Source organism: Barbus barbus (genome assembly GCF_936440315.1).
Source record: "Barbus barbus genome assembly, chromosome: 14".
NCBI lineage: Eukaryota > Metazoa > Chordata > Actinopteri > Cypriniformes > Cyprinidae > Barbus > Barbus barbus.
In genome coordinates, this window is record NC_136742.1 from 23,155,505 (window position 1) to 23,216,452 (window position 60,948).

Sequence of the window (60,948 nt, forward strand, 5' to 3'; positions counted from 1 at the left end):
TGGAACAATTTTGTTAAGAAAAAGAAAATAACTGTCAATACCACAGAAGCTAACATTGTGACAAACGTCCAGCGCAAGATACACTGTAGCACGCGCAGGACATTTAAATTGAATGTCGTTACATTTTAAAATGTTTTTATTTATTTTGTGTTTATTTCGTTTTATATTATTTCTTTTTTATATTTGTTATTTAATTTTATAGCATTTGTTTTTAAAAATGTAGTTATTATAAAAGGTATATGTTTCCCACCATTTTAATTCCTGTGTAAATGCATTTATGCCGCTGCAGAACAGCATTAAACGGTCTGTGTAAATGCACATTTTCGTGGTTTTATGCTGCTTCAGATTTGGTTTCAGTGCCGCCTTTGCTGTGTAAAGATGCCTGCTGTATCGTGCATAAAACATGTTGACCAATCAGAATCAAGGATTTGAACTAACCATTTTATAACTGCAAATATACTTTTTACTGTATATGTATAAAGGTATTTACAGTTAACAAATTATGATTTATTTATTTATACTGCAGCTTTTTTATTTTTTTAATCATTACAAAGATTTTCACAGATTTTTTTTGAGTGCATTTGCTGTTGGCTTGTTTGGTCGTCATTCTTACCACTCTCCAGCACACACATCTCTCCATCACCGGGAATACCACTGATACATCCACACGAGCCAAAACTGATATCGCCACAGGCCTCATATGTCTGGCAGTTGTTGTATGACCATGCATAACCATCTTCACATACGCACTGGTAGTCGGTCACATTTGGCTGGCACACTAATGAAAATATAACACAATGTTGACAACATTTAAGAAAATGAAGAAGAAAGAATGACATAAATGACTTCCGAACACCAGTTTAACAGGCTCACCTGTTGTAATGTTTGCAGAAGTAATTTCAGTACTGTCCAGCTGAAGAGGAAACGTGATGGAAGCCAACAACGCTCGGATCTGTTCAATCACCACAGCTTGTGATGTATTCACCTCAACAACCACAATGAACTCCAACAGCTCTGAACCTTTGGGGAAACGGATGAGATTTTAAGCAGGCTTGTAGTCTTCAAATAAACAGCAAGACTGAACTTTTGACAGTCAAAATAACAAACAAAAAAAAAAACATAAAAAAGCATGATATTATATTAATGTATCTTTACTTTTATATACATAACATTAAACTATTATTAGGACAGTGTGTAAATGTGAATCAGACCTGCGCTTCTTGGTGTTCTGTGATGCAGTTGCCCATCTATGTAGCTAAACTGAAATAAAATAACAAACACACACAAAACATTTATTTACATATAAACATTAATCATCTATTCATGTTTCCATACCATACATTTGTATTTTATTTCTATAAATTTAATGTTGAATATTTTAAATGTGCTTTGAATGGATACAAAATATTTCATTCTTACTAAAAATAATATATTAGTGGAAAGTTAATCTAAAAAGACTGGAATCTTGTTTTTCATATTTTGTTTTTATGTTCCTGCAGTATAAGTAAACCTTCACCTACCTCTAAATCTACAGATGCTTCTGGAAAATCAAGTGATTCCACAACACATTCATGGGTCAGCAGGACAGCTATGCCAATTCCTACGCAGTACTTTAATATTTGTCCTGTATTTGAGAAAATGAGAGATTAAACACACATGATATAAACAGATAAAATCAAACATTTATTATCACTTAATCTGGAAATGATAGGTCTTGGAAAAGAAAGTGAAATAAAATTTGACATGAATTATGTCTTATTCAACGCAAAATCTAAACTGACAGTGACCATTTTTGAAGGACAGGAGTACCAAATGTGATCTATTTCGGTCAGATGTCATAAATCAAGCCACAAAATATTTTGATTTTTATATCAGAACTAAAACCATTTCAAAACTCAAGTGTTGAGATGAATGAGTACAGTGTCTTGCATTATAGGATTTTTGTGACAAACATAGTTATAGTGAATCAAAATAATTTGTAGTTTATTATACCTTGACCGGCCATATTTCTCACTGATGAATGTCGGTCAAAACCACTTCATCATATTTCCTCAGAACAAAAGGCAAATATATGGCTCATCCAGACACTTTACTTCTGTAAATAATAAATTCTGTTACATACATATCAGAGAACAAAGATACAATGGAAAAATAGGACTAAATGTTTATTTAAGATGTTTAAATATTTAGTTGTGGCCTCTGCTCAAAATAATCATACTTTCATGGTGTTTGTCATAAATTACCAGGAATTCATGAAAATCTACTTTCCACTGACTCACAAAATGTAATAGGGCTGAATCTTTCATGGAAGTACCTTGCAATCAATCAGACAATTTAATGAGGATTATTTCATAATAAATGATGATGACACAAACCGCAAGCACAAATAAGTATTGGTTGCATTCCAGTCAACTGCAATCGCTCACCTGAATTTGTTTTACATTAATAACAAACTCAAGCATAGACAACTTTCAAAAATACAGCACTGAACAGCACATTTCAAAAATAAGGTAAGCATTTCCTTCAATAAATGTGCTTCAGATAGGCAGTTTACAACAGTTTATGTTTAAAGGAATAAACACGCTGATGTGTCACTCTTACCTTGCCTCTGGAAACAACCATGAAGAGATGCCAAACTCGTTTCTCAGGGTCTGAGATTTTGTTTCCTTGTCATATGATCCACCTACAAAATCTTCCTGGAATTAACGTGCCTTTGTGCAGATCACCACAATAATGTGACTGCGTGTGGTTCACCCGCTAGACAAGTTTGAGTCCCTCTATTATTTCCTTGTTCTCCTGTGAACAGAACAGAGAAGATGGCAACCTTTCAAAAGAAACAGTATAAGGCCTTGTGGGCTATATTATCAAGAGTTAATTACATATAATAGGCTATGTACTCACATATTTCTTAAAACCCCACTCATTGGTACATTTTGCTTGAACAGTATTATAGTTACACACTTCATCAGGTCTTGTCTCTGAAATCCAATCAACAAAGCAAAACTACCATATTTGAACAGCAGTATAATAAATGTAAAGTATTACTACAATTATTATTAGCAGTATTAAAATAATTATTGTTAGTATTATTAGTGTGTTGAGAATTTAAATTTAGAGTTTAGTAGGCTGAAAGCTGAGGGAAAGAAACTGTTCCTGAGTCTACTGGTGCGACAGCGAAGACTCCTATAACGTCTCCCAGATGGGAGAAGAGTAAACAGTCCGTGGCTGGGGTGGGTCTTCTGGTCTGAGACAGTGCAGTTGCCATATCACACTGTAATTCAGTTTGGTTAGGTTAGTGTCATTAGCGTCATTGCATAATTGTATGTATGCTCCTAACAATTTCTGTGAAAGGGAACATTTAAGAGTTGTTATGCAAGATTATTATATTTTTTTTTTTCAGTGAACATTATTCGTCTTAACAAATCTGGGACCCGGGAACATTGTCTTGTGCCCTGTGCTGAGAGGGTCACACTACAGTCAGAGGAGGATGAGGTCTACACATAAAAAAATACAGTAATCCTGGAGACTTTTATTCACTTTTTATGGTGTGCTTGATCAGGGGTGAAGGCCTGGAGTTAAACTGTGTGCTATCTGTAAGCGGTAACAATGACAATATAACAATGACATAGCGTGTTACCTATGGTTAGGATGTATACATTTTTACATTCTAAAATATTTCACAGAAGATGGCAGATAACAACAAATCATCTGCTCCGATAACAGCGCAAACTTTGGATTACACCCATTGAGTGCCAACTCACAAGCAAACACTTTACAAAAGCAAAACAAAACGGAACACAATTCTTGAGCTAAACTTTGAATTGAAGAAAAATAAAAACTTAAACTTAAACTTACTTAGGTAATCTGGTATTAATGTTTCCCCCTTTCTATTTAATATATTGTTGGTAGTCTCAAACCAGCAGAATGAGACAAAATTTACATACAAGCATCCCAGCAGGCACCGGACGTCAATATAACTTTGGACCCCAACGTCGGAGAGATGTTGAATTTTGGTTGAAAATTAAAATCGGGTTGACCCAAGGTCAGATTGACGTCAATCTCCAACAGTGTAAAACGTCTCGGGTTACGTAAGTAACCCTGGTTCCCTGAAGGGAACGAGACGCTGCATCAAAAGCGCTCCAGCGTGACCGCGCTCTGAACAAGAGTGTAATCTGTCCAATGGATGGACGAGACGTCATAGGCGGGTGACGTCACCGACCGGGAAGCATAAAAGCACGTGCGGTGGAGCCGGCGTTTGCTTCTAGGAATGAAACAACCGCTCGCAGGGATACAGGAAGTATGGCCTCGAGACGCAGCGTCTTGTTCCCTTCAGGGAACCAGGGTTACATACGTAACCCGAGACGTTCCCTTCCAGGAACTCGAGCTGTGTCGAAAGCACTAGGGGAACGAGATGCCCACGCCACCAGACTTCCAAGTAGCTTCCCTGTGTGTATCACTAGGAGCACAGCGAGGGCGAAAGAACAGAAGAGCCCGGAGTGGCCCTAAGATCAAGGTCATAGAACCGAACAAAGGTGAGGGGCGTAGACCCACTGTAAGGCCACCGAGAAGGGCGTGGTAGGCCGATAAAGCCGCCACGTAAACCTTCAGGGTGGAGTGAGTTACCCCTGCGGAGAAACGGGCCTGCAGGAACTCCAGCACTGTTCAACTCAAGAACCATACTCGGCCTGGCCAGAATGGTGCTACCAAAAGTAGGCTGATCTCGTCCTGGCGCACTCTCGCCAGAACTCCCGGGAGCAGAGCGATCGGGAAAAAACGTACAGACGAAGCCTCGGCCAGGTCTGTACCATAGTGTCCAGTCCAGAGGAGCTGGAGGAACTAGAGGGGCATAGCGCTGACTCTTGAGTCGCAAAGCCAAAAAATTTCCATATTTGCTTCACCACCACGGGTGAAGCATCCATTCCCCGGGCCTCGGCCCCTGCCTCGACAGGATGTCTGCTCCCTGAAATACCCAGGGATATAGTACGGCTCTCAGCGAGCGAAGTTAGCCTGGGACCACACGAGGATCTGGTGTGCCAGCTGTATAAGGGGCGCGATGCAGACCTCCCTGGTGGTTGATGTAAGAGACCACCGCTGTGCTGTCGGTGCGCACCAACACATGGTGATCTCTTAGGTCTGGGAGAAAGTGCTTGAGTGCACGAAACACGGCCAACATTTCCAAACAATTGATATGCCACGTGAGATGGCGAGCGCTCCACAGACCGCGGGCAGGGTGGCCACTCATGACCGCTCCCCAACCGGTGAGGGATGCGTCCGTCGCTAGCATTACGCGGCGACAAGAAGCTCCCAGCACCGGGCCCTGAGACAAGAACCAAGCTTGGCTCCACATGTCTAAGGCACGTAGGCATCGCCGCGTGACCTTGATCATGCAAAGCGGATTTCCCCTCGGGGAGAACCCCTTGGTCTTGAGCCACCACTGTAGGGGTCTCATGTACAGCAGGCCAAAAGTTAGCACGTTGGACGCAGCTGCCATGAGCCCCAGCAGTTCTGAAACTGCTTGACAGTGAGTGACTGGCCCTATTTCACTCTCTTGACTGAGGTGAGGATCGACTCGATCCGAGCAGGAGACATACGTGCCTGCATCGTGGTCGAATCCCACACCACGTCTAGATAAGTGGTTCTCTAAACTAGAGAAAGCACACTTTCTTGGCGTTCAGCCTCTTTTTTTTTTTTTTAGAGCTGACTACGTGCCGTTCTCATTCATAATATGCTTGTGCAAACACTGTTTCATAGACGCGTCCACCTCCTCGGAGGAAGACAAGTCTTAGGAAAAGGAAGAAGATAGAGGCTCGCCCCTCTTCATTCCATACTAGTGATAGCTCACTTCAGAGAGCAAGCACAAAACGGGCAGTCAGCTCCCTCGAGACCTGAATCTGCGTGCTCTGCTCTCAAGCAGACCACACACAGACTGCGTGTATCCCCAGCAGTGATATAACGTGTGTAGGGAGGAACACACAGCCCGTAATGCGATCTGCTATCGCCCAAGACCACACACAGACTGCGTGTATCCCCAGCAGTGATATAACGTGTGTAGGGAGGAACACACAGCCCGTAACGCGATCTGCTATCGCCCAAGTGCTTGCACATATTGCTGGAGCCAAATTCAAGTGATTGTGCTAGGACAAACAACACTAAATAAGATTCACAACACAAATCGACAGACACACAGACAGAGTAGCGGTTGCTGAATGACAAAAAGCAAACGCCGGCTCCACCGCACGTGCTTTTATGCTTCCCGGTCGGTGACGTCAACCGCCTATGACGTCTCGCCCATCCATTGGACAGATTACACTCTGGTTCAGAGCGTGGTCACGCTGGAGGAATTCCCCTAGCGCTTTCGACGCAGCTTGAGTTCCTGGAAGGGTACTGTTATTTTATGGATTGTTCTAAGATTATTACTGACAAATTAAATAAAGTGATATCACTAAACAGTGTACAGAGGAACACGGTCCTTTTAAACAGAACAGTTTGATGAGAAGTTAATGAGTTTAATTAAATATTCTCAACACAAGAAATACAAAACATCTACAAGTTTCAAAAGACCATTAATTCTAAAGGCTGGAATACACTACATGACTTTTCAAATCTGAACAGATTTTTAAAACACTAGGCATCATACATATACTGACTTTGCAAAGAGTGGCAAAGGAAAACTGGGCATCATACACTACATGACCGAGGATCATACACTTCCAGATTTTAAAGTTGTTCCGAGCACAACAAACTCACTCAGAAACATGAGCCTTGGAGACGCGTGAAAATACCAAACATTTTTGATATCCTCCGACTGGATAGAATCCGAGTCTGAAATCGGAGTCTGTGACTATCATACACTATGCGATTTTCTATGGAATCTGTCAACTCAAATCTGCAAACTGGCTCTGACTTTCGGCAACTAGTGTCAAGTTCTCCAGACTGTAAATTGGCGGAAAATTTGGGAAAAAAATGCACAACGTATTCCAGGCTTAATTATATATGATGCCCAGCTTTCATTTGTCATTATTTACAAAATCTGTAAGTGTATGATGCCTGGTGTTTTAAAAATCTGTTCGGATTTTTAAAAATTGTGTAGTGTATCCCAGGCTTAAAGGGATACTCAATCCCAAAATTAAAATTTTGTCATTAATCACTTACCCTCATGTCGTTCCAAGCCTGTAAAAGCTTTGTTCATCTTCGGAACACAATTTAAGATATTTTGATTGAAACCCGGGAAGCTTGTGACTGTCCCATTGACTGCCAAGTAAATTACACTATCAGGGTCCAGAAAAGTATGAAGTATGATGTCTAAACAAAGTGTCAGATGACACCACTTCAGTACTCCAGACATTAAGAATTTTTACGATCTCACGCTGTCTCTGTTCACACAAGGGCGCACACACGAACAACATATATCTTTCTCTAGTCTTGCTCCCTGGTGTGAAATTTTAACACCTGTCAATCTTCTGCTAACTCTTTTTCTCTACATTAAACACAACGATTATAAAACAGAACTAACTAAAAACTACTAAAACCATCTTCCAGGTTTTAACTAAAAACTACCAAAACCATCTTCCAGGTTTTAACTAAAAATGACCAAAACCATCTTCCAGGTTTTAACTAAAAATGACCAAAACCATCTTCCAGGTTTAAACTAAAAACTACCAAATCATCTTTCGGATTTTCACTAAAACTACTAAATCATCTTTCAGATTTTTACTAAAAACTACCAAATCATCTTTCAGATTTTTACTAAAACTACTAAATCATCTTTCAGATTTTTACTAAAACTACTAAATCATCTTTCAGATTTTTACTAAAAACTACCAAATCATCTTTCAGATTTTTACTAAAACTACTAAATCATCTTTCAGATTTTTACTAAAAACTACCAAATCATCTTTCAGATTTTTACTAAAACTACTAAATCATCTTTCAGATTTTTACTAAAAACTACCTAATCATCTTTCAGATTTTTACTAAAACTACCAAATCTTCTTTCAGATTTGTTCTAAAAACTACCAAATCATCTTTCAGATTTTTACTAAAACTACTAAATCATCTTTCAGATTTTTACTAAAAACTACCTGTACCATAAACGAATTCCCGCGTGTTTTATTTCATTGCTGCCATATAATATTACGAGACAACTGCAATACAACTACATCGACTCCCTTGCTGTCTAAAAAGGCCTTGGTGTGGAGACCGCTGTATTGCAACAATTAAGAACGAACGCAATGTAATTACATCATTGCAATAACTCAGATGCCTGCCCTGCACTGCAACTATCTCGACTTTGTTTTACACTTCAAGGTCCCAAATGTGTCTAACAAAGACCGCTGCATGCAACATTGAATGACAGTCTACATTAATTCTGGATTCAAAACCCCTTTTCTTCTTTTGGTTCTTAAATTTTTGGAAGAGCTTTTTAGAGTTTTCTTACCACAACGGGCAGTTTCTGGAAAATTACAAACTAATTTTATAAGCAAATCGCTTACCTTGTGGCCACTTTTGTGCTAATCGTCCAGAGAGAGCCCGCTGCAGCTTTTCACTCTTTTGCCCTGTCTCTGTCCTGCCGGGGTCGCCAATTATGTTGTAGAATTTTCCTTGTTCAAAAATAAATTGCTAGAGAGGTTTTGAAGCCAGTAGACTTTATTGAACAGGCAACAAAGTCGAATTACGGTTTGCAAAGGTAACTCCAGTATGTCTGTTTAACACTCGTATATATATATATATATATATATATATATATATATATATATATATATATAGCTGTTAACTCCAGAATGTCAGAAAGGTAACTCCAGAATGTCTGTTTAACACTCGTATATATATATATATATATATATATATATATATACGAGATTTTATTGCTCCGTTGTATTTTGGGACAGGTATCTTTTACCATTTATGTGTCAATGAAGGTGATCAATAGCTTGTCATGGATGTATTCCTAGCTCCTGAATAAAATCTTTTCCATACATGGGTTTTTCAAACTTTAAATAGTTCACTCACTGCAATCCTTAACACACACCTGTTTCACACAGTCAGACTAATAATAGAGACTAATAATAGTAGAATGGTTTCTTCTTACAGATAGGCATAATTCTATGTATTATATTAATTCAAGATTAAATAAAAATCTTTTACAAGATGCACTGTTCCAGCATTTGAAGACTGTATTTTATATTTTAAGTGTTACACATGCAATATCTTAAATAAAGAATTTAATATTTTGTAATTATTGTGTCTGATTTAATCGAATGCCAGTAGTACCTATGTAGCGTAGAAATAAAATTAATTCTATATAAAAATCTAATGAAATCTATATTAAAATTAATGAATTACAGTAGTAATTTACTGTAAAACAGAACAGTTTGCAACTGTAAATCAAATACAGTTTGCTACTGTAAAAATTAATTACAGCATCTTGCCAGTAAGTTACTGTAAAAACCCTTTGAAATGTCTAACAGTGAAATTACTTTTTCTTTTAGCAGCACAACATGAAATGCGTCAAAAACAACACAAACACCACAAATAGCTAATTTCTAAAACGCTTTAAAAGCACAGGGAATAAAATAAAGTTTTTTTGTTTTGCTTTTGGGCACAACAAGTTCCCTAATTTGACAAAGTGAATAAGTAGATGATGTAGCTATAGAAAAGAAGCTGTTCGATGATTTGTCTTTAAGGGTGCTTTCACACCTGCCTCATTTAGTTCAGTTGAATCGCACTAGAGTTCGTTTTCCCTCTTGGTGCGGTTCATTTGGGCAGGTGAGAATGCAGCAATCGCACTCTGGTGCGCACCAAAAGCAGACCAAACAAGCGTACCGAGACCTCCTTGAACCCTGGAGCAGTTCGTTTGTGGTGAGAACGCGATCCAACCTCAAACAGACCCAACTGCAAAAAGAACTGTGCGTTTTTGGACTAAACCAGCTGCCGTAGTCAGCTGCGCTGTGCATAATAGGATGAGGAAGTGTTTGTTGACAGTTTGCAGTTTAGCATGGCAGGTCGCGGACAAACTTGGGGTTGTGAGGAGGTGCGGAGCCTCACAGAAATTTGCAATAATAATGTAATAGCAGTGTGCTGTCTGCTGCATTTTATCCCTGTCTTTGTTTACTTCCGGGAGCACCATTGGAATTTTCCCGCACACTCTTTCTGACCAATCGAAAAGCAGTTTAGGGAATGCGTTCACAGACACATCTAGCCAACAAGTGAAGCGAATATTGTCACGTGACTGCATTTTTGTTCGTTTCAGCTGGTTCGGACCAGAGCAAACAGTGTGGTGTGAAAATGAACCAAAACGGCTAAAAATAGCTACAATGTATAATTTTTTGCCTTTGGTCCAGACTAAATGAACCGAACTACAGATGTGAAAGCACCCTAAGAATGTTAGTGAAGGTACATAAGGCAGCCTCATCATGCCTTTCGCTCAATGAAGGTAGAGAAGAATTTGGGATACCTATTATCTGACAACGACGTTTTTGTGCCCTCTCTAACTCATTAGAGAGACCTTTAGGCAGTTCACTTCACACTGGGCTTGCATATTCAAGATCTGGCCGTATAAAAATTAAAGTCAAGTATATTTGCATTCAATCAATCAATCAACTTTTATTCAAGACACAAAGGTCCATAGAGACAACACAATACAAATATATACATAAATATAAAACAATACAAAACATTTAAGAATGATGCAAATGAGGCATCATTTAAAACATATACAGGCTTCGGGTCCAATGTTTCCAAAAGCAAGATGTGTACCTTGTGTCACTCTTAGAAACATCAGCTATGGACATAATAATCATATGAATTAAAACACTGCATGGGAGATCCGCTCTCTTTGCAGCACTAAGAATAGATTCTTAGCTGTGATTTTGAAATCCTATACTGTACTTAATATGTGCTGCCCATGACAACTCAGATGCTAGTTGAATTCCAAACAGTTTAAAAGAGAGGACTCTACTGATTACATGTCCCAAAATTACTGGAGAAGAAGGAGAGGGGATGTTATCATCCCTCCTGGCACTTATTACCATATCCATGGTCTTAGCTCTACTCATTGCCAGTGAAAATTGCCCCACCCCAGTCCAAGGCCTTCTGAATAAGGGCAGGTAAGGATCCTATCAGAAGCTCAGTGATTGTTAGATCATCAGCATATTTCACAGGAATTAAAGAAGTGGACAGATGTAAATCCATGCTGTTTTATAAAGTAGAGGAGATGAAAGTCCCCACTGGGAAATACCAGGAGGGTGTTCCAGAAAGCAGGTTAACTATGGCAAGCCTTTTTGACTTTTATTAATTCTCAGGATATGAATTCTTGATATCAACAATTCAATTTTTACTAGTTAAAATGCTAATGCTAATGACATCAGGAATTAGATTTCTACTAGTATCAATTGCTATTTTTGATATTAGCAAGATTTTCTGCTATTTATACTACTTATTTGAAATCTGCACCTCAGTATTGCAGTACATTATAAAACAGTACCCAATAATAAGTGTAAATTCTAATTTTAATTCCAATTTTTAAATGGATGCCAGCTTATTGGGATAATAAAGCCCTCCCTACACCTACCCTAATCCTACCCAATATTTATTTTCAACTTTTTAATTATTTCCTTAATCTTTATTGAAAAGATATGAGATTTGAAATGGGAGAAAAAAATAGTTCTGTAAAGGCAAATTCGAACCCCTGGTAGATCACGTCAAAAAGCATGCACTCTAACCTCTACTCCACTGAAACTAATATTGATTCTGTGTTGTTTTTCATTGTTGAAACTTAGTTTAAATAGACACTCTGATTCTTTTAACATTATATCAAATGTTGCAACATCTGCCATGAGGCTTATACATGTGTTCATTTGTAAGGCTAACACAATTTAATCCATAGCACACTCATCTCAACATTATGACATCTTCATTGCATATTATGACTAGTCATAATCACATTGTAGATATCTTAATTCCAATTATGACTAGTCATAATTGCAATATAGATATCTGGAATTACAATTGTGACTATCCAAATTATATTTATGGATAGTCAAAAAAAGTTTTAAATGTTAAACCGGCTTGCCATACAATAGTGACTAGTAACTATTATATTGTTACTAGTAACAAATTGAAATTTTTTGCCATTGACTTCTATGGGGATCCGTCATTGAGATATCAACTATTCAGTTTTGACTAGAAAGTATTCCACTAGTGACTAGTACTTTATTTTGTATGTACTAGTAGTTATTCATTAGGTTCTAGTGCGTATTTTTTAGATACTAGTACTTATTATTAGATACTAGTACTTATTTATTAGATACTAGTACGTATTCATTAGGTACTAGTGCTTATTTATTAAAAACTAGTACTCATTCATTAGATACTAGTACCTATTAAATAGATACTAGCACTTATTCAATAGATACTAGTACACATTTATTAGATACTAGTACTTATTCGAAATGTTACTAGTAAGATTTTTTATTTTACTAGTAAATTTTTTAATTGAACTCTACTGTAGCGATTTGGACTAGTCATAACATAAGACGAGTAAAAAAGCAGATCTGACTAGTAAGATAAGAATTGTTACTAGTAGTAATCACAAAAGATACTAGTGTCTAATAAATAAGTACTAGTACCCAATGAATAACTACTAGTATCTATTAAATAGGTACTAGTATCTAATGAATAAGTACCAGTATTTAAAACATAAGTTCTAGTATCTAATGAATGCTTACTAGTAATATTTAAATAGATACTAGTCACTATTGCAATAATTACTAGTCAGAAATTAAAAGATGATATCACAAACAGATTAACTACCACTACCTGTTTATTTAGAGATATCTTCAACCTCACAAAGAACTAGTAAGAATGTATTTGGAGATATCTTAATTCAAACAAATCATTACATGAGTACCTCTCAACCGTCCAATCAGAGTCCACATGGCAATACATACATTAATATGCTGATTTAATTTGATTGTTAAGTAGGGCTAACTGGCTTTGTATGTTAACCTACCTTGCTAATTGGTTACCATAAAAACACAAAGAAAAGATTACAAACCTGTTGTCCAACAAAAGTATATTGACATGTTTTTACTCCAAATTCACATCATAACATCAGTCGAGCGTTTGAAATAAGTTCCTTTTGTGATCTGACATGGTTTCATCAAACAGAATGAGGCAGAAATCATGCGACTTTATATTATTACAGTGATAAAGGCTATGTCGATTAGCATTGCATTTTAAACATACTTTATTCTTATAAAAATATCCGAGATGGCTTGAAGAACACAGATAAAACCAAATATTGTCGCAATCATTGTTTATTTTCTTTATGCTTCATCATTAAAACGTCTATCTGCATGTTATGTAGCTACTAGGCTAAACAGCAAAAGCTGAATGTCTTTGTCCATATGGGGGATTTCCTGGAAGTGAGTCTCACTAGTGGAGTTTCTGCATGAGGGCACCCTCCGGCAAAGAGTATGAATGAAAAGAAATTACATGAATTGAGTATTTGTTATTGCTAAAAAAATAATGAGTAAAAATAGCTAATATAATTAAGAACTTTGAGGTAAATTTTTGCAAATCCTTACGTTTTTCTTCAGTGTAGAGAAGTGTAATTTTTTTCCCCTTTTCTTGCAGCTATATTTATTATTATATTTATTCTTAAATACTCAGTTTTGTATATTATAGCGAAATAGTGTTATTACAAAAGTAATATTCCTTATTTTGTTTAATGTTTTTATTTATTGGTATATAAAAACAATTTTTCTGACCAAATGATGCAACCCTACACGTACAGAAAACCAGTTTTTTTATTTTTTTATTTTTTTTATTAATAATGTTTGGCCTTTTTTCCAAATAAAGAAAATGTTTGTCTGAAAACCATAAGGTTCACATACGATTAGCATACTGGGCAGAAATGCACATTTTAAAAGTACTAGTATCTATTAAGTTCAGGATATCTCTGGTCTAAAAAGTTACTAGTAACTAAAAAATAAGAACTACTTATATTTTGTCTTAACAAGAAGAGTATAAGTAAATACTATTGGAATAAGTACTAGTATCTAATAAATAAGAAGTAGTATCTAATGAATAAGTACTAGTAACTTATTCAAAAGACACTAGTACCTAAAGAATAAACACTAGTACCTAAAGAATAAGCACTAGTACCTAATGAATAAGCACTAGTACCTAATGAATAAGCACTAGTAGCTAATGGATAAGTACAAGTACTTAATGGGAAAGATACTAGTATCTAAACAATAAGTACTAGTAGCAAGAAAATAGATACTAGTATGGCTTATAGAATAAATGTTAAACCGGCTTGCCATATGCCATACAGAGTATGTTACTGGTTAAAACGCAAGACATTCGTCTCAATCAGCTCCCTTGTTCAGTAGTCAGGGCACTGATCAGGGAGTCGGCCATTTTAAGCGCTGTCTCAATCGCGAAATCCTTCCAGTGCACTGGAACGTTCGCTCCCTGAAAAATCCCACAATGCAGCGCAAAAACCAGGGAGCATCGGCACTCACTATACTCCCTTACCGGAAATAACTTCACATTTCTGAAGCGTGAAACATAAACCACACGAGTCAACTCTGTAAATATAATGACACACGATGGAAGATTTGAAAAGACAAACCCTTTTTTCAACATAATTTGTCTATTTCAACAAACACACATCGCTAGACAGGTAATGAACACAATTTATTTAACATTTATAATTAAAAGTCGGCTGAAAAGTTGTAAGAACATGCAACAGAACGATGTGTTTAAAGAGAATAAAAAAAAGAGATAGGTCCTGTCTGCTGTTTATTAATTCAAGAGGTGAAGTTCTACATTGTTGTCCGTTGACGCTGTACGTAATCATGTCACTGGAATTCGAGTGATCACTGTCCCAACAGTGAGTCAGGGAACTTACCAGTGACCGAATTCGTGTACACGATCAACTGATTCACGAGCTCGGGAGCTAGGATTGAGACGCACCCTAAGGAGCGATATTGGCGAGTCACTATGGAAACGGACGAAAAGTGCGCCATACTGCTTCTTTCTTCTTCTTCTGTTCAAAGGCCATTTGCACTTTGTGCAATCATTTTTCTTTTTTATGTTTAATCTTTAATCCTTGAAAATAAGAATTGTATTGTTTTTGTTTGATGCTAGTTATATAATAAGTCATATCAGATATGTATTTTTATTATAGAAATACATTATAGAAAATGCAGATCCATGATCTGTGAGATGATAATAAAATATAACAAACATATATAATAAAATAAAGTGTAAAAGGGAATAAATTCCCTTGTCATAAAAGTGTTTTAGAATTTAGGCAGATAACTATTATGCCAATACAATAAATATAATAACCATATAATAGATTACCTTATATTACTTATATTATTGCTTTATAATTTACATATCATACAGCTATATATATATATATATATATATATATATATATATATATATATATATATATATATATATATATATATATTGTGGTGTATTTGAAGTAATGTGTATGGTAATTACTTGATTGATTGTTTGGCATCAAGCCAGTATTTAAGTCATGTGATGTGTTGCGGTACATGATGGATGTGTTCACCGAAGTAAAGTGTGTTGATGGCATTGGTTGGTGGTTTGCTTCGTTAATATATAACATAAACTGGCGACGAGGAAAAGTTATGTGAATGTGAAGAAGTATGGCCCAAATTGGAAGACTGGATGAGTATAAACCAGAAAATGAATCCTGGTCTGCATATATCGAGCGAGTGGAATTGTTCATGATTGCTAATGATGTGGATGATGCGAAGCAAGTAGCGACGTTGCTTAGTGTTATGGGAGCTTCTACGTATGGATTGGTACGGAATCTGGTTCAACCTCAAAAACCAAAGGATAAAACTTTTAAAGAAATTGTTAGTATCCTGCAGACCCATTTTGAACCAAAGCCATTGATAATCACTGAACGCTTCCGATTTCAGCGTGGTGTACAAAAATCCCATGAAACGGTGTCCCAGTATGTTGCTGAACTCAAACAATGTGCGTCGAAATGTCAAAATGATTTTGGTGCAAGTTTGGATGAATCCTTACGTGATCGCTTTGTGAGCGGAATTCAAAGTGAAGCATGCCAACGGAGATTGCTTTCGGAGGACGCGCTCACTTTTGTACGAGCATGTGAAATTGCTCTTAGCATGGAAACAGCTGATCGGGACACACAACAGCTGAGGAAAAGACAGGATTCAGTGGCAACGGTGCATAAGGTAAATGAAAAAATTATCCACCACCAGAGATATGCATGCTATCGTTGTAAAGGCAGAAATCATAATGCCCAGGAATGTTATTTTAAGAATGCTAAATGCCATCATTGTGGGAAGACGGGCCATATAAAAAAAGCGTGCAGAGTAAAAGAGAAGTCACATGTGAATAAATCTCAGGAGCAACAGAATAGGCATAAAACTACGGCCTATATGTATGCTGAGGAGCCAGAATTGGAAATGTTCTCGCTGTTAAGTGATACGGAAAAACAAACGTTCCAGGTGAATTTTACTGTGAATCAGCAGGATTTATTGATGGAAGTTGATACAGGAGCGGCTGTGAGTATTATTTCACATGCAAGGTATAAGCAGTTATTCGCTCATGTGCCACTGGAGGGAGCTCGAGTAAAGTTAAAAACTTATACAGGTGAAAACATTCCAGTTTTGGGCCAATTCACAGTTACTGTGCAATATGAAGACCAAGTAAATGAGTTGTCGCTAATTGTAGTGGAAGGAAATGGACCAAATTTGTGTGGTAGGAATTGGCTCCAGAAAGTTAAGTTGAATTGGAAAGAAGTTCGATATGTCAGTCAAACTAAACAGCCTGGGTCTATTCAAGAAGTGCTTGAGAAATATAGTGAAGTTTTTAAGAATGAATTAGGCACTCTAAAGGACATTAAAGCTACCATTTCAGTGAAACCAGATGTTTCGCCTAAATTTGATAAAAGTTGCCCTCTACCTTTTGCTATGAAAGAACGTGTGGAGAAAGAAATTGATCGATTGGAGGAAGCAAATATTATATCTCCAGTCAAATTTAGTGAGTGGGCTGCTCCAGTCGTCCCTGTGATTAAAAAGGATTCTACAATTCGTTTATGTGGGGATTATAAAGTCACCGTTAATCAAGCTGCCAACACGGAAGTGTATCCTTTACCACAAATGGAAAAAGTCTTATCTCCTCTCAGTGGAGGGAAGGTGTTTTCTAAGACTGATTTAGCTCAAGCATATCAACAGGTTTTGCTGGATGATGATTCAAAAAAATATACAACAATTAATACACACAAGGGACTCTATGTTTATAATCGTTTGGCATTTGGCATTAGCTCAGCTCCTTCTATTTTCCAGCGGATTATGGAAAATTTGATGAAAGATCTGAAAGTTGTTGTATATCTGGACGATTTGCTTATCGTGGGTAAAGATGAGCAAGAACATCTAGCAACCCTTTGTAAAGTTCTACAGCGTCTCCAGCACTCGGGATTAAAAGTAAAACAATGCAAGTGTGAGTGGGGGCAGACACGAGTTGAATATCTGGGTCATGTGATAGATGGAAGAGGAGTGTATCCAACAAAGGACAAGGTGAGGGCTATTCAAGATGCACCAGCACCTGCAAATGTGAAAGAACTACGAGTCTTTTTAGGCCTGGTAAATTATTATGGACGCTTTGTACCACACCAGAGCACCGTGCTTGCTCCACTGTATAGGCTGTTGAAAGAGCAAGTGGTTTGGCAGTGGGGAAAGAAAGAACAATGTGCTTTTGATGAGTGCAAAGAGCTGTTGACCAGCGACTAAGTGTTAGTACACTATGATCCTCAGTTATCTTTGACTTTGGCATGTGATGCTTCAGCTTATGGAATTGGTGCAGTGCTGCAGCATACGATGCCAAATGGTGAGGAACATCCTATTGCATATGCTTCCCGTACCTTGTCTCCTGCTGAAAAGAAATATTCACAAATTGAGAAAGAAGCATTGAGTGTCATTTATGGAGATAAGAAGTTCCATCAATATCTGTGGGGAAGATCATTTAATTTGATGACTGATCATAAACCTTTAGTGACTTTGTTTGGGGAACATAAGCACTTCCCAATGATGGCTGCGGCTCGTATTCAGCGTTGGGCTATTATCTTGTCAGCTTATGATTACCACATTTGTTATCGTAAGTCGGAAAATCATGGAAATGCTGATGGCTTGTCAAGAGTTCCTTTGCCTGAAATTACGGATGTGGGCACAGAAGCTATTTCAGCACATATCAACTTTTTTCTGACTAATCATCTGCAAGAGGCCCCTCTTAATGCATTACAGATCGCCAGAGCAACTAGAACGGACCAAGAGCTTTCTAAAGTTTATCAGTATGTAATGGAAGGCTGGCCGAGTGAAGTGGCAGATGATTTGAAAGTGTTTCGCACTAAAAATGACGAATTATCAGTAGAACAAGGATGTGTGTTATGGGGGACACGAGTGATTGTCCCATTAAAATTTCAGAAATCAGTGTTGCACGAAATTCATTCAGGACACCCTGGCATTGTTAAAATGAAAGCTTTGGCTCGTAAATATGTGTGGTGGCCAAAAATTGATTTGGATGTGGAAAGAAGCTGTAAAGAGTGTGCAGTTTGTCAACAAGAACAACGAATGCCAAGTCAAGTTCCTCTTCATCCGTGGGAATTTCCGGGAGAGTGCTGGAGACGGTTGCATATAGATTTTGCTGGTCCTTTTGAATAATATGTTCATGCTTGTAGTGGATGCTTTTTCCAAGTGGTTAGAAGTCTTTTGTATGTCGCGAATTACTTCGCAAGCTACAATTACCAGATTGAAGAGATTATTTTCTGCATATGGATTACCTGAACAAATAGTAACTGACAATGCAACTACATTTACTTCTGATGAATTTCAAAGATTTGTGAAACAGAATGGTATTTTGCATACTACTGCTGCACCCAGACATCCAGCCACCAATGGATTGGCTGAGAGGTATGTCCACACATTTAAGATGGGCATGAAAAAACTGAATAATGAACAAATGTGCATTGATGATAAGCTATCTTTATTTCTATTGCGCAGTCGTACCACCCCAAATTGTACCACAGGTCAGTCACCGTCTGATCTGTTTTTGAAGAGACATGTCCGCACCAGATTGGATTTTCTGAAACCAAACATTCAGGAAACTGTTCGCAGGAAACAATATTTGCAAAAAAATCTGCATGATTATCAAGCACGAGAAAGATCTTTTGCTGTGAATGAATCTGTTTCCTTGCGTAATACAGTGGGAGGAGATCCAACGTGGTTATCTGGAGTGGTTGTGCAGCAGACTGGACCTGTGTCTTATAAGGTGCGTGATCCATTATCGACCACTGTTTATAGACGGCATGGTGATCAACTGAGACCATGCCTTTTTTCTGCTTCAGAGACTTATGATGAACAACTGATGTCACGTAGCTCAGTGGAGACTCAAGAGCCCGAAAAAGAGATTGAAACCAGCAGCTCAGGGTTGGTTGAAACATCAACAACTGTATGTGAGCCTGAACTACCAGTTGAACCACCTGAATCCCTGGTTGCAAGCCCAGTGGGTCTGCGACGTTCTAAACGGACTATTCAATTACCACAACGTTTTAGAGACGGAGTAGAAATAAATTAATGTATGGGGTAATGTGGTGTTAATTTTTAAGGGGAAGGTGATGTGATGTATTTGAAGTAATGTGTATGGTAATTACTTGATTGATTGTTTGACATCAAGCCAGTATTTAAGTCATGTGATGTGTTGCGGTGCATGATGGATGTGTTCACCGAAGTAAAGTGTGTTGATGGCATTGGTTGGTGGTTTGCTTCGTTAATATATAACATATATATATATATATATATATATATATATAACGTATTGTAATAATATATCATATTGTGCACTATCTGTCTCGCACACTGGAGTCTCGTTAGTAAGTCACGCACACATGCGCTGATAGCTCTGAAGTAAGCTAACCCTGAAACAGAACCTACTCTGGAGCAGGTTATCTTCAGAGAGCAAGTTGCTATGGTTACTTGCATGCCCTGAAAGTTACCTCTGTTTTTGGAACCTAAAGTTGAGGCAAAGACTATAGATTACCAAAGACATGTCACTCGTATTGTTTTGAATGGAGAAAAATGCAACTCTGAAAATGGCCGCTCAATCTCAGGAAGCCCCACCTTCTGAATGAAAGAGCCAATCACTAATTGGTAAAGTCAGCGCTCACTGCAGCTGCCGTTACAGTGCGTTCACACCAGACGCGACTTGAACGATTTATCTATTCACGCGTTGGTGGACGCTTGAACATTTTGAGTTTACTCGCTTCATTCGCGCGTGAAATTCACGTCACAACAGACGCGAATTTGCGTCATGGGAGGGGCTTCTGCCAGGCGGCTCCAGTCTAGTTGCAAAATGGCTGACATGGATTTTGTTGACCTGGAGCTCACGAATAAACATAATTCGTTTTGGGTAATCTTTGGTTCATTGTACAGCTCCGGGGATCCACATACAACGACGATGATTTTGTCCTCTATAGTTGTTTCGGATTTCTGCCTCCACTCGTAATCACGTCACTACTAGAGCAAGCTCCTGATTTGGCGAATCGCGCCGCAGGATGTCTATTCGCGTCTTTGCATTGACTTAACATGTAAATCACTCGCGCTTAACGCTTCATTCGCGTCTGGTGTGAACGCACCATTAGATGTCCCGGTTGCTATAGAAACATTCAGCGCTCTGAGAAATTTCTCCAGACCTTTATTACTGGTAGAGTTTTTCTGTTATAAATTAAAGTGTATGCAATCATGCCAACTGCAGCATTATATTAAAATGTATCCTTAATCAAATATTAGATCTGTAGATTGTAAGCCATTTTTATTAATATATCAGAACATAGAAACACTTCTTCCCAGAAATCAGTAACTGATAGTGCAGTTTACATATACTAGCAAAGTAGAAAACTTGTTTGGAAAAGGCTGTTTAATTTGGCTATAGTTAATGAAGTAGCTGATTATGCATTCACTAAAGTATCTGAGCCACTGGAGCTGTGTGAAGATGTAGCTGCCGAGAAAGCGCTGGCTTCAGATACGTTGTACACATCTGCAAATAGATATTTGGACATTATTCAAAATGTTATGGCCTATTATCAATAATGTTGATCTTCTAAAGCTATTTTGACTAAATAAAAGTCTATACACCAAAATATGTAAACAATTGTATCCTTTTTAATAATAAGGCTTACTTCTCCGCATCCTTTGAAAGAAACCCAGTCCGCTTGAAGATGATGGTCCTGCACTAGTACTCTGTAATTTAAAGATTTAAGATATCAGCTGTAAACTGAGCACATCTAACATCTGCTAACATAACTGAAAGAGTAAAAGCCAACTGTAAGATGTTTAGCAAAATCTCATGGATCAGATGCATTGTTTTTCTGTTATTTACCCTGGTACGGTTAGAGCTGGTAAGGTTCCTTAGTGACAGTCTTCCTGCGAGAGCCTCACGGATCTGCAACCATATATGACAAAATGGGTTAAAGTACTGAATGACTCGAAAATACCTTTAATATAATTATTCTGCCAAAATGGTTTGTCAAATTGTCAAGCAACAAAAATCAATTCATACCTTGCTGTCTAAAAGCATTCCAAACACCAAAATAAAGAATCCCTGCACAAGTGATACAAATACATGATGAAATAACTTCTTTTGCATTATATTATGTTGTTGTGAGGTTTTATAATGGATTGTTAGAATAACAGAATATAATAATTATTGCATTATTTGCATTACAACTAACATAGTCAAAATAAAAAAGTAAAGTGGGAAGTAAAGAAAGTGATACCTGCAGTGAATTGAGGAGTGCAAACACCACATGAATGCCTAAATCCTGTGACACCATGGTTCCAATTCCAAATCCCCATGTTAGACCAAAGATAGGAGTCAAAATGGCCACACATCTGGCAATAACCACCAGGGCATGTTTCTCATCTGGTTGAGTTGCGGCACCAACTCCTCTCCTCAACATCTTGCACAGAACCACAATCAAAACCACAAGGTTTATGGCTAAAATAGTGAGAGCTGGAATCAAAAATGCCAACAAGGCCTTTGACTCATTCCAGTTCAGCCAGCATGCATTTCTATTGGAAATATAATTTTGAGGTCCAGCTGTTGATGCAACAGTAATGACCGCTATGAGCAAAGGTGCACCATAACCGACTATGAAGGCAATGGCCATCATTTTGGCCCTTGACATCTGAGACAAGACCATGACTGTACGATAAAAGAGTAACAATGCTGACAGTAACATCCAGAAGAAAAGAGCCAGGTAAAAAAAGTGCATGAAGAAAACCGCCGGACTGCAGCGATCCACTGAGGGTGGCTGCTCACTATCTGCGACTGCAGCGCCAATGATAAAACAGACATTTGCTATAAGCAAGGACACGGCAATGTTGACTATGGAGACATGTCGCATGTAGGATGTGTCATTTCTTGTCATTGACTTCCACACAATGATCTCAATAATGAGGCACAAAATCAAGCTGGCCATCGAAACAGATACACCAATGTAAGTTATAATGGCTAAGGCTATGTGCTTAATGGAAAATGGTGACATTAGGATTGAAAAAGAGGTTGTATGGTTGCATTCACATGTCTTGCCAGTTTCGTTCCCTTTACTTATATAAGGCTTTACTTCACATCCAGTGGAATCCCATGCATCAAGATTAAAGTTCCAAAAGACACACTGAGGATTTCCCAAAGACGAATTAGTAATGTCAAACGCAAAAGATATGTTGTTAATTGTTTTGTTGTCAACCTTTACTACAACCACATCTCCATTGATGTGCACATTGCTTCTGCCTTTATTACTAGTATCTCGTGTAGGTAGGACATTATCAAGAGTTGTGAAGACTATGATGGTTATAGGGGTGAATACAGGAATCTCTGGTATCTGAATCTCAGTAGTTGAGTTTGGCAGGCTTGATATTCCTCTATAAAAGGTGCTGTTTGTTACAGTTCTATTCAACTCAATAGATGTTTCAATAATCCTAAAATTGGCATTTGTGAGACGACTACTTATATTCTCAATAGCGCTCAGAAGTGCTGTGCTGGTGTTATCTGTCCTGCTGTCATTGTTCAGATTTTTCCATGTATCAATGGCAGATGTTGAAACGAGGATATCCACTGTTTTAAGGAAATCCTGGAAATTAAACAAAGAAAATTCTTTAGTACAAACTGTTTTTAATTAAACGGGATAACAAAAGAGAATGTACAAATATATTATAGTGATAAAGTTTTGATTAGCCACAATATGCCTGATGTCTTTTGTGCATACATACTGTAATGTACATACCTCCATCACAGGCTGATTGATGATAATTTTTTGTGAGACATTAGCAACTCTTAAAAGTATTTCAACAATGGTTTTGACAGTCTCAGAAGACTGTGTTATCTCTTTTGTATTGTTCTTTGTAGCAATACTAAGCTCAGCCACAACTAGTGGTATGTCCTGTGGAACCAAGTTCTAAATGACAAAATAAAGAAGAAATGTAAATATCAGAAATATTTTAAAGTGAAATTATTTTATTTTATTTTTTACCAAATCATAGATGAAGATTACCTCAACTTTCTTTTCAATGTTTTTGATAACTTTAAGTATACAGTCCCTGCTTATTTCCCTCCATACCTGTGATATACATTGATAAGTTATCTTTCCTGCCTTGCCTTTTTCACAGGTTCCTGTCAAAATGGCACTGTCTTTTCCATCTCCAAGCGTTATATTTTTACAGGGAAATTCTAGAGTAAACATTTGATTGAATTTCAGAAAATCGTAAAAAAAACAACTATTTCTTTCAGACAACTGAACCAGGTAAAAGAACATTCTGCTGCATCTAAGGATGAAAAACTGCAGGTTTACCTTCATCGACTTTCTGAATTTCGACTGTTCTATGGCCATAAGAGAAGTCTTGCAGTGCCAAGATCTTGAGTCGGCATGTAAAGGATTCATTACTATTACAATTTGTATGCCCGATTTTATGTTTTAGTGTGATGCATCCATTGTCTGATTCCATAAAAAGGTAAATAGAATCATTAGAATAAATAAATAAAACATGGTGAATTCAACACGACTTGAATCAATGTTAGTTACTGAAAATTGTACTCAGTAGCTTCTGTAAAAATATTTTAAAGTGACAACCTGGAGGTGTCCATTGATCAGCAGTAGTAGTCGTGGTCCACTCAACATCATATTTTGTTGCACAACATGTCAGTTCTATGGTCCGTTCCATACACTTGAACGTTCTTATAACTTCACCCACTATGATATCCGGAAGTGGTTCAATAACTATATCTTGCCACTGAATGTAAGATATGTTCCTGTCTATGACACATGCGTATCTACCTGCAAGGTAAAAAATAAATAAATAAATAAATAATACATATACAGTATATATAAAACACATATCTAGGGTAGAGTGGGGGAAAGAAAAAAAACAAACTAAAGAATGCTAAATATCAGCAAATGTACTGATCAACTATTACTTTTTGTCACCACGATGTGACATTGACAGGATTCAAGAGTCTATGATACTTTTTTGTGTTTCATTTATAGTTTGATATCCCAAATCCCTTGTCACTTTCACTGTATGGAAAAGAGAGACCAACATTTCTTATTGCTGTGCGCCATTGGAAGAAAAACACATTTTAATTTCTGACTGAACAAACTATTCAGATTCTAGGTTGATCATAAGCCAGAGCAAGCAAGTACTGTAAGTTTCAATCTTTGACTAAAATTTAAGTAGACCTAATAAACAAAGGTAGACCGTTCCATAGCTCCAGACAAATACCACCTAAGCACAATTGCCACATAGCTTAAATCTTTAGATGGGTGATAGGGTTTTTTCTTCTCTAACTCTAAAACTGTGGAACTCCCTTCCTATTGAAATAAGGCAAGCAAAATCTCTTGGAATTTTTTACTCATTTTTTTAGGGTAGCTTTTACTTGAATTTTTATATTCATTTTATATTCTTTTTATTTTTAAGTGTTTTGTACGGAAGCGTATTGCATTCACTTGAGGAAAAAAAAAATCTACTCTGTTTTTCTGAATTAACGAGTTAATTATCTCAGAATTACGAGATAATTAAGTCATTAATTCAAAAAAACAGAGCAAAAACTTTTTTTTAATGAAAAATGATCTCGTAATTCTGAGATAATTAACTCGTTAATTCAGAAAAACAGAGTAGATTTTTTTTCCTCAAGTGAATGCAATACGCTTCCGTAGTTTTGAATGCATGTTTTCTTTCTATTTTGCTTAGTTTGTATTTTTATATGGTGTATTTTGATGTTTTATTTGCTTATGTAAAGCGCTTTGAGAAGTAACATTTAAAGGCGCTATAGAAAATAAAGATTATTATTATTATCTTGACCTAAAACAGTCATTGATAGGACAAAGATATGTGTGACTCACAGTGTTGGGAGTAACGCGTTACAAAAGTAATGCATTACAGTAACGGATTACTTTTTGCTGTAACGCAGTAGTGTACATGTTCAGTAACGTTACAACACACTTTTAGCCCAAAATTTAATTGATCAAAGAAAAAACAAACAAGAAAAAAAACAGCGAGACCGCGAGACATTAATGACATTATCAAAAATGCCCGCAAGTAGGTTCTATTTCTTGTTCGTGGTCAGTCAATGGCCGCGTGTGGTGTCCAAGTTTGTAAATAAAGACTAAACAACGACAGCTTCTGATATATTTGTTTAGCGATTTATTTCATTCATCTCCCTCTCGCTGGTGGAACTTTGTATTGTGTGACGTAGTCTAGTGAAGGCGTGTTTAGGGCGGGTTTTACAGGAGTGCCACGAGGCTACTGGCCCGACAGTGGAAACGTGGCATGATTTCGGCCTCTGTGCTCGAGGTCCGAGGCTATTAGCCTTGCCCGGCTCGCATTGGCCAGTGGAAAAGCAGCTAATGGGTGAAGATGGCATGTACATTCGCAAGATGCCTGGATAGCCCACAGTCATTATGCTACACCATATCGCCATCTACTGGATGTAAAATACTCTGCAGTACATTTTGTCTTTTTAGAATGTCAAGTTGTACTTCTAAAGTAATACCGGAGTAATGTAATGAATTACAATTCTGATACAGTAATATTGTAAGGTAAGGAATTACTTTTAAATAACAGTAACAAGTAATCTATAATTTATTACAGTTTGGAAATAACTTGCACAACACTGGTGACTCACCTCTGTTGTTCACATCGATCTTTTTCACAATGAGTGTGCTACTGTCAGGTGAAATACTGATATTGTATTTATCATTGCTTGATATAGGTTGCTCATTCACTGTCCATCTCATTGTACCCACAACAGAATCTGGGCGTTTACATGTCAGAGTCATATTTTGCCAAAAATACCATTTATCCGCAGTGGAAAGATTCTTTTGCTCTGAAAGTAAAATTCATAAACCTTATTTTATCTTTCTCATTTGTATTGCAGCTTTGTTGGTCCTTTTACAAGCGATAATCAAGCTTATGAAAATTTGAAAATTATAAAAAAAGTTTTTAAGATTAGATACTAAATACCCTTACCACTTTGGACAAAAGTATTTAAATCTACAGGGACTCTATCATTTATGAGAATGCTGGCGACCTCTTTGTTTGCTTCTGCAAATTGAGGGCTGTTGGGGCTGCTGGTTGTTGCATTAATTTGATAGTCTGCTAAAATGCTACCAGGCCTATGGAGCAACACAGAAACCACAACTATGACAAGACACTGTTTAAGAAATAAAAAACTAAATGGACCTTTGGAGTGAATGTTTAGATTGTAGACTTTACCTGAAATCAGTGACTCTTACTGAACCTTTTTTGTAGGCAGGCACAGTTTTGTAACTTTCTTCAATCTGCACAAAGAATAACCACATTAGAAAGTGTACCTTATTGAAAAAAAATTAAATACAAGTATGTAACGTCATTTGAAGACAACATTACTCTGTGGCAAGAACCAGAAATATATAGACTTAACCAAGGCATACACACACAAAAAAATCTTATTTGAGCTGATTTACTGGCATTAAAAAGGCTGTATCTTTATGACATTTAGACAGTTAATAGATCTAATGTAATTTATCATGACAATTATTCATCTATCATCAGGAAAAGCTGAAATATTTAAATACTTACTGCTAATCGAATTTTTCTGGAATAGTCACCGTACTTCGGAGTAGTGGAATTGTCGAGACTGATATCAAAATCTTCATTTATTTTCATTGACATTTGAATTGTAAACAAATCTAAACAACAAAAACCCTTTTAGTCACTATCAGCATGACAAAGTAATGGTGGTGAATCCAAAAAGCCTGGTATGGATCAAATCGAAAGATTCTTACATTAAATGGATAAAATCGAATTATTCTTAGCAACTCTGTTCACGTGTTTTTGTATTCACTGCCATTGTTTAGCCCTTTTGATGTTCATAAATACGGCAGATGAATGAAAAAGCCTTTTTAGACCTGTAATGGAGGCTTTGAGCCGTTGATAGCAGACAAATGCAGCTAATAACTAAGTTATATAAGAGAGAGAGAGAGAGAGGCCCCGTTTTACAGTAATGCATTTGCGTAACTTTTGCTAAGGTTACGCCTATCGTTTACACTACTCCAGCGTTTTTGCGGTTGAAAACGGAGACTTTTGAAAACACTGCAGACCCCGTTTTAGTTTGAAAACTCCAGGGTTGCGTTTCAGTGTAAACAGACCAAAACGGAGACTTTTGAAAATGATGGCGTGGCTGCCCACATCCACTCTGTGTATGCACGAGCAATTGTGACTCCCAACAGTGTTGCTGCAGATTGAGTTTGGACCACAGGTATCTGATATCTCAACACATTCATCCACATCTATGTTAAAAGGAAGTTACAGGAAAATGAACAGCTTGTTTCATTCATATGTGAAGGTCACCTCTTTCTTTGACATCTTTACAACAGAATGCTTTCAAAATGGAATCCAAAGTAAAAATCACATCAATAAACTCTAGCTCATTATTCATAGTTAAAGTACACACAACTCTAAATGTAAAATGTACCTCCACATGTGTTTTTGATGCTGACGGGGAGACTTGAGTTTGTTTCAGTGAATCCATCCAGACATGAGCAACTGTAACTTCCCTTTTCATTTGTGCAGTTGGAATTTGGACCACATACAGATGGACTGAACAGACATTCATTTATATCTGTAGGGAAGAACACAATATTTTTACAATAAATTATTTAAAAAATAGTTAATTAAAAAATTTCATGGAATTATATAAGAAGGCCCACACACAATGATAGTGAGTGAAAACATTTATAAATATCTAATATAAAATAAATGATAGTGAAAGATTAGAGTTGACAGAAGATTAAGACAATACAAACAATGACAGTTTGTTTGTTTGTGTTTAACTCCATGCCAGCTTCTGTGGCTATTTTCATGGTGAGAAAATTTATGGCTGAATTATATCATGTTTTCACAATTTATATATTTTTGCTAAAAAATATATTTTTGTTAAAAATCTCTTCAAAAGACTTAACTTAATAAAAAGGTCTTATCAAAAAGTTACAAGCACAATCTAATAAAACATGCTTCTTGGATAACTGGTTTTGGCAGAGAGAACATGGTGGAGGGAATTATCTTATTATTGAAATAAGAAATATTGTGACAGTAATACAGTAAGAGCTTCAGAGCTTCAGCTGTCAATCAACAGAATGTTGCAATGCAACAAAAATCACATCTGGAATAGATTGATTTCAGCATGACTGAACACTGTACTGACCAATAAGAAGCCAAGACTAGAACTACCCATGTAAAAAAAAAAAAAGAGTATACACAGGTGTGAAGTTCGCTCTGCTGGTTGTCTCTCCTTGTATCAGCCTCATTGTAAATTAAAAATCATCGGGGGAAGGGCTTTTTTCTTATAACGGGCCTAAGCTATGGAACGCATTGCCTGCGTTCATTAGGAATGCGGCTTCCTTGGATTGTTTCAAGAAACTTCTTAAGACGCATCTTTTTAGTAAAGCTTTTAATTTGTGATTATTTACTGTGATTTTATTTTGATATTATGTAGTTTTGGTTGATTTGTTATTTTGTTTGTACATGTTGTAGCGCTTTGAGTTTAAGAAAGGCGCATTACAAATAAAATGTATTATTATTATTATTATTCAGTATTATAGTGTGAGAATGACAACATATCCACGTGTTCTAGTCTAATAATAATAAAATTATAATCAAAAAACACTTTTTAAAGGTTTTTAAAGGAAATATTATTTACCAGAATTTATTTAGGTGAAAAATGTAAGTGCAGTATTTCTGAAAAAAAAAACTTTTTTTAATATAAAATCAATTAATTGGAGATGCTTTTTATTATAAAAATTAATGGAACAATTAAAATGGAATCCAGAAAATAATGGAAAACAGAATTTGGTACAGATAAAACTGTAAAACTCAATTAATTAGAAAGGTTTTTTGATTAATAAAATTAAAAAAACTGAATTTGGAAATAAAACGCATTTCATAGGGCCCTATAATTATAATATATATATATATATTTTTTTTTTTTTTTTTTTTTTGTGGTAATAAAACTGGCTTAAAATACATATATAATAGCAATGATGCAATAATAATTAGTTCAAATAAAGTATCAAAAGCAAAAAATCATATGTTTTTTTTATTGAACAAAACTGTTAAAATACATAATGTATAATAAACAATAGAGCTAATGTAGATTACGCATTACAACAAAGTCCTGCAGGGGGTGCCGACGGCCTGATGATTATTTTTACACATTACTGTTTAATATCGACCAAGCACCGTTTGATTCAAATGTCCACTTAATCTTTAATATTTGTCCATTTCTTTAGGACAGAAATGCTACAGCCGCTGAATATGTGGACATCAAACCGTCTAAACTCAGAGTGATGGTTTGAGCTTTTATTTTGAAATCGCGATGTATTCTCCTGTGTTTGTGTAGATTTACAAATGATTTACCTTACAAATCTGATGAAATGGCGCACGTTGCGTTCCCAGATGAACGCTATAATAAACACAAACTCACAACAGCATGCAGAGATGAGTTTGAGACGCTCCACATGTAAATGATAACGGTTTCTGTGGAGCTACTGTGAACGGAGCCGCTGTGAGATGAACGTGCTTAACCTACACGCATGTAAATAATTAAAGCGCATATACTGTGTGAACTGCATGGCATATAATTATTTAATTAAATCATAGCTTTTGTTAATTCACAATTATGCTTAATTATGATTTTTTTTTAAATGGGTTTAATATATCATGCAGCCTTGGAAAATAGTCTAAAAATGTGTTTTATAGATTCTCGTCCTTGAAATGCGCCACTTCCGGTATTTTGCCGGTTAGTCGACGCAAGCAAAATTAAGTCAACGATTTTTAAAAATCGACTAGTCTACTAAAATCGACGAATCGCGACAGCTCTAGTCATGGTACAACAGTTACCCATTCTCTCAAGAAAGAAACTCGTAATCTTGAGCGCAAATGGAGAAAAACTGGAAAAAATACACTTGGAAGTTTTTAGAATTGCGTGGAAAAACAGTATGTCCAGCTATAGAAAGGCTCTAAAAGCTGCCAGGGAGCTTGTCCGCAAACTCATAGATAATAACCAAAACAATCCAAGGTTCTTATTTATCACAGTGGCTAGATTAACTAATAAACAGACGCCACCCGATCTAAATATTCCCTCACAGTTTAGTAATGACTTTATGAATTTCTTTACTGATAAAATAGATAACATCAGAAATACAATATCAAATGTAGATTCTACTGCGTCTAGTATTTCAGCTTCATTCATCGCACCCAAAGAAAAACTGCAGTGCTTCACAACTATAGGACAGGAAGAGCTAAATAAACTTATCAGTGCATCTAAACCAACAACGTGTTTATTAGATCCTGTACCCACTAAACTACTGAAAGAGTTGTTACCTGTAGCAGAAGAACCGCTTCTCAATATTATTAACTCATCGTTATCTTTAAAACCGGTTATTAAGCCTCTTATTAAGAAACCACAACTAGATTCTAATGAACTGGCAAATTACAGACCCATTTCAAAATTTCCGTTTATGTCTAAAATTTTAGAAAAAGTTGTGTCTGCTCAGTTGTGCTCCTACTTGCAAAAAAATGATCTCTATGAAGAATTTCAGTCAGGTTTCAGGCTTCACCATAGCACAGAAACTGCACTTGTTAAAATTACAAATGACTTGCTTCTTGCTTCAGACCAAGGCTGCATCTCATTGCTAGTATTACTTGATCTGCTGCGTTCGACACTATAGACCATGACACACTCATAGATCGATTACAAAACTATACTGGTATTCAAGGGCAGGCTTTAAGATGGTTTAGATCCTACCTGTCCGATCGCTACCACTTTTGTTTTGCTATTTTCAATATACTATGTTGCCCCTTGGTAATATTATTAGAAAATACTGGATTAGTTTTTATTGTTATGCTGATGATACTCAAATATCTCAACCAGACCAGATGAAACTTCTAAACTAAGATAATAGGTTGTGTAAAAAATATAAAAGATTGGATGACCAATAATTTCTTCCTATTAAATTCAAATAAGACAGAGATATTACTTATTGCACCAAAAAACAGTACACAGAATCTCTTTTACAATTTGCAACTAGACGGATGTACTGTTACGTCCTCTAAAGTCAAAAATCTGGGTGTTATATTCGACAGCAACTTGTCCTTTGAAAATCATATTTCCCATGTTACAAAAACAGCATTCTTCCATCTTAGAAACATGCTACCTGTTTCTGATGCAGAAAAGCTAGTTCGTGCATTCATGACCAAGACTGGACTATTGTAATGCACTGCTAGGTGGTTGTCCTGAATCTTCAATAAACAAGCTATGTTTATTATTAGGGTCTGAGATATAAGCTATGTTGGTGACCCATACTTGGAATTTGTGCTCTGCATTTACCCATCCAAAGTGCACACACACCCGGAGCAGTGCCATTTTATGCTGTGGCGCCTGGGGAGCAGCTGAGGGTTCGGTGCCTTGCTCAAGGGCACCTCAGTCGTGGTATTGAGGGTGGAGAGAGCACTCCCCCCACCTACAACTCCTGCCGGACCTGAGACTCAAACTCGCAACCTTTGGATTACGAGTCTGACTCTCTAACCATTAGGCCATTAATTAATCATAATTAATTGTAATTATTTATATACAGTTCCCTTTTGAGCTATATAAATTGCTACACGGGGTAGTAGCAACCGCTCACGCCGCAAGCTTTTCTTGCAGGAACTCCAGCACTGGAGGACGTATTCAATGTGTTATATAATTGTGTATACTGTATGTGTTGGATGAGGTGTTCTGTTTGCTTTTTCCCCTTTCTCTATTATTATTTTTTTTTTCTCTCTCTCTCTCTCTCTCTCTCGCTCTCATCGTCACAAGACAGATGCTTCAATCAGTTGAGTTCAATCTGGAGATGCCTGGGGTGATTGGATAACGACGGGAAGGAGTGGAAATATAAGAAATGGTGGACCTGTGGAGGGGAGAGAGACTTTCTTCCACCAGGGCAATCCTTCCTCCTACTTGCTTTTGATTTATTTCTGAGTAAGGGAATTTAGAGATTTGGTTGTGCTCTTTAACGGAAAGGGACTTGTAGACGTTTGATACTGTTTGATTATTTGTTTATGTCTTATGTTAACTATGTTTTTTAGTATTCTTATGATTTTCCTTATGTAAGGGAATGTAGGGGGAGGGTGCCATTTTTGTTTGTACTTTTTTTTCTCCTAGTTATGGGCAGACAGGGAGAGAGGGAAGTGTAATGTATTTTATTTTTGGATTATCTTTCCTAGGTAATTTATAAATGTTCTTGGGTTAGTTATTTTAGTTTAGTTTGTTATTTTGGCCTAGCTCTCCCCTGAAATGTTGTTGCCTAAACATTTATTAATATGTTAATATTTGTTCTTTTGAGATTGACTGTTTCTGTTGACCTCTGGGTTTATCTCCCTTTATATTTTCAAATTAAAAGAAATTAATTTGAAATTGGGGTTTGTGTTGGTTCTGGGGCGGGAGGTTGGATTGCCCAGGTTCTCTCCCCAAGGTGTTTTTTTTTTTACTTTTTCTTTTTTTTTACTGACCTTCCTAAACCTAGACGGGAGGCTATGTAACAAAATGAATAGCTAGAATGCATAAAAAGTTTTTCATTTTTAGTTGAAAACGTTGTTGTATAAATGCCCCCAAGGACACATTTCTTAATATTTAGGTTACTTTTTCAAAACTTTTCAGACAGTTTTCCTTATTAACTTTCAGCTTGGCACAGCAGTAATTTCACATCCAATGCACTACCAAAACTCTGTCAAATCAAGTCATTCTTCCATAACACTAGCAAAGTTTGTTACCCAACAAACACACTTTGTCATTCATGAAACAATGACCTTAAACACAAGAAACAGGTAGAATTATACAATGTTCTTTTGTAAAATCCATCATCATTTACTTACACTCGTGTCATTCCAAACCTGCATAACTTTCTTTGGATCATAAGACATATTTTTTGGTTTATTTATTTATTTATGTCCGTCCGTGCGATAGAAGTCTGTGATAACCAAGACGGTTTGGTTAACAACATTCTTCAAAATAATTAATTAATTATAATATAATTAATAATTAATTATATTAACAACAGCAATGTGTAAATATATTTATTTAAAAATAGCAGCCTACATTGTTCACTATTTGTCCGTTTCTAAGGTGTTAATACAAAAATAGTTTATGCTTAAATTATGATTAATCATTTTTATTTTAAAAAAATGTAAGTTTGTATAAGGCTGTTAAATATAATATAGATTTTCACTGTAAATATGCAAATTCATACTTTTTATATTTAAAAAAATTTAATAAAATTACCTGTTAAATTTACTTTTTTTTTTACTGTATATGCTAGGTTAACCAATTAATATGTATTATTTTAACAATATTTTTCTTTTAACACTACAAACACTTTTACATGTTTTGAATGCATTTACTGTTGGCTTGTTTGGTCATCATTCTTACCACTCTCCAGCACACACATCTCTCCATCACCGGGAATACCACTGATACATCCACACGAGCCAAAACTGATATCGCCACAGGCCTCATATGTCTGGCAGTTGTTGTATGACCATGCATAACCATCTTCACATACGCACTGGTAGTCGGTCACATTTGGTTGGCACACTGACATAAATATAACACAACTGGTTAACAATAGAATGTTTACACAACATTGATGAAGAAACTAAGCAGAAATAATGATGGCTGAAAACTGGCTTTTGAATACCAGTTTAACAGGCTCACCTGTTGTAATGTTTGCAGAAGTAATTTCAGTACTGTTGTCCATTTGAAAAGGAAACATGATAAAGGCCAATGATGTTTTGATCTGTTCAATCACCACAGCTTGGGATACATTAATTTCCACAACTGCAAAGTATTCCAATAGGTCTATACATACAGGAAAATTAATGTGACTTTGATAATTATGCAGGCAGATAGTAAAGTACAAAGCAAAACCCTTGATAGACAAAATCCCTCCCCCCAAAATGTCAAAGTATATTAAGTTAATGTATCTTTTTTTATTATTATAATAACACTTTTATTAAAATTGCATGTATAGAGGACAAACTGTGACACAAAGTACCTGTGCTTCTTGGTCTTCTATGATGCAGTTCCCCATCTATGTAGCTAAACTGGAATAACACAAATATAAAAATTTTTACATATAAAATTTGATCACATTAGTTAACTATGCGAACACAGCTTCATACTATCACTTTTATGTTTTATTGCTATAATCATAATGTTAAATATTTTAAATTTGCTTTTATTGGGTACAAAACATTTAATTCATAATGTAGATGAATATATTATTGACAGTTCTGAAAATGACAGAAATCTTCTGTTTTTCATATTGTGTGAATTGCATTCATTCCTGTATTTGTTCCTACTGTAGTTCTATACCTCTAACTCGATACTTGACTCTGGGAAAACAGAATGCGCATTCGCATATGCATTCCGCATTCCACATTCACGGGTCAGCAGGACAGCCATGATGATTAATATGAAGTACTTTAATATTTGTCCTGTATCTTAGGAATTGAGAAATGAAACATCAGGAAAAAAACACTAGTAGTAGGAAATCAATACATTCATTAACGTAGTAATTGCAGAAAAGAAAATACATATGTGTACAGTGCTGCACAACTTCTTCTACAATGCAAATATCTAAACTTACAGCCAACAACCGGGAAAACATTTTTGTGTGCGACTAATGGTGCCAAAAATTAGGATTGGCTGTCTTTGTCCATGGCATGAAATGCTTCAATGTGGACATCTCCACGTTTGCGTTTTCTTGGCAGGCTACTTTAGGTAAAAACTATAATTAACATTAAAATAACCCTAATTAATACCAATGTATCTACCCTGCTGCCATAGCTGTTAGACATTATATAAAAGTAGTATGTTGGCATTCTTATTAAAACGTCAACACATTCTGTCCCAAGTGACATCTGTATATTGTGTGTTTATATTTACACACATTTTGTTTTAGTCATTTTTACCATATTTTGCTATATGCTAGATTTAGTTATTTTCACTTGTTTGCACATTTGAATGATCGTATTTTAGTATGTTTAAGTTATTTGAAGATTAATACATAAGCATCTGCACTAGAGCAGGATGGAATAAATAAATACGGAGTGTCTATTTACACTAAGTGCAAATAGCCCATCTTGTTGGCAAAGGCTATTTACACTAATTCCGCCCACTAACGTGTGATTGGGTTAGTCAACAATAAAAAAAGAAGTTAGTTCAACATCACTTTCAGTGGCGTAGATGGTAAGGTGCATGCTTTTTGACGCGATCGACCCGAGTTCGAGCCCAACTTTTGCCAAACATTTTTTTTTTTTTTCAAATCTCATATCGCATCAGAAAGGCATTTATTTTCAATAAACATTAAGGAAATAATCAAAAAGTTCAAAATAAAGTATCGGGTAGGGTTAGGGTAGGTGTAGGGAGGGCTTTATTGTCCCAATAAGGTGGCATCCATTTAATAATTTGAATTAAAATTATAATTTACACTCAGTACGTTATTATTGCGTACTGTTTTATAATGTACTACAATACTGAGGTGCAGATAATTGCCACTATTTGCAATAAGTAGTATAAATAGCAGAAAATCTTGCTATTTTAACATAGTGTAAATAGAATCTATAGCTATTTGCCCTTAGTGTAAATAGCATATCGTTAAAAAATACTGCTATTTTCACCAAGTGTAAATAGCATCTATCGCTATTTACACTTAGTCCAAATAGCCGCTGCCAATTAAATATGGTACACTAATCAGTAGTTTTTAGGAGTACTGATATTTTTACTTTACTAACACTAGTATTCTGAAATACTATATAGCATTTAAAGGGATAGCATTAAAAGAGATAGCATTTAAAGAAAGATACAGTAAACCAAAAGTATGTTTATTTTGTTTTATTGTACCTTGACCGGCCATGTTTCTCACTGATGTCCGTCAAATTCTCTTCAATCTATTTCTTAAGAATGAAAGGCAATTGTATGACTCATCCAGATACCTTAAATCTGTAAAATAGGAACTTCATATAGAATCAGGGAGCAATGATATGACTAAATTTATAAATGTATAAAAAAAAAACAATAAATAAAAAAATAAGAAAATTATTATTATTATTTTTTTGAAAGGCACATTTCAAAGTCAAGGTAAGAATGTATTTCTATGCACATACTTCAAAAACGCAGTTTATAGCAGTTACACATTTAAAAGAATAAACACTCTTACCTTGCCTCTGGAAACAACCATGAAGAGATGCTGAGCTTTAGGGTCTGAGATTTAGTTTCTTTGTCAAATGATCCACCTCTAACATTTTATTGGAATGAATGTGTCTTTATGCAGGTCACCAATTGTGTGTGTGGATCACCTGCTAGACAAGTTTGATTCTCTCTATTATGTTCTCTTGTGTGAACAGGCAAGGGGGCTGCATTTTAACAGAAACACTGTGGGTTACATTATCAAATCATATATATATATATATATATATATATATATAAATTGCTAAAAATGTAGCTTTTAATGTCTAAAGTCATCTTGCTGTTATACATTTGTATATAAAAAATGTTCTACTGGGCAGAGTACAATAACATGTAATTATTATTATCATTGCATAACCGTATGTACACACCTTACAGCTTTTGTTCAAGATCGGAATGGGAGTGTTTAAGATTTGTTACCCATGATTCATCAGATTACTGTAAACTCAGTGAACACTATTTATATCTAACACACACACACACACACACACACACACAATATAATTTTATACATCAAATTAAAGGGTTGTCTTCTGTTATACTGCCAACCTGTTTAAAGGTTCACTCTCTGAATGCAAAAAGTATAACAAATTACATATGGCATTAATAAATTGCTATCAACAAACCATGAATAACAATAAAGCTTGTATGAGCAGCAATATTACACGTTAAATATTAATGTAATTAATGTACGTCTATATTATATAATAAAGTTTTGTTCCATCATTAACTGGACCATTGATAGAAATTTCAAAGTGCTCTCTGTTATTTTAACAGATGAAGAGCAGACCACAAGAGCATAGCATTTATTGTCTTTTTCAGTGAAATATCAAGAGAATAGAAAATCATCTGGAGGAATCAAATACAGCTGAAAGGAGCTTGACACAAATATTCTTGTCACACCACATTAAAATACCAGACACTAAAAATAAATCATTGACGGAAAGCATACAGCTCATTCAGTCAAACTGACGGCTCAGGATTATTTGTAGCACAACCTTATTATTTGAAATGAATAGTTTCAGTTTTCAATATAGTTATATATTTATAACAGCTGTTATAAATTCACTGTAAACCTCGGCTTCACGGGGCTTATTGTTTTTATAAAATACTTATTCCATATATGTAGAAAGGTTTAACAAAATAAAACCAAGCAAAAAAAAATTAATGATATTAATAAAAACATTATTCTTCTGCCAAACAATGTAGTAGGGATGTAACGATTACCGGTTTGACGATAAATCATGATAAAATTCCCCACGGTTAGTATTACCGTTTCATATTTTATTTATCATTAAAACCGTATTCGATTACCGTGATTTGAACAACTCGTGATAAATAAATACTGTCCGGCATAAAGCACAGTTTTCAGTAACAGTCTCACGTGCGCACAGCAGCACAGTAGTTTCGTTCTGAGTGAAAACAGGGCGGAAAAGCTGGGAGGTTTTAAAAGAGTGCTAAGGGAATTATACAACTGAATATATCAATGAATTAATTATATGAATGTACCTCTGAAGGTTCTGACTGTCTTCAGAAACGATTTGATGGCATTTTGTTTTCATCTTCGCTCCATGTAATACCTAAAGGAAGTGTTCGCGGAGTTCACGGGAATCAGCTGTAATTCAGCTTTTCCGTATAAAGCGCCACCTGCTGTCAGTGACTGGATTTACAGACATTTATGTACATTCAGTCTGTGTGCAGTTTCTGTCTGGCCAAAAAACGGACCAAATTTGCATGCCCTGCTGTAAATTTTAACCGGTTGATGAAAAACAAGCTTATGTGGATTCTACACATTTAAACAATTCAGATAAGCTATATAGAATTATTTATGGAGCAGATAAAATACATATAATCATTTATTAATCAATTATCATTTTAACTTAACCCTTTTCTTTAAAGGCTGAAATGTGAGGTCTACCTTTATGTTAAACTTTTTCAAAGCTTTATTTGAACATTTACATTATTTATTTGAATATGCTATTAAACTGTTGTCAGTCAAATTGTCATTTAAAATACAGACTTCATTGGTAATGTTATTGTTTTAGTGATTATGCAAACAAAAAGTCATTTTATTTGCTGTTTGTTGATTTGTAAGTATGAAACTTGGTGAAGTGATTTATGTGTGGTACTTTTTGAACATCTCCAGCACATTTTAACAATACCGTGATAATACTGATAACCGTGATAATTTTGGTCACTATAATCGTGATTAGAAATTTTCATACCGTTACATCCCTACAATGTAGTTCCTCAGAAGCGGTTGCAGTTGCAACAAAGTGGTTGCCGAGCAACACACAGATGTAGACAAAGGTGTATGTTTATAGAGTAGCTCAACCAATCAGAGTCTAGGACCGGAACTATCCCTTTTATAATTGAATTTTGAAGATCCTAAAATCAACTTAAATACCTAAATGATAAAATACGTAGGCCTGCACTGACTGGCATGACAATAGCACATCAAACACTGTACAAAACAGTAACAATATGCAAGAACTCACAATGACAATGAAAAATGCCCAAGGAAAGTATGTGTCCATCCCAAATAAGCAAGGTTTGCCAAAAAGAAAAAAAAGAAAAGGGTAAGTGTACGTTAATTTGGCAGTTTGTTTTGTAATCAGATATTCAGAATTATTAATAGGTGACCAGATTTCTGAAAAAGAAACATTTCCTAGTTGAGAGCTCAAAATACCAATTCAATTTATTGTGTTATCCTTTCTATGTTATTGTGTATTTTATTCTAGCCGTAATGAAATTGAAATTTTCCTTGAAAATGATTAAAAGTGTAGTATGCAGTTTCAGTGCAACTAATGTCCATGTCACAATACCATAAAGATGATAGTATACCAGCTGAAGTATCACAATATCATGCAGTGTTGTGTTAATTCATAATTCAAATCTACAAAATGAACCAAATTTTCATATATATAAATGAAAACAGATTTCCTCTGAATACATTATTGGTGAGAATGAATAACTGGCTATTGTTAACAGTCGAATAAAATAAAATCCATCTTACCACAGAAGATACATGAAGTTACATTTAGATGTGATATTACCCTTCAGGGTTGCTGCAGGATTTGTAAGCTCAAATTTAAGACTGTTTAAGACCTGCACAAATAAAATTAATACCATATGAACGGGGTAGGGCAATGTCTATGGTAAACTATTAAACTGTAAAATTACTGTAAAAAGCATGATTTACAGTTCAGAGACAAGTTTGCACAAAAACAAAAAGTTTTGTAAAATGATACACTTCACATTTCAGCCTGTGAACCATTTTTAAGAAAATGGATGAGTCAAAAGTATTAATTATTATATTAATTTAAACAACATATTATCAATACATTATTAAATTAATTAAATAACATACAAATTTAGATTTTTATAATGAATTATCTTCTTATCGATCCACCAGTTCACATTTAAAACTCTGCGTCTTTGCAGGGTAAAAACATGGGTCGATTTTTGCATTGGTCTGAACAAAAACAACCCAATGTTCCTGCAATACCAGAGGTTGCAGTTCTAGGACCGCATTACTAGGACCCTATTTTTTGTGACAGTGCCATCTAGCCAATTCTATTCCAACAGAGGAGACCTGATTCAAACATCAAATAAACAGATGCAAAGACTAGATGGAAACAGATGGAAACTATTAATTAAAAAAAAAAAACATTAAAAACTTACTTTTAATGTAAGAGCTAGCGTGAACTTGAGTGTTCGAGAGGGTGTCAGAAATTTCCATTTAGCCTATTTAGCTGTGCAAAACAGTTAATTGTGCTGCTGGATGCTGTAAATTAGTATTTGTATTCAAATTATTTTACATTTATTAAAGTACTAATAATCTCAATTTGTACCGCAATTGTTTTACCATTTACTGCACTTTAAGTGGGTCACACATCAGACGAGAAGCGCTGAGGCTAAAGAACTGAAGTCTCGCACACAAGTCTTTCTTTCCAAGAAAACTGAATATAAAACCAGAATATATATAGAACATATTGAAATAAATTAAGTTAAATATTTCAAGCGGGATACCAACGGGTGTGTTTAGGGTTAGGAGTTGGTTAGGACAATAATTAAGTACAATTAAACAACTACATAATTCCTTAAAAATAATAATATACAGAATTTAATAGCAAGTGTAAGGTATGAGCCAATACATACATACAAAAAATAAACAAATAAAATAAAATAATAATAATAATAATTAAAAAAAAAACTATAGGGTCCTAGAAATGTGGTCCTGAAACTGCAGCCTCTGGTATTGCAGGAATACCCTACTCACAATAAGGTAATAATAATTCTCTGTCAGCAGGAGGCGGTAACGGCCCGGTAACGGCAGGACATAAAACAATGCAGCACCGGACTTTGAAACGCACAGGGCTTATGCTCAGGGAAGTGCACAGACATTTTGAGGGGCAGGGGCTCAAGTGGAAAAAAGGGCACTTCTCATATTAATTTAATTATTTTCTAAACAAAACGCTAAATATATTAGGGGTGTGCGATATTGACCAAAAATATATCAATATTTTCTGGGATTTTATCGATAACGATAATTAAACGATATTTTGCTGAGTGTGTTATCGCTGATATCTTAAGGACTACCGTGGACAGCTGACTCCTAAAGTTTTTGATATTCTGCATATTCTGTGGTGATCAGTTCACATCAGTGGTAGAAATTAATCTTTTCCAATAAGTTTAAATTGATTTTTTACCTTTTATGGGCATTTTTACATTTATAAAGCCCTGCATGAGTGTGCATCAAATTTTCAGTCAAATTCTTAAATTGAATCAGTCAATTAGAATAAGTCATTTAAGCTGTTACCAAGCAAATGAAACCAGTATTGACAAAATTAATCTTTGCAATGCAGATAAAACACAGAAGCTGCATTAGAAGTGGCATTTAGATGCGTTTACACACTGTTTAATTCAGGACATGAATGCATTTAACCTGCAGTTACAAATGCATTAATACGGTTTTGATATTTTAAACATAAAACATTGAATATTGATAAAAAAAATTAATAGTTATTTTAAATGTGAAATTAAAACTGCCAGCAGGTGGCAGCAAGTCACTGTTAATAAGTGAGTCATTGCAACTGACTCACTTATGCACTTTGTCTTAAACATAAGTGTGTTAATATTAAATTCTTGTTTATTTAACGGCTTTATAAAATCAATATCACATTTGTAATCGTGTTGCTTTTTGGTGGGGGAAAACAACAACAAAAAACGTCAGTCTTTGCGTGATACTGATTAACTATATGAAATGTATATAAATATATACATTTCTGCCCCCATTTCTTGAATTTTGTGATCATTCTTAATCTAAATGCATTTTAATAAACTGAATCATGCAGTGAAAGAACGCGCAATGTTCTATGGTAGCTGATGTTAGCAAGACAAATTAACTATATTTGCCTTTTGTCTTTTGGATAATTAGCTGTAAATTCGAGGCACAGGTAGCTTAGTAGCTAGTCTTTTGTTTATCACCACTCACCTCCACACCAAGATAAACACAACTGGAGAGGGAGGGAGGGCTTCACTTCTGCGGTTCTCTGCCTGTCTGATGTGCATGTGCCGATCAATGTGTGCTACACTGCTGTGCTGCGCGCGCCTGCGCCGAGACGCGGAGGGGAGAAGGCATCGGAACTCGACAGAGTCTCAACATTTTCCGACCCGACCTGATATTTGGATTTTTTTTATTTGTTTGACAGGGAAAGCTGTGCGCAATCAGAAACACACACGCATACATATATACATAGGCCTATATTAATTTATAAAAAAATTAAAAATAAAAAAACTCCTCAGAAAAAAGGGCACTTTCTCTCGAGGAAGAAAAAGGGCAGGTGCTCCAGCCCACTTTTATGTCTATGTGTGCACGTGCCTGCTTATGCTTATTTAATGAAATCATAGCCTTTTGAAGTTTAATCATCATATTAAGCTGTATCGCAATTCTGGTCTGTACCCAAATTTAAGACCTCTTGAAATCATAATTAAGACTTTCTTGTACAATTTAAGACTTTTTATGACCTTAAATTTGATACAAGTAAATTTAGACTTTTTAAGGACCCACATGAATTCATTTATGCTGCATTTGCATAAATAAATTTAGGCCTATGAGATTAATGTTGTAATTATAGAACTCTGAAAATAGAAATATGAAATGTCAGAAAAATTAAACAATAGTCCTAGGGCCCTCTTTTAAATGAGAAACTAAAACCACCAGTAGGTGGCAGCACGTCTTAATGATTGAGTCACTGAATCATTTATCCAACCAATTTGTTTGAATTGGCTGATTCATTTAGTAATGAAGCAAGTGACTTTTTATGAATGACGCAATTAATCGTTAATTCACCTGATTTGTTGAAAAAAAATCACAGATTCATTCAGAAACAAAACAAAACACCTTTGTGTGCTGCTGGGGGAAACGCAACAGTTCTGCTCTATTTGGAAAATAATTCTAATAATAATTCCATACACCAATCACTGCATTCACAGAACGTTACACAATACATTATAAAGGCATATTGTAATATTATTTTTAAACTAATAATTCAGAACATGCCGTAACAGAAACACTTTAAGTGTTCATAACAGCATATGAGCCACTGGAGATGTCTGAAGATGTAACTGCTGAGGAAAGGTTGGCTTCGGATACGTTGTACACTTCTGAAAACAGATGGATGCATGTTACTCACTGAACTGTCTACTGTATTCACCTTCAATCATTTAGCAGTCACATTTATCCAAATGAGAAATACTGTGTAACAACATTAGAGATTCATCCAATTGAAAATATATTCATAAATATTAGCTTTCATATATGTCATCTACTTACGCCTCCGTCGCTTCCTTTGCAAGAAAGGCAGTCTAGATGTGGATGATGATCCTGCACTGGTGCTCTGTAGGGAGATATCAGTAAAAATACAGTTTTTTTACAGTCATTCTTGCACTAATAACAGAACCTACATGACATTTTTCAAAACTCTAGACACAAAACTCAAAACAGTCATTATTTCTAATACAGGCTGTCCAATGTTCAAAACTTTGCATATTGCGTTCATATCTTTGAAGAAGCCTTGCATTTGCAAAAGCATTGGTTCAAAATCCTAATTTATTATGAAATATCATAGGAACATTACTTTAGATCACCCACACACAAGATACTCATAGTTTCACTGTGTAGTTGTTAGTACAATGATTAAATATAGTTGTTCAAAACACATGATGCAGCTTTCATTAAAGTTCTACACATTCATTCATCATTGAGAAAAGTACAGACACTGGAATCATTATACAAAATTTGAAAATTATTGATGAAATGATCAACTTGCAACAGGTTTTTCAAAAAAAAAAAAAAAAAAAAAAAAACTTTAGATAAGAAAAAAATTAAAATAAAACTACAGTAGGCCTACAGTGAAATGTCAACTGGAGTGTCCCTCACTGCACTTCTATGTTTTTATCAACCCTGTCTTGTGGATTTCGCCACAGGTTCTCATCCACATCATAATGGATGTTTTCATTAGCGAAAGATCTTGGAAAAAAAATCTTCTGGGATGGCAAATACAGGCCTGACATTGGTCTCCTGTGATGTCATTGCACACATCATCTACGCCTGGAGAAGAGGGATTGTTTGTGAGGTCTATTGTGAACCTTCCACCTCCATGTGGAGAAAAACTCCTCAGTCGGATTACAGTAAGGAAAGGGGAGTATAGGGTAAATACAAGGTCAAGGTGATAAACTGTGGATGAGCCTGAAACTGTGATTGCTCTCAGTGCTGTTGCTAGGAATTCTGGGCCCATTGCACTGATTTGCCTATGGGGCCCCTCAAAATTGCATTCAGTGGGGGGTGGTCAGGCCCCCATAGAATATTGTTCTGGGCCCCTCTCATCCGTTGGGCTCGCAACCTCTCCTCCATCTCTTGGCCTGGTTAAAGCCTGCCTCATCCAAAAATATGAATGGTTTTCATGAATGGTTTTCAAGAGTAATGCAACAGTTACGCAGCATTTTGAGCAGTTGTAGCAATCGATAGTTAGATCATTGTAATGAAATAAATAGACACTCAGTTCAGATGTAATGTGTAATGTGTTCAATGAACAAAATATCTTTCGCTCATGTGTATTGTATCCAAGCATTTGGAAAAAGTGTTAAGTGTTTTGAAAAATGACATGAAGGTTCAGTTATTAGTGTAAAAATGATTGTAAAAAACTGTAAATCACAGAGTCAAAGTGAAAACATTTAAGCAGGAGGTAAAAGCTGAACATTAGTAAAAGAGCTCATAAGTATGAGAATGGCATTTACCTTAGTACGGCTTGAAAGTTTCTGTAGTAACCATTTTCCTGGTAGTGACTCACGAACCTGCAATCAAAAACTTCTAGTTAACATCTAGAAATTTCGTGAAAGGCTCTTAAATGCAGGCACGTGCACACATAGACAAAAGGGGGCTGGAGCACCTGCCCTTTTTCTTCCTCGAGAGAAAGTGCCCTTTTTTCTGGGGAGTTTTCTTCTTTTTTTTTATAAATGTATTTAGAGAACCACAGAAGTGAAGCCCTCCCTCCCACCCTCTCCAGTTGTGTTTATCTTGGTGTGGAGGTGAGTGGTGATAAACAAAAGACTAGCTACCTGTGCCTCGAATTTAAAAGTGAAAAAAAAGCGAGGTGACATACAGCCAAGTATGGTGACCCATACTCAGAATTCGTGCTCTGCATTTAACCCATCCAAAGTGCACACACACACAGCAGTGAACACACACCCAGAGCAGTGGGCAGCCATTTATGCTGCGGCACCCGGGGAGCAGTTGGGGGTTCGGTGCCTTGCTCAAGGGCACCTCAGTCATGGTATTGAGGGTGGAGAGAGCGCTGGACATTCACGCCCCCCACCTACAATCCCTGCCGGCCCGAGACTCAAACCCGCAACCTTTGGATTATGAGTCTGACTCTAACCATTAAGCCACAACTTCCCACAGCTAATTATCCAAAAGACAAAAGGCAAATATAGTTAATTTGTCTTGCTAACATCAGCTACCATAGACCAGTATGCGTTCTTTCACTGCCTGATTCAGTTTATTAAAATGCATTTAGATTAAGAATGATCACAAAATTCTAGATATAGGGCAGAAATTTATATATTTATATGTTTTTTTTGTTTGTTTTTTCCCCCAACAAAAAGCAACGTGATTACAAATGTGATATTGATTTTATAAAGCAGCTAAATAAACAAGAATTTAATATTAACACAGTTATGTTTTAGACACAATATTGACTGTTTTTGCTCTATTTCGCCAACAAATATAATTTCAATTTGCGTCTCTGAGCAACAGCTGTTTTGTTCCTCAACCGTTTAAATGATTTGGTTCAGTTGCAATGACTCACTTATTAACAGTGACTTGCTGCCACCTACTGGCAGTTTTAATTTCACATTTAAATCTATTCATTTTTTTTTTAATCAGTATTCAATGTTTTATGTTTAAAATATCAAGCCTCGGACCTGATCTGAGACACGACCTGTTTGAGCATTTTGAACTTCTTTCTGCTGACTGAGCGGTTCAACTGATGCATTGATCACCACCTTGGGTGTGCATTATTTCTTCTAATAATTCAACGGCCCGTCGTCAATTATTCTTTACATTCAAGGCATTCTTCATGCCTTTTGTAACATTCCGCATACTCGGATCTAAAGTTTTTGATCTTATCCTCATATAAAGGCAGCTGGCAGTATCTCAAGTTATTGATTGTAATAAAAAATGGCTTTGGTACGAACTTTGATAGTCATATTATTGTAATGCTGTTGCAGTGCCTGTATTCCTGCTAGGATGATTGTACCTATGAGGAAGTTGTGGCCTAATGATAAGAGAGTCGGCCTTGTAACCCGAAGTGCGTGGGTTTGAGTCTCAGGTCCGACAGGGATTGTAGGCGGGTGGAGTGAATGTACAGCGCTCTCTCCACCCTCAATACCATGACTGAGGTGCCCTTGAGCAAGGCACCGAAACCCCCAACTGCTCCCCGGGCGCCGCAGCATAAATGGCTGCCCACTGCTCTGGGCATTTAAATAAGCAGGATAATCAGTCAAGTAACAGTCTTAATGAACCCCATCCAGTTGATATACTGTTGTCAAATTTATAATCGTTTATACATAACATTATGGTAGATCTCTAGGTTAAATTCAAGATTACAAACTTAAATGCCTTTACTTAAGCTCTGTACAATAGAAGTAAACTCATACCTTGCTGTCTAAAAGGGTTCCAAACACCAAAATAAAGAATCCCTAAAAGAAGGAAGTGTTAAAAATACGTGAAGGTATCAGTTGCAATATGGTTCAATTTTAAAACACAAATACAACAACAACAAAATGGGCATTTCTAATAAATGAATGTGCAGTATTAGTGGATTGCAGAAATTTGAATACATACACAAAATGTAATCTAACTATAAAATTTACATTATAAAATAGTACCTGCAGTGAATTGAGGAGTGCAAACACCACATGAACACCTAATTTCCGTGACACCATGGTTCCAATTCCAAATCCCCATGTTAGACCAAAGATAGGAGTCAAAATGGCCACACATCTGGCAATGACCACCAGGGCATGTTTCTCATCTGGTTGAGTTGCAGCACCAACTCCTCTCCTCAACATCTTGTATAGAACCACAATCAAAACCACAAGGTTTATGGCTACAATAGTGAGAGCTGGAATCACAAATGCCAACAGAGCCATAGAGTCAGACCAGTTCAGCCAGCATGCTTGTTTGGAAATATACTTTTGAGGTCCAGCTGTTAACGCAGCAGTGATGATCGCTATGAGCAAAGGTACACCATAACCGACTGTGAAGGCAATGATCATCATCTTAGCCCTTGACGTTTGAGACAAGATCATGACTGTACGATAAAAGAGTAACAATGCTGACAGTAACATCCAGAAAAAAAGAGCCAGGTAAAAGTAGTGCATGAAGAAAACTGGTGCACTGCAGTGAGCCTCTGTGGTTGGCTGCTCTTTGTCTGCGACTGCAGCTCCAATGATAAAACAGATGTTTGCGATCAGCAGGGACACCGAAATGTTGACTATTGAGACATGTCGCATGTAGGATGTGTCATTTCTTGTCACTGACTTCCATACGATAGTCTCAATAATGAGGCATATAATCAAGCTGGCCATCGAAATAGTTACGCCAATATAAGTTACATAGGCTAAAGCTTTGTGATCAATGGAAAATGGTGACATTAGGATTGAAAAAGAGGTTGTGTGGTTGCATTCACATGTAATCTTGCCAGTGCTGTTCTGCTTTACTTCACATCCAGTGGAATCCCATGTGTTGAGACTAAAGTTCCAAAAGACACACTGAGGATTTCCCAAAGACTGATCAGTAATGTCAAATGTAAAAGAAATGTTGTTAAGCGTTTCATTAATCTTAACAACAACCACATCTCCATTGATACGCACATCTGATTTCCTGCTGTCATTACTACCTTGAGAAGGTAGGACATTGTCAAGAGTTGTGAAGATTATGATGGTTATGATGGTCTCTTGAGGAACCTGTGGTATCACAATCTCTGTAGCTGAGTTTGGCAGTGCTGATGTTATACTGAATGAGTTTTTAATTGTAGTTCTATTCAGCTGAATGGATGTTTCATTAATCGCAAACTCATCTGTGAGACGGTCACTTATATTCTCAATAGCGCTCAGAAGTTTAATGCTGGTGTTTTCAGTGTTGTTGCCTTTGTTCAGTTTGTTCCATGTATCACTGACATTACCGGATACAATAATGTCCACTGTTTTTAGGAAATTCTGGAAATTTCATATAAAATACTGTATTAAATTATGAAATTTAGCCCATAAATGTGGGAATATTTAATATACAGTATAAGATATTTGAATAATTTAATAAGACAAAATATTATAAGATATTACTATAACCTAATATTAAAACACAACCTGCCATATTTTTTTATAAAGAATTCCTCAGAATATAATATAATATAATATAATATAATATAATATAATATAATATAATATAATATAATATAATATAATATAATATAATATAATATAATATAATATAATATAATGACCAGGTTTAATCCATATTAATCGAGAGAATGGCTATAACAATACAAAATTACAGTAAGTAAAATTAATTATCAATAGTTTATCTTCACTAAACATTAGTTTAATTTAATAAAACAAGCATAAAATGTCACATATAAAATTTTACAAGCTTAAATGTGAATATACATACCCCCATCACTGTTTCACTGATGGTAGTAGCTTGTGACAAGTCAGCAATTTTAAAGAGTATGCCAACAATTGCTTTGACAGTAGCAGCAGACTGGGTTATATTAATATTATTATCTGATGTGGCAAAACTGAGGTTAGCCATAAACCCTGGAATTCCCTCCACAGTCAAGGACTAAATTGCAAAGCACAAAACAAATATTATAAACCTTTAAAATGGCCAGATAATTGTAGGTAGATACATGATAAATATATTACCTCGAGTTTGTTTTTAAGGTTGTCGATAACTTCAAGTACACAGTTGTCCTCTACTGGTTTCCAATCACCTGATCCACATTTGTAAGTTATGGTGCCTTTCAAGCCTGTTCCACAGACTCCTGTCTTCACTTCATTTGTTTTTCCAATTCCAAGTTCTTCATTTTGACAGTCATAATCTGAAGTATTTTATTAAAAGTCAAAAGGAAAAAGATTCAACTCAATTCAGTTTCTGTCAGAATAGAACATCACATTACACTTTATGCATTTTGGCACTTGAAAGTACCCTTGCAAATTACTTGCACACTATGCAGAAGCATCATATTTAACTAGGGTCAAATGAGTAAATAATAGGACCAGAACAGTCAACACCAGATAATCAGTTGTGAAACGATCTAAAGAAAAGTCTGCTAGCTTGTAAAAACCATTCAATGCAACTCTACAACAGCCAAAAGCACTGCAAAGAATGAGAAACTGAAGGCTCACTTTCCGGGCTGGTCCTAACTGTTACGCTGTTATAGCTGTAAATGTAATTCTGTAGTTGTGGCAAATCCTTGAGACGACAGGTAAAGGTTTCTTCTGTACAATTTCCCTTCTGAGTAGTGTAGTTTAATGTGATACTGTCAGATCCTGAATGTGTAAAAAGAGAAATGGATTTACTTGGAAACATTAATAACATGGAGAAATTAATTAAAGGTTTAAATTAAATCAACTCAATAACCTTTATAAAAACCAGAAATTTTTATGTATAACCTGAAATTAGTACTTTTCCACCCACGACCCACTCAATATTGTAGCCAAAATCAACAGAACATTTCAGTTGGAAACTGCTGCCATCACATGGAAAAACACGGTATTTATCACCCACAATGATACTGGGACGTTGTTTAATAATGATGTTTTGCCACTGAATGTAGGGTATTGTAATCCTTTGTATAATGCATGAATATCGACCTGCGAATGTTGGAAAAAAATCACTACAGCATCATTAATGTATTAAGCAAATTTAGTAAACGGAGTATGTTTTGTTTACTGAACAAGGTTTCTAAACATGAAAGAACTTCATACCTTTTATAATGTTTTTATTTATTTGTCAATGAGGTGATGTTGATGACATTAACATACTATGAAAGCAGCTTCCTAATCTATGCAATAGTATAATTTCATATAATTATATGTTATAGTATATCAATATGCTAATGTTCATAAGACAAACTGTGGCACAGTTTTACAGCAGTCTGTTATTTAAAATAATCAGCAATCAGGCACTTTGCTATGTGATATCATAGACGAGGCAAAAATAAGTATTATTTCACTCACCACTGTCACTTTCACTAGCGTTTTTCACAGTGAGAGTTCTGTTGTCATTTGAAATTAAATATTTTGTGTTTTCTGCAAGATCTTTGTTATTAGAAGTCCATTTTATTTGTCCCTTTGTAAAGTCTGGCTGTGTACAGTTCAGGTCCACCTTTTGCAAAGGATATAACTGATCTGTTGTGAAGACCGTTTGATCTGTAAATAAAAACCATACAGCTCATATCACCAAACAGCAAACAAAACCCAAACAATAAACATATTAAATATGATGAAACTAGGAAATGTGAAGGGTTTTTGAGTAGGCACTGACTAAGCTTACCACTTTGAGCAAAGCCATCTTCAGCTACATCTATGCCTTGTCTTCTTAGAGAGTCAGAAACCTGTGTGTTTGCTGCTCCAAAATCAAGGCTGTTGGATGTTGCACTTATTGTGTAGTCTGCTAAAACACTACCAGACCTATGGAGCGAAACACAAACCACAACAATGTGAAGACTATATTGACAATGTATTTGTTTGATAAAGCAGTTAATAATTGGGAATGTTGGGTGGAAAAAAGTGAAAATGTAAATGGTAGATCATACCTGAATCTAAAGATGCTTGTAGAACCAATAATGTAGCCAGTTAGCTTATTAGAGTAACTTAGATTAATCTGTAAAAAATGCCCAATATTATTTTCAATAATTTTTTTTTTAAAGTAATTATGTGTATTAATACTTTACAGCGTCATGTGCATGTGAGGATATTATATTTTGGATAGTATATTTGGACTGTTTCTCACTGTCAACTGGATGTTAGGGAAAAACAAATAAAAAGCAATATAAAACTATTAGTTCCAGTCCATGATTGGTCAGTGATACACAGAACTGTGGAATGAAGCAGTCATTGTCAAGCTTTATCATGAATAAAACACAGCTGTTGATCAATCAATAATCAAGGACTGGAAATAACCATTTTATAAATAGCATTCAAACAAAATCTTGCACAATTGCACAAACTATACATTTCATTAAGAATGAAGGACAGAATACTCACTGTTGACTCAATTTGTCCAGATAAATCCGCGTAAGTCTTGCTATTAGGGTCGGTAAGACTTATGTCAAAAATCTGATTTATTGTCATTGACATTCCAATTACTGTAAATAAGTGCACATTTATGTGTAATGTATCAACAGTTTTAAGCAACAATCCTCAATCTCTAATCATAAAACAATGCAAATATTACCCAGTCAGAGGGGTTACACAAGGAGAACACTGGTGCCCCAAAGAAACATTAATTCATGATAACACAACAAATGAATAAAAACATATTTCCTGTTATTAGTTATTGACATGCATTGCATACCATTTTTGTACCCCTGCTAACACTAAGATGATTTAATTCCATATTCGTTTGTGGAACGTTTAGTTGTACAGTACCTGTTTAAGCTGTTGTTGAATTAGTAATATTAGCACACCAACAATATGAATATCATTTTATCCTGCATGAAACCATACTTCAGATTTTGTTTTACTGTGATTACCTGTTGGTGTTGGTATTGATGTTGTTGTTGGTGGTGGTACTATGGTATTGGAATTGAAGAAAATTGACAAGACATGGTTTAAAACTTCAGCATATCCTCTTGTGCTTATTACTCTTTTAATCTTTAAAGATGCTGACCAATCAGCATGAAGAACATTTAATGTTCTAAACAAAGAATCTTATTTTTCTCATTATTGAAGGTAGTTATACACAAATATGAATGTAGAATGTACCTCTACATGTGTTATTAATGCTGATAGGAAGACTCGGGTGTGTTGCAGTGAATCCATCCAGACATGAGCAATTGTAACTTCCCAGCTGATTTGTGCAGTTGGCATTTGGACCACATACAGATGAACTGAACAGACATTCATTTATATCTGGAAAGGGAATAACACATTTCAGAACAATATCTCTATATTTCTAATAATTTTCTAATTACAGAAAAAACTATAATTAGAAAAACATGTTTTGCATCTGAAAAACATAAAAATGTAAATAAATGAATCGCACCTATGCATGGGTTACTGCTATTAATATTTTCATTCATCTTTGTATCGTTATATCCTTCCCAACAAGAGCATGAATAGTTTCCGTTGTAATTGGAACAGTTAGCATTCGGCCCACACACCAACAACGAGTTGAGACATTCATTAACATCTAAAATTAAACATATGATAAAAACATGGCTGCTGACAAGATTAAAATGTCCAGTCACTGTCAGTAAAGCATCCATTGAGCATGCCAGCTTTTAATCATGGACAACAAACAGAAAGTGATTGTTCAGAATTTCAGAAAAAAAGAAAACAAATTCAAGGTTATTATTGCAGTTCAGAATATACGTATGTGAAGATAAAACCCACTTCTATATGCTCACCATTGCATGGATTACTGGTGCTGACTGGTTCACTGTTATTTGTTACTGTAAATCCACTCAAGCAGGAACAGCTGTAACTACTGTTTGAGTTGATGCAATGAGAGTTTGGACCACAGACCTCTGGTGTCTCAAGACATTCATTCACATCTTAATTACAGGAAGATCAAAGAGTTTGCATAAAAATGTGATAGGCAGGGTCACAAAACTGACATGACTGGTTTGAAAACTGAAAATATACTCTTGTACCTATAAATTCATTCAGTCTTCAAAGATGCTGATAAATCAGCATTAAGAACATTTAACGTTCTTCTCAAAATATTATTTTTATATACTATTATTAATGTAGTAACAAACACAAATCTGAATGTAGAATGTACCTGTACATGTGTTATTGATGCTGATTGGGAGACTTGAGTTTGTTGCAGTGAATCCATTCAAACATGAGCAACAGTAACTTCCCAACTGATTTGCGCAGGTGGAATTTGGACCACATACAGATGAACTGAACAGACATTCATCAATATCTGGAAAGGGAATAACACATTTCAGAAAAATAGCTCAATATTCCAAATATTCATACAACAGTGTTTAGTGAAGACTTGATTATATACAGTAAGACTATTCTAACAACTTCAGCTTCAACATAAAAAGGTGTAATACAAATTCAATAAATCACCTCTCTGGCAGAGTGGCCCCTCTGAAGGAAGAGCTTGAATACATCCACAAGTTCCTCCCACAATGTCATCACACACCTGATAGGCCCTGCAGGTGTCACTGGGCCAGAAATGAAGCTCCTCGCATTTGCACTCAAATTCTGTTTCATTTAACCCACACACTGTAATAGTAATTGTAAGGTAAGACAAAACTGTTTATATTATTGGTTAAACTTAATATTTGACATATTCCAGTATAAACCCAGACAGGTTTCACATGCCTGTTAACAGTATAAAATTCCATAGAATATTAAGCCTACTTTTTATCTTAAATCTTCCACACAAAAAAAAATTATTTACAAAGTAGAAAAATGCAACAATATTTTATATTTCAATTTCAAACTTTATTATTAGGATGTCATACAATTCTGTACTGACTTGTTAGCCAACAAAAAGTTACATCTTTCTGTCTAATATAAGTTCTTTCTTATCCAGCTTCTTTTGCCAGTTTGATAAATCAGCATTTCCTTCTTTTAATTCCAGCAATTTAGCAAAAGGATTGTGCTTCCCAGTCCCATAAATTGAACACTGAAGCCGTTTTTAAGTCAGAAGTCATGTTGAGTCGCAAGATGACACAATTTAGCTATTTCTAAATTGAGAACAACTACAAACTTAAATATGCAGTGTAATTAGGTTTAATATTTATTTTTTTCATTTACAGCTGACATGAATGAAACATTAGGTTCTTACCAGTAGTCATTTTGATATCTGTGATGTTTACGTTGTTGTTCAGAGGGAAAGGCAGACTGGTATTTGTGATGACATTCCGTAAGTAGTCCACCAGGAACAAGTCAGACAAACTTACTTCAATTTCAGTCTCATACTCATACCTAAACTCAGAAAGTGGCGCTGTAAACAGTAACAAACATTAAAGGTTTGAGCAGAACAGCAATTGTATTCTTATAATGTTAAAAACGTTGTGGTAACGCTTTAGATTACAACCTGCAACGTACTGCGGAAGTAAACAGAATTTACAGTGTGATATTTTGTAATTATATTGTACCTATTCAGTACCTCCGTGTAGGTATAAGGGGATAATATGTGAAGTTTGGGGAATAAAGGGGTAATAACCTGTAAAATTACAATTTATTTCTACTCTAAGTATTTTGAAACTAAGTGGTACCTATTCTAATATTACGTGGTATGTAGACTATACAGCAATCTTATATTTGCAAGCGATTTAGCAAAAACATACACTGTGTAGGCCTACTTTTTAAACACGATAGGTTACTGTTTCAATCCTAATGCTCGGTTGAGACTGTTGCGTTGGGAAGCTGACTTGATTTGACCCCATTTGGGTGGATGTCAGTAAAACCTGGCAACCCTGGTTAGGAATGTGGAGGTTCAAACGTGAACGGTTCTGTGTGCGACGAAATCCGTGTCTGCAGTGCTGAAGATGGAAACGTACTTTTGTACTCTGTATTATGGACACCTTAAAATAAAGTGTTACCGCAATTTGTTGTAGCCACTTACCCTGTAACTACATGGAATAAGGGGGGAACAAGCACCACTTTAATTTACAGCCTGCAAATGTTGTATTTACCCTGTAACTACATAGAATAGGGGGGATAAATAAATCATAGCAGAAACTCATTAACTCATTTAGATGTCCAGTTTTGTTGTTCAGTAATCATCATGTTTTCTTTAATAATATAATGGTTAAAAATACCTAGGCCTATAATAAAATACCAGTATAAAATTATACAAAAAGTATTGTCTTTCTAAATCACTCCTAAACACAAGATTATTGTTTAGGCCATACCACATAATATTAGAATAGGTACCCCTTAGTTTCAAAATACTTACAGTATGAATGACTTGTAATTTTACAGGTTGTTACCCCTTTATTCCCCAAAAGTTGCATATTATTCCCCTATACCTACACTATAATTACAAAAACGTTACGCTGCAACTTCAGTTTACTTATGTAGTTCTTTGCAGGTTGCATATCTGGTTGTTACCCCCTTATTACCCAAACGTAACATATTGTTCCCTTATACCTACACGTAGATTCTTTATAGGTACACTATAATTACAGAAACGTACACTGTAAATTCAGTAAACTTACGTAGTTCTTTGCGTGTTGTAATCTAAAGCATTACCAACGTTTCCAGTTTAAAATAACCAGGCTATTATAAATAGGAAATATTGTTTTTGCACAACTTTGCATTTGTCTCACCTTGGCAGAACTGTCCGTCGGCTGGAAGGGCATTGATACATGTACATGAACCATCAGTGATGTCATCACAGGCCTCATATGAGTGACACGTGTCATTTGACCAAACAAACAGACCCTCACATTTACACTGATACTGTGTTTCATTCAAAGAGCACACTGAAAAACAGAGGAAGAGTGGAATAATTAATAGAGTATAAATAAGTAGTTCTTATTATATATATATATATATATATATATATATATATATATATATATATATATATATATATTGTAACGGGCTGAAGAATCACACGACAGAGGGAAGTGCAATAAATGCCCCGGAGGGTGTGACGAGTCGGCTGCCTGCCCCCTTATCATCATCACCACCCCGTCCCGTATTCGCCGCCCTTCACCAGGCTCCCGACGGGAGTGGGTGTGTGAGAGAGGAGGGGCGCTGAAACAGCCAGGGCTGGCGGCGTGTGATGAGGCGCACCTGATGTGAATAGAGCCTCATCACCGCCACTGTTTAAATGCCGAGCGCGCCTCTCCTCGGGAGACCGGTCTCTTCCCCGTGCATGCACGCTGGTGTCCTCGCGGGTCCAGGAAGGGAGCGTCGAGAAGGGAGACTGCCGCATCCGTTACGGCTGACGGGCCAGGATGCCGGGCCGTTTAATCCCCCAGAAGCTCCGGGGGCCAAGGAGTAGGACGAAGCCGCTGGAAGAGGCCGCCGCCTCTCGCTCCCGGACCCGAGAGGGGAGCGTGTGCGGCCACCGGACTCCGCCCCTTCCCTGGACCCTTCCTTTCCGAACACTGCCCTCCTTCACGAACCCCGCAGCTCGGTGAGGACACCAGATCCCCTGTTTATTTTGGACACTTTTTCCCCTTGGACACTTATTTTGATATTATTGTTTAATAAAAACCTCTCCGAGGCCTGACGCCACGCCCACTGTGTCTGTCGTTTGCTATATATATATATATATATATATATATATATATATATGGCTGTGGCATTTAAACGATTCTCAATTGGTACCAAGGGGCCCAAAGTGTGCCAAGAAAATATCCCCCACACCATTACACCACCACCCCCAGCCTGAACCGTTGAGACAAGGCAGGATGGATCCATGCTTTCTTGTTCTTTACGCCAAATTCTGACTCTACCATCTGAATGTCACAGCAGAAATCGAGACTCATCAGACCAGGCAACGTTTTTCCAATCTTTTATTGTCCAATTTTGGTGAGCCTGTGCGAATTGTGGCCTCCATTTCCTGTTCTTAGCTGACAGGAGCGGCACCTGGTGTGATCTTCTGCTGCTTCAGGGTTCGACGTGTTGTGTGTTCAAAGATGGTATTCTGCATTTCTTGGTTGTAACGAGTGGTTATTTGAGTTACTGTTGCCTTTCTATCATCTTTAACCAGTCTGCCCATTCTCCTCTGACATCAACAAAGCATTTTTGTCCACACAACCGCCGCTCACTGGATATTTTCTCTTTTTCGGACCATTCTCTGTAAACCCTAGAGATGGTTGTGCGTGAAAATCTCAATAGATCAGCAGTTTTTGAAACACTCAGACCAGCCCGTCTGGCACCAACAACCATTCCACATTCAAAGTCACTTAAATCACCTTTCTTCCCCATTCTGATGCTCAGTTTCAACTTCAGCAAGTCGTCTTCCCTAGATGCCTAAATGCATTGAGTTGCTGACATGTGATTGGCTGATTAGCAATTTGTGTTACAAAGCAATTGAACATGTGTACCCAATAAAGTGGCCGGTGAGTGTATATATATATAACTTTAGTAGTATCACTACTTGTTGTAGATTAATTGCAAATTTACAGACATCAGAAGGATCTTTAGCCAAAGAATCATGATTTTTTTTTGACAGGCTCACCTGTTGAAATGTTGAAAGTTGTAATTTCAACACCATTGTCCACTTGAAATGGAAGTATGACAGAGTTTGCAAAAGATCGTCTCGGTTACGTACGTAACCCTCGTTCCCTGATGGAGGGAACGGAGACGTTATGTCGTGACGACATTAGGGGATTTACTTGAGAGCCCCGACTGCCTCTGATAAGAGAAAACGCCAATGAAATTTGGCTAGTGGATTTTGCATACCTGAGCCACTGCCCGTGCATACGGGTATAAAAGGGCGACAGGTGCATCCACTCATCAGGTTTTCCGCTGAGGAGCCGAGAACGTGTCCCTGGCAACCAGCGATGGTTCAAGATTGTGGCATGGGGACATAACGTCTCCGTTCCCTCCATCAGGGAACGAGGGTTACGTACGTAACCGAGACGTTCCCTATCTGTCGGTCACTACGAGTTATGTCGTGACGACATTAGGGGTCTTTGGAAAGCGCCACAACCTGAACCCCGTCACGACCTTGTGGCATGCAGATGTTGACAAGCTAGCGCGTGACAGACAAATGCGATGCGAAGGTCGCAACCTTCCCGTCGCCCCAGCGCAAATTCGCTAACCTTGGTGCCCGCAGGGACCACTGAGTACATTGCTGCTGGAGATAGCCAAGCCGCTGTTCCTTTCCCCAGAAATCGGAAGGGATTTCGACCTTCTATGAAAGATTGCTTCAAGTCTTTCCTGTTTGTTGTTACAGCCCGGCAGTAACGACGGGGAAGCGAGCCTTCCGGAGAAGGGCGCTACGGAGGCCACACCCTGCCCGAAGGGAGGTAACGTGTGGAGACACTGGTATGGACTGGCCCAAGCCTGGGGCAGTGCTACATACGCCTGGACCCTGGGGCAAATCCTACCTAGGAGAAGGGAGGAAGGCTGCCAGCAGGGCCTGACAGAGCTCTGTCAAAGGGAAGACACGGGTTTACCATGAGGGAAACCGTACCGTGGATGAATACACGTGTGGGATCACCCGAAGGGAATCAGGCCGCACGGGCACCTAGCCGAGTACAGGGGCTGACCGGAGACCCGGGCAAGCTAACACCGGTACTGGGCCTGGCGTCAGACTGCTCCGCCCAGCCTGACTGCCGGGGGTGCTGGAGGAACTCCGCCAGGGTTCGCCGTTCGGGGAACTAACTGGAGGAGAGAATAGGCGCTCGTATCCCCGGGTAAGGGGGAATGGCGCAGCAAGCGTGACACCGGCCAACTCTTCCCGCCACTTACCTGTTACCCAACACACGGGAAGAGACTGGCTCAACGCGGAGACTGTAAAATCTCGCGAAGGTGTTCGGTGTCGCCCAGCCCGCAGCTCTACAGATGTCTGCCAAAGAGGCGCCGTGCGCCAGCGCATAGGAGGAGGCAACACTCCGTGTGGAGTGAGCCCTCACCCTGAGGGGGCACGGCTCGCCTTGGGATTGGTACGCCAAGGCGATGGCATCCACTATCCAGTGGGCCAACCTCTGCTTGGAGACAGCCTTCCCTTTCTGCTGACCTCCGTGGCAGACAAAGAGCTGCTCAGAGCTTCTGAAGCTCCGGGTGCGGTCCACGTATATGCGCAGCGCTCTTACGGGACACAGCAACGCCAAGGCTGGGTCTGCCTCCTCCGAGGGCAGTGCTTGCAGGTTCACCACCTGATCGCGGAAAGGCGTGGTGGGAACCTTAGGCACGTATCCAGGCCGGGGTCTCAGGACAACGTGAGAGTAGGCCGGCCCAAACACAAGGCACTCTTCGCTTACCGAAAATGCTTGAAGGTCCCCGACCCTCTTGATGGAAGTGAGCGCGGTCAGGAGCGCTGTCTTGGCCGACAGGAATTTCAGCTCGACTGAGTCCAGCGGCTCAAAGGGACCTCTCTGAAGTCCAGCCAGGACAATAGAGAGATCCCGGGAGGGCATCAGGGGTGGCCTAGGAGGATTTAACCTTCTGGCACCCCTCAGGAACCTCACGATGAGATCGTGCTTCCCCAGGGACCGGCCGTCCACTGCATCGTGATGGGCCGCAATAGCAGCCACGTACACTTTCAAGGTGGAGGGCGACAGCCCGCGCTCCAACCTCTCTTGCAGGAAAGAAAGCACCACTCCAATCGTGCATCTTCGGGGGTCCTCCCGCCGAGAAGAACACCAGTCCGCGAACAGACTCCACTTCAGCCTGTGGCAGGCCACTCAAGTCTGCCGCGTCCCATCCAGGAGCCGCACATGGCGGTTCCACAGAGCCGGACGCGGGTGCCGTATGGTGCCGAGCCCCTGAGAAAGAAGGTCCTTCCTCAGAGGGATGCGCCAGGGAGGGGCTGTCGCGAGGAGGGTGAGTTCCGGAAATCAGGTCCGGGTGGGCCAATATGGCGCAACCAACAAGACCTGCTCCTCGTCCTCCCTGACCTTGCACAGTGTCTGTGCGATCAGGCTCACTGGGGGAAACGCATACTTGCGCAGAGCCCGAGGCCAGCTGTGTGCCAGTGCGTCCGTGCCGGGGGGGGGCCTCGGCCAGGGGGAATACAGCTGGCAGTGGGAGGACTTGCGGGAAGCAAACAGGTCTACCTGAGCTTCCCCGAATCGACTCCAAATCAGCCGGATCGTCTCGGGATGGAGTCGCCATTCTCCGGGGAAGTGAGCTGTCGTGAGAGCGCGTCGGCTGCACGATTGAGCTCCCCCGGAATGTGGACGGCGCGCAGCGATTTGAGCTGTGACTGACTCCAGAGGAGGAGATGGCGGGCGAGCTGTGACATGCGGCGTGATCGTAGACCTCCCTGCCGGTTGATGTACGAAACAGCCGCAGTGTTGTCCGTGCGGACCAACACGTGCTGGCCTAGGAGCAGTGGCCGGAACTGCTTTAAGGCCAGATGCACTGCCAACAGCTCTAGGCAGTTGAAGTGCCAAAGCAGTCGAGGCCCCATCCAGAGCCCCGAGGCTGCCTGCCCGTTGCATATAGCGCCCCAGCCCATGCTGGAGGCATCTGTTGTGACAACAACATGCCGGGACACTTGTCCTAAGGGCACCCCGGCCCGTAGGAAGGCAAGGTCCGACCAGGGGCTGAAAGAGCGGCGACACGATAGCGTGATGGTGACACGACGTGTCCCGCGGCGCCATG

At 37.2% G+C, this 60,948-nt stretch overlaps 3 protein-coding genes across 3 annotated transcripts; all 3 read right to left on the reverse strand.

Moving 5' to 3' along the window:
- Positions 1 to 198: 198 nt before the first annotated feature.
- LOC306880637 (adhesion G protein-coupled receptor F5-like) lies at positions 199 to 2,644 on the reverse strand. Its single transcript, XM_079434284.1, has 6 exons — positions 2,602 to 2,644; positions 1,993 to 2,095; positions 1,521 to 1,624; positions 1,212 to 1,260; positions 874 to 1,020; positions 199 to 778 (listed from the first exon to the last, which is right to left on the reverse strand). The coding sequence occupies exons 2-6, from the start codon at positions 2,003 to 2,005 to the stop codon at positions 540 to 542; spliced, it is 552 nt and encodes a 183-aa protein (XP_079290410.1). The 5' UTR covers positions 2,006 to 2,095; positions 2,602 to 2,644; the 3' UTR covers positions 199 to 539.
- An 18,086-nt stretch (positions 2,645 to 20,730) lies between these two features.
- On the reverse strand, positions 20,731 to 34,215 carry LOC306880053 (adhesion G-protein coupled receptor F1-like). Its single transcript, XM_079433330.1, has 13 exons — positions 34,075 to 34,215; positions 28,084 to 28,230; positions 27,189 to 27,298; positions 26,844 to 26,908; positions 24,203 to 24,406; positions 23,924 to 24,067; positions 23,627 to 23,802; positions 23,360 to 23,530; positions 21,851 to 23,206; positions 21,634 to 21,675; positions 21,454 to 21,516; positions 21,254 to 21,314; positions 20,731 to 21,111 (listed from the first exon to the last, which is right to left on the reverse strand). The coding sequence occupies exons 5-13, from the start codon at positions 24,291 to 24,293 to the stop codon at positions 21,023 to 21,025; spliced, it is 2,193 nt and encodes a 730-aa protein (XP_079289456.1). The 5' UTR covers positions 24,294 to 24,406; positions 26,844 to 26,908; positions 27,189 to 27,298; positions 28,084 to 28,230; positions 34,075 to 34,215; the 3' UTR covers positions 20,731 to 21,022.
- Positions 34,216 to 43,427: 9,212 nt separating this feature from the next.
- Positions 43,428 to 49,135, reverse strand: LOC306880383 (adhesion G-protein coupled receptor F1-like; the record flags this gene model as incomplete). Its single annotated transcript, XM_079433876.1, has 6 exons — positions 43,428 to 43,563; positions 43,733 to 43,796; positions 45,196 to 45,252; positions 47,116 to 47,157; positions 47,347 to 48,678; positions 49,130 to 49,135. 6 exons carry the CDS (start codon positions 49,133 to 49,135, stop codon positions 43,475 to 43,477), a joined length of 1,590 nt encoding a protein of 529 aa, XP_079290002.1. The 3' UTR covers positions 43,428 to 43,474.
- Between the last annotated feature and the right edge of the window lie 11,813 nt (positions 49,136 to 60,948).

Excerpts from the sequence above, each read along its gene's own strand:
- LOC306880053 (XM_079433330.1), bottom strand. The coding sequence starts at position 24,293 with ATGGAACGGACCATAGAACTGACATGTTGTGCAACAAAATATGATGTT. Across the intron at positions 23,207-23,359 it reads TCAATCAGCCTGTGATGGAG|GATTTCCTTAAAACAGTGGA; the intron begins GTATGTACATTA and ends TTTAATTTCCAG. Across the intron at positions 21,676-21,850 it reads CACTCCTCAATTCACTGCAG|GGATTCTTTATTTTGGTGTT; the intron begins GTATCACTTTCT and ends TCACTTGTGCAG.
- LOC306880637 (XM_079434284.1), bottom strand. Across the intron at positions 1,261-1,520 it reads AAGCATCTGTAGATTTAGAG|TTTAGCTACATAGATGGGCA; the intron begins GTAGGTGAAGGT and ends ATTTTATTTCAG. Across the intron at positions 1,021-1,211 it reads CAGAACACCAAGAAGCGCAG|GTTCAGAGCTGTTGGAGTTC; the intron begins GTCTGATTCACA and ends GTTTCCCCAAAG.